Raw genomic sequence first — 72,089 nt, forward strand, 5'->3', positions numbered from 1 at the left:
ACACTCTCACCTCTCTCTCACACACACACACTCACACTCTCACCTCTCTCTCTCACACACACACTCACACTCTCACCTCTCTCTCTCACACACACACTCACACTCTCACCTCTCTCTCTCTCTCACACACACTCTCACCTCTCTCTCTCACACACACACTCACACTCTCACCTCTCTCACACACACACTCACACTCTCACCTCTCTCTCTCACACACACACTCACACTCTCACCCTCTCTCACACACACACTCACACTCTCACCTCTCTCTCTCACACACACACTCACACTCTCACCTCTCTCTCTCACACACGCTCACACTCTCTCCTCTCTCTCTCTCACACACACACTCTCACCTCTCTCTCACACACACACACTCACACTCTCACCTCTCTCTCTCACACACACACTCACACTCTCACCTCTCTCTCTCTCTCACACACACACTCACACTCTCACCTCTCTCTCTCACACACACTCACACTCTCTCCTCTCTCTCTCACACACACTCACACTCTCACCTCTCTCTCTCACACACACTCACACTCTCACCTCTCTCTCTCACACATACACTCTCACCTCTCTCTCTCACACACACACTCACACTCTCACCTCTCTCTCTCACACACACTCACACTCTCTCCTCTCTCTCTCTCACACACACACTCTCACCTCTCTCACACACACACTCACACTCTCACCTCTCTCTCTCACACACACTCACACTCTCTCCTCTCTCTCTCTCACACACACACTCTCACCTCTCTCTCTCACACACACACTCACACTCTCACCTCTCTCTCACACACACACTCACACTCTCACCTCTCTCTCTCACACACACACTCACACTCTCACCTCTCTCTCACACACACACTCACACTCTCACCTCTCTCTCTCACACACACACTCACACTCTCACCTCTCTCTCTCACACACACACTCACACTCTCACCTCTCTCTCTCACACACACACTCACACTCTCACCTCTCTCTCTCACACACACACTCACACTCTCACCAGAGGACATACGCACTCACCCTTTCACTTTTCTCTTTCTCAAACACACACTCACACTCTGAGGCTGGAAGGACAGGTCTTTTCCACCTTACAGCAGTTGAATCCACTGTGGAACTCCTAGATATCTCCCCTGGAGCCGCAGGGTCCCTCAGAACCCGGTTTGGAAAATGCTGATATGGGATATATAGGGGGCACAGCCTCAAGATAAAGGGGGGGCGGTTTAGAACGGAGTTGAGGAGGAACTTCTTCACTCAAAGGGTGGTGAATCTCTGGAATTCTCTGCCCGTTGAAGTGGTGGAGGCTGCCTCGCTAAATATTTTTAAGACGCGGGTTGATGGGTTTTTGATAAGCGAGGGGATTAAGGGTTATGGGGAGAGGGCGGGAATGTGGAACTGAGCCACGACAGATCAGCCATGATCTTATTGAATGGCGGGGCAGGCTCGAAGGGCTAGATGGCCTACTCCTGCTCCTATTTCTTATGTTCTTATGATATACGGCAGAGGAGCAGACCATTCGGCCCATCCAGTCCATGTTGCTGTTAATGTTCTCTGAGGTCTCAATCCATCATCCTAACCATCTATTCCCTCTTCTTAAGCTTATCTCTCTCTTAAATGCATCCATCCTGTTAGCTTCAACCACTCTCTGTCGTAGTGAGTTTCACATTCTCACCACGCTTTAGGAGAATAATTTGTGTCCTTATATCCCTGTTTTTCCGAGTTACACCTACATAAACAATATTTGGACCTCTATTAGGCATGAAATGTGAGAGGAATATGAAGAACAGCATTCTTTATTTCGTCATTCATGGGACATGGGCGTCACTGGTAGGACCAGCATTTGTCGCCCTTGAACTGAGTGGCTCGCTGGGGCATTTCAGAGGGTAATTGAGAGTCAACCACATTGCTGTGGCTCTGGAGTCACATGTAGGCCAGACCAGGTAAGGACGGCAGATTTCCTTCCCTAAAGAACATTAGTGAACCAGATGGGTTTTTTCCGACAATAATCAGTGGATTCCCAATTCCAGATTCTTTTTTAAATTCCACCATCTGCCGTGGCGGGATTCGAACCCGGGTCCCCAGGGCATTTGCTGAGTTTCTGGATTAATAGTCCAGTGATAATACCACTAAGCCATTGCCTCCCCTACATAGTTTTACACATTTTTCAAATATTTTTCTTGTCATGTATTTATATGTAAAGTTAACTCATCAATTCCTACCTTCTGTACTGGCTTTTTCTGATAGATTTTATTTTCCATGCCCTAGGCTCCCCCAGTTTAAGATGACTGCCCTCCTATTTATCCTATTTTGCCAGTCCGTCAAATCCCTTCCCTTTCAGACGGAGCCCACCCATGATCTCCACAAGGCTGTGTCCTCAGTCCCTTACTATACCCTGTCTACACCTATTACCGTGCAGCCAAATTCCTCTCCAACTCGATTTTCAGATCGGTCAGATCTCAAACAAACAATGATGAGACGCAGCATAGGAATGAGATAGAGAATCTGGTGAACTGATGCGATGACAATAATCTCTCCCTCAATGTCACCAAAATGAAGGAGATTGTCATCGACTTCAGGAAGCGTAGTGGATAACGTGCCCCTGTCTATATCAATGGAGACAAAGTAAAAATGGTCAACAGCTTCAAGTTTTTAGGTGTCCAGATCACCAACAACCTGTCCTGGTCCCCCCCATGCCGACACTATAGTTAAGAAAGCCCCACCAACGCCTCTACTTTCTCAGGAGACGAAGAAAATTTGCCATGTCAGCTACGACTCTCACCAACCTTTACAGATACACCATGGAAAGCATTCTTTCTGGTTGTATCACAGCTTGGTATGGGCTCCTGCTCTGCCCAAGACTGCAAGGAACTACAAAAGGTCATGAACAAAGCCCAATCCATCACGCAAACCAGCCTCCCATCCATTGACTCTGTCTACACTTCCTGCTGCCTCGGGGAAAAGCAGCCAGCATAATTACGGACCCCACACACCCCAGGCATTCTCTCTTCCACCTTCTTCCATCAGGAAAAAGATACAAAAGTCTGAGGTCACGTACCAACCGACTCAAGAACAGCTTCTTCCCTGCTGCTGTCAGACTTTTGAATGGACCTACCTTGCATTAAGTTGATCTTTCTCTACACCCTAGCTATGACTGTAACACTACATTCTGCACCCTCTCCTTTCCTTCTCTATGAACGGTATGCTTTGTCTGTATAGTGTACAAGAAGCAATACTTTTCACTGTATCCCAATACGTGACAATAATAAATTAAATCAAATCAGAACTGCTGTCCATGCCTACAAAATGAAAAAGGTACCTCCTCCTAACCCCTTAGTCACTTGCTGAGCTCCCTCAACTTCCCTCTTGTGTCCGGAGCAGTGATCCAAAAATTACACCCTCAAGCTGTACTCAACAGCCTCACAAACCTCTGGGTGAAAAGGTTTCTCCTCCTCTCCCTCCTCAATCACTTCCATCCTTCACTGGGGTGGCACGGTGGCACAGTGGTTAGCATTGCTGCCTCACAGTGCCAGGGATCCAGGTTCGAGTCCCGGCTTGGGTCACTGGCCGTGTGGAGTTTGCACATTCTCCCCGTGTCTGCGTGGGTTTCCTCCAGGTGCTCCAGTTTCTTCCCACACTCCAAAAATGTGTGGGTTAGGTGGATTGGCCATGCTAAATTGCTCCTTAGTGTCAGGGGGATTAGTAGGGTAAATATGTGGAGTTATAGGGATAGGGTTTGGGTGGGCTTGTAGTTGGTGCAGACTCGATGGGCTGAATGGCCTCCTTCTGCACTGTAGGGATTCTATGATTTTATTCTAGGTGCCTTTGTTCGAACACTTCAATCACTGGGAACAATCCGTTTCTATCAGCGCCGTCCTAACTCTTCACTTGATCAATCGAGTCTCGCCATAACCCTCCCCTTTTGAAAAAAAACTTTAATCTTTGAAATGAATTGGCTTCATAATAACACTACAGTCCAGTAAATCCACATCAGTGTTATATCCTCTCTCTCACCTCAACACCCTTCTTATTGTGGTTTTGTCAAGTCTACAGATTCAAATTTTATCTTAACATTTGTATTTTATACTTCTTGGCATATTACCCAGTATTCCATTAGCTTTGTTTTATGGCCTTATCCACTTGAAATATTGCTTTTAATGTCATATGAACTTCCAAATCTCTCAGCCGCTCTGTGTTGCTCAGCTTTCTCTATTTAAATATAATTATTATTCTCTTAGCCAAACACTCCGTATTTACTGATATTCTTACCACTGCTTTATCAATTCCTCCTTGCAGCTTCCTTTAGTCCCCAGAATTAGTTGCTGTGCCTCCTATTTTGTGTGCACGCCCCCGCTTTGCAAATTGTTTGTACACAGCAACAGGCCCCAAAACAGTACCTTGAAGAACACCACTGCTCACTTCCAACCATTCTAAGAAAATGTCTTTAACTTCCGCTGCCTTGCTTTCTGCAAACCATTATTAATTCAGGTTTCTCGCTCCCAATAATGCCATGCCCTTAATCTTCTCCAGTGGCCTCCTGTGTGATGCCTTGTCAAAGGCTTTGTGTTAGTCCCTATATATCACATCCACTGCATTTCCCCTTCCCCATCCCCATCACTTCCTTTAATAATCTATTGGGGTTGTGAAACAAGATTTTCCCTCTCCAAGGTCTGCGTTGGCTGCTTCTAACTCTCTTCATCTATATATTTAATAATTTGATCTTTAATTATTAAAGATTGCAGGATTTTCCCGAGCACTGACATTAAATCAGATTTGTTCTATTGTTTTTGAGAATGCCCATTACTTTGGCCATTCTCCAGTCCGCAAGCATTCCTGTACAACAATTGCACCCTGAAATAAAACTCACTCCCCTCTCTTCACTTAACAACTCTCTTCTTACTGATTTATGGAATGCCTTACTGTTCTTTTCAATGCTTTTTGAGATTCTTTGGGTGCAAAAAAACGATCTGGATACCTGGATAGAGGAAATGGCGTTCAAAGTTGTCACGTACCAACTGACTCAAGAATAGCTTCTTCCCTGCTACCATCAGACTTTTGAATGGACCTACCTCGCATTAAGCTGACCTTTCTCTGCACCCTAGCTATGACTGTAACAGTACATTCTGTACCCTCTCCTTTCCTTCTCTATGAACAGTATGCTTTGACTGTATAGCGGGCAAGAAACAATACTTTTCACTGTATCCCAATACATGTGACAATAATAAATCAAATCATTCACAGGATGTGGGTCTTACTGGTGAGGCCAGAATTTATTGACCATCCCTAGCTTCCCCTTGAGAAGGTGGAGATGAGCTGCCTTCTTGAATCACTGCAGTCTCTGAGGTGTAGGTACACCCACTGTGCTGTTAGGGAGAAAGTTCCAGGATTTTGACTCAGCAACAATGAAGGAACAGCGATATATTTCCAAGTCAGGATGGTGAGTGATTTGGAGGGGAACTTGCTGGTGTTCCCAGGTATCTGCTGCCCTTGTCCTTCTAGTGGTAGAGGTTCTGAGTTTGAAAGGTGCTGTTGAAGGAGTCTCGGTGAGTTGCTACAGTGCATCTTGTAGATGGTACACACTGCTGCTACTGAGTGCTGGTGGCAGAGGGAGAGAAGGGATGGGGTGACAATTAAGCGGGGCTGCTTTATCCCGGATGGTGTCGAGCTTCTTGAGTGTTGTTGGAGCTGCACCCATCCAGGCAAGTGGGGAGTATTCCATCACACTCCTGACTTGTGCCTTGTAGATGGTGGACAGGCTTTGGGGAGTCAGGAGGTGAGTTACTCACTGCAGGATTCCCAGCCTCTGACCCGCTCTGGTAGGCACAGTATTTTTGTGGCTAATCCAATTTAGTTTCTGGTCAATGGTAACTCCCTGAATGTTGATAGTGGCAGATTTGTGATGGTAATTGCACTGAATGTCAAGGGGTGATGGTTAGATTCTCTCTTGTTGGAGATGGTCATTGGCTGTGTCAGCCCCAGCCTGGATATTGTCCAGGTCTTGCTGCATTTGAACATGAACTGCTTCAGTATCTGAGGAGTGGCGAACGGTGCTGAACATTGTGCAATCATCAGTGAACATCCCCACTTCTGACCTTCTGTTGGAGGGAAGGTCACTGATGAAGCAGCTGAAGATGGTTGGGCCTCGGACACTACCCTGAGGGATTCCTGCAGAGATGTCCTGGGACTGACCTCATATTCCACAAATAAAATTTTTTAAAACTCCTGATGAAAATAAGGCCTTCACTGTCCTCAGATAGCTCATCTCAGTCAGAGCAAGGATTGAGGGGGGGATAACATTTGTCTCAATGTCCCTAAGCTAGGAAAGAAGGCAACAGAAAGTAGCCCCTGTTCATTACGCTGTGATTCTCACTGGATCTGCGATGGCTTCCATAGGTGAATAGGCTGCTAATGTTTAATAGTAGCAGTCACTTGCTCACACGACAGGATAGCTGTCAGCACCATTTAAAATGAAACGTTTGTGTAAGTCACTACCCAGGTTTTTTTTGAGGACAATCCAGTTCAGTTTCTGGTCAGTGGTAAACCGCCCCCCCCCCCCCCCCCCCGCCGCCCCCCCCCCCACTGTCGCAGGGTTTACAGTGGGAATCCCAGCGGCCTCATCCTGGTGTTTTCATAGGCTAGAGGGTGGGAGGGAGTGCCCAGGAGAACACCAAGTATCAGTCCTGTGCACGCAGAAGCCTTTGTTCACTTCTTCGTTTAACTTTGCTGACTGTGTTCCTGCTCCGTCTGATGCTGCCACACAGCTAGACAAAGACACCTAGCAGCAATTCATTATCTCACACACACCCCTCTTTGGGGGTTGCCTCTCCAGACGTGTCCTGTTTAATAGCTTTGTTTTGTCTTGAAGAAAAACAGCAAACTTTTTGAAAAGCTGCTGTTATGTGTATATTCTATATATATTTATAGAACAGATATATTCATAAATACATAAGATCTACATGAATGGACTTACCTCACATTAAGCTGATCTTTCTCTACACCCTAGCTATGACTGTAACACTACATTCTGCACTCTCTCCTTTCCTTCTCTATGAATGGTATGCTTTGTCTGTATAGCACGCAAGAAACAATACTTTTCACTGTATCTCAATACATGAGACAATAATAAATCAAATCAAATATTAAGTTGATCTCTCTCTACAACCTAGCTATGACTGTAACACTATATTCTGCACCCTCTCCTTTCCTTCTCTATGAACAGTATGTTTTGAATGTAAAGCACACAAGAAACAATACTTTTCACTGTATCCCAATATCTGTGACAATAATAAATCAAATCAAATATTAAGTTGATCTTTCTCTACACCCTAGCTATGACTGTAACACTACATTCTGCACTCTCTCCTTTCCTTCTCTGTGAACTGTATGCTTTGTCTGTATAGCACACAAGAAACAATACTTTTCACTGTATCCCAATACATGTGACAATAATAAATCAAATCAAATCAAATCTGTAACATTTTTAACCTGGTGTTGTGAGACTTCTTACTATATTTTTAAAAGACAGATCTATGCTACACCCCTCCCTCAGCTGAGCCCCCCCTTTTCTCAAGTCCCAGTGCCCGAGCCAAAATCTCATTAATCTTTTCAAAAGCCGTGAACTGAGCTGGAAATCATCCCGAGCCCCTGGTGAACAGGGCTGCTATTCACCGCAGAAGGCGTGGTCAGTCATCTACTGAAGTCCTTTATAAAGAACCTGAAGAGGTGAGGCTTTTTCATTCAGCTTATTCCCAGTCTGAAGGCTGCTTACTGCACTCAGCAACCTCCACCACCCAAGTATGTCCTCCTATCGTGCCTCCAGCAGCACAGCCTCCTACAGGAGGACATTTGGAGCTCCCTCCGTGTCCCCCATCTCTGTGTCCAGGCTCTCCAGCTCTGGGCGGCTGCTGGCTTCTCCGGCCACGCTGAGGAACACCCCCCACCGCCACAGGTCCAGCACTCCGGCCAGGAGCTACCACGACAGGGTGGACTTCTCGGTGGCCGATGCCCTGAACCAGGAGTTCCTGACCACCCGCACCAACGAGAAGGTGGAGCTGCAGGAACTGAACGACCGCTTCGCCAACTTCATCGACAAGGTGAGGTTCCTGGAGCAGCAGAACGCCGTGCTGGCCGCAGAGCTTAACCAGCTGAGGGCCAAGGAGCCCAGCAGAGCCGGGGATGTCTACCTGCAGGAGATCAGGGAACTGAAGAGGCAACTGGACCTAGTGGTTAAAGACAGAGACCGCATCCAAGTGGAGAAAGACAATCTAATCGATGATCTGCAGACCTCCAGACAAAGGTAAAAAAGCTCTGTATTCAAAGGTGAGAATTCTTTAAATCAGCAGTTGGGGTGGGGGGAATAACCCCACACTTGAAACCGCTATCTGAATGCTTTTACTCTTTTTTTTAAAATATTATTTTCAAAATATCTGAGTAATCCCAGGCTCCCTGTGGGGTGGCACAGTGGGTTGGCACTGCTGCCTCACAGCTCCAGGGATCTGGGTTCAATTCCCGCCTTGGGTCACTGTCTGTGTGGCGTCTGCACATTCTCCCCGTGACTGCATGGGTTTCCTCCAGGTGCTCCAGTTTCCTCCGAAAGTCGTGCGGCTTAGGGTGCATTGACCCGAACAGGTGTCAGAGTGTGGCGACTCAGGGAATTTCACAGTTACTTCATTGCAGTGTTAACGTAAGCCTTACTTGTGAAACTAATAAGTAAACTTTACTTTCCAGCTGCAATGCTTTGGGTGCAATAGGATTGGGGATGTCCATCTTTCATTGTAGCATGTTGTGCAGGGTTCAAATCTTTCAACAAATCATCACAGGGGGAGTGTCTCGACTGATACTTATCTCTCAGTCATCAAACAGAGGATCTGGCTGTTATTGCTGTGTGTGGGAGCTTGCTGTGTATAAATTGGCTGCTGTGTTTCCTAGTTTACAGCAGTAATTAGTTGCCTGTAAAGCACTTTGAAATGTCCAGTGACTGTGAAAAGCACTATATAAATGCAAGTCTTTTCTCACTGGTGACAAGATCCCTAGAAAAGGCTGGGTGGCCAAGTGTAAATATTGTAAACAACTGGTATCATCCATTCACCCACAAAAATCCACATCAGTATGTTTCATCGAGACATCACAGAAATCGAAAGATTTCAAAGCCAAAGTGTTGTAAAAGCGAATGGTTGAAAGATTCTGCCTGTATAAGGTTGGAAAAACCTGACTTCAGATTTCGCCTCTGTATCACCTTCACTGAAAGCTCCTTCTCATTGTTGTAGACTTTTGTTCATGGCCGTACACATCAATTCACCATGCCTGGGACTCTCGATCCTTCTCCTACTCAGGATAAAGTGCACTGACTGCATCACTCTTCTATTATTTAATGATTTCCCAGTCATATTCAGAGCAGCATCTGCAACATGATGTGTGGCTTCTGATGGTCTCCAGAGAACCAACAGTCAAGCATTAACTTGGCTCAGTTGGTCCAGGTTGACACTCTATGGTATTATCGAGGGAGATAAAAAGGGCAGCATGGACAAGTTGGGCCGAAGGGCCTGTTTCCATGCTGTAAACCTCTGACTCTGAGTCCTGCTGGATGAGACTGAGGCCCCAACTAATGTCTCTGAAACTGTGCCCAGCAGAGATTTTGAGGTGTTTTTCTTGATGTTCAATAGGGTGTCCGCAAGTTCCCCCGGTTCTGCAGTTTGTTAAGAAAGTTTAACGTTTATTTCATTATTGGTCACAAGTAGGCTTACGTTAACACTGCAATGAAGTTACTGTGAAAATCCCCCAGTTGCCACATTCCTGTTCGGGTACACTGAGGGAGAATTTAGCACCTAACCAGCACATCTTTCAGACTGTGGGAGGAAACCGGAGGAAACCCACGCAGAGAGTGACCCGAGCCGGGAATTGAACCTGGGGATCCTAGTGTTGTGAGGCAGCAGTGCTAACCACTGTGTCACCGTGCCGCCGAGGGAAGCCATATTGACAAAGGCTTGGGTAAAGTTCTTCACCTCACCTTTTGGATAGACCTTTCCTGTTAGGTATCTAATGGTCACAAACTGCAATAAGATAATGACTGCCATAAGTGTGTTCTTCCAACTATCTAAAAACCAACTGGGCAGCCATGAAGAGGGCCGCTTCCAGTTGCTGGGTCACTGACTCTGAAAAGAAGCTAGTAGTTTTCTATGTGCGCTAACATTGCTGATGAAATCCGAGACACTGGGGACAATTCGAACCTAACACTGATAAATGAATGGCTTTACCTCCTTCTTTATTCATTCATGGGACATGGGTGTTGCTGCCTGGCCAGTAATTATTACCTATCCCTAGTTGCCCTTTGGAGGGCAATTGCGAATCAATCACATTTGACACTGGGGAAAGACCAGGCTGGGTCTGTAAAGGGATACACCATCACTGGTACACTACCAGCCACAGGTTACTCCTCTCTGCAGGGGCAAAAGAGCGGGAGAGATGGCTGTGCCTGGTAGTGTACCAGTGATGGTGTATCCCTTTACAGACCCAGTGTCTCCTCTTGGAGTTACCCCTCATCTTGTTGTGGATCCACTGTGGAATCGGCCGGTTCTGCTTCATCTTCTTAGCGAGGAATCGCTCGATCCTGAAGGTTTGGTGGGAGGGCATGGCCACACGGTCCACTCCGGGAGGAGGGATCGTCCACAGAGTGGCAGCGGACCCCCCTGCCCTCCCCCCAAACCAGAGATCCATCTGAGCCCCCTCCCTCCCCCCAAACCAGAGATCCATCTGAGCCCCCTCCCCCCCCCAACCAGAGATCCATCTGAGCCCCCCTCCCCCCCCCAAACCAGAGATCCATCTGAGCCCCCTCCCCCCCCAACCAGAGATCCATCTGAGCCCCCTCCCCCCCAACCAGAGATCCATCTGACCCCCCTCCCCCCCCAACCAGAGATCCATCTGACCCCCCTCCCCCCCCAACCAGAGATCCATCTGAGCCCCCTCCCCCCCCAACCAGAGATCCATCTGAGCCCCCTCCCCCCCCAACCAGAGATCCATCTGAGCCCCCTCCCCCCCCCCAACCAGAGATCCATCTGAGCCCCCTCCCCCCCCCCCAACCAGAGATCCATCTGAGCCCCCTCCCCCCCAACCAGAGATCCATCTGAGCCCCCTCCCCCCCAACCAGAGATCCATCTGAGCCCCCTCCCCCCCCCAACCAGAGATCCATCTGAGCCCCCTCCCCCCCCCAACCAGAGATCCATCTGAGCCCCCTCCCCCCCCCAACCAGAGATCCATCTGAGCCCCCTCCCCCACCAACCAGAGATCCATCTGAGCCCCCTCCCCCACCAACCAGAGATCCATCTGAGCCCCCTCCCCCACCAACCAGAGATCCATCTGAGCCCCCTCCCCCACCAACCAGAGATCCATCTGAGCCCCCTCCCCCACCAACCAGAGATCCATCTGAGCCCCCCTCCCCCCCACAACCAGAGATCCATCTGAGCCCCCTCCCCCCCAAACCAGAGATCCATCTGACCCCCCTGCCCTCCCCCCAACCAGAGATCCATCTGAGCCCCCTCCCCCCCCACCAACCAGAGATCCATCTGACCCCCCTCCCCCCCCACCAACCAGAGATCCATCTGACCCCCCTCCCCCCCCACCAACCAGAGATCCATCTGACCCCCCCTCCCCCCCAACCAGAGATCCATCTGAGCCCCCTCCCCCCCAAACCAGAGATCCATCTGAGCCCCCTCCCCCCCCCAAACCAGAGATCCATCTGAGCCCCCTCCCCCCCCCAAACCAGAGATCCATCTGAGCCCCCTCCCCCCCCCAAACCAGAGATCCATCTGACCCCCCTCCCCCCCCAACCAGAGATCCATCTGAGCCCCCTCCCCCCCCCAAACCAGAGATCCATCTGAGCCCCCTCCCCCCAAACCAGAGATCCATCTGAGCCCCCCCCCCCCCCCAACCAGAGATCCATCTGAGCCCCCCCCCCCCCCCAACCAGAGATCCATCTGAGCCCCCTCCCCCACCAACCAGAGATCCATCTGACCCCCCTCCCCCCCAACCAGAGATCCATCTGAGCCCCCTCCCCCCCCCAACCAGAGATCCATCTGACCCCCCTCCCCCCCAACCAGAGATCCATCTGAGCCCCCTCCCCCCCCCAACCAGAGATCCATCTGACCCCCCTCCCCCCCAACCAGAGATCCATCTGACCCCCCTCCCCCCCCCAAACCAGAGATCCATCTGACCCCCCTCCCCCCCCCAAACCAGAGATCCATCTGAGCCCCCTCCCCCCCAAAACCAGAGATCCATCTGAGCCCCCTCCCCCCCAACCAGAGATCCATCTGAGCCCCCTCTCCCCCAACCAGAGATCCATCTGACCCCCCTCCCCCCCAAAACCAGAGATCCATCTGAGCCCCCTCCCCCCCCAACCAGAGATCCATCTGAGCCCCCTCCCCCCCCAACCAGAGATCCATCTGAGCCCCCTCCCCCCAACCAGAGATCCATCTGACCCCCCTCCCCCCCCCAAACCAGAGATCCATCTGACCCCCCTCCCCCCCCCAAACCAGAGATCCATCTGAGCCCCCTCCCCCCCAAAACCAGAGATCCATCTGAGCCCCCTCCCCCCCAACCAGAGATCCATCTGAGCCCCCTCTCCCCCCAACCAGAGATCCATCTGACCCCCCTCCCCCCCAAAACCAGAGATCCATCTGAGCCCCCTCCCCCCCCAACCAGAGATCCATCTGAGCCCCCTCCCCCCCCAACCAGAGATCCATCTGAGCCCCCTCCCCCCAACCAGAGATCCATCTGACCCCCCTCCCCCCCCAACCAGAGATCCATCTGAGCCCCCTCCCTCCCCAACCAGAGATCCATCTGAGCCCCCTCCCTCCCCCCCAACCAGAGATCCATCTGAGCCCCCTCCCCCCCCAACCAGAGATCCATCTGAGCCCCCTCCCCCAAAACCAGAGATCCATCTGAGCCCCCTCCCCCCCCAAACCAGAGATCCATCTGAGCCCCCTCCCCCCCAAACCAGAGATCCATCTGACCCCCCCAACCAGAGATCCATCTGAGCCCCCTCCCCCCCCCAAACCAGAGATCCATCTGACCCCCCTCCCCCCCCAACCAGAGATCCATCTGAGCCCCCTCCCCCCCCAACCAGAGATCCATCTGAGCCCCCTCCCCCCCCAACCAGAGATCCATCTGAGCCCCCTCCCCCCCCAACCAGAGATCCATCTGAGCCCCCTCCCTCCCCCCAACCAGAGATCCATCTGAGCCCCCTCCCCCCCCCCAACCAGAGATCCATCTGAGCCCCCTCCCCCCCCAACCAGAGATCCATCTGAGCCCCCTCCCCCCCAAACCAGAGATCCATCTGAGCCCCCTCCCCCCCCAACCAGAGATCCATCTGAGCCCCCTCCCTCCCCCCAACCAGAGATCCATCTGAGCCCCCTCCCCCCCAACCAGAGATCCATCTGAGCCCCCTCCCCCCCAAACCAGAGATCCATCTGAGCCCCCTCCCCCCCCAACCAGAGATCCATCTGAGCCCCCTCCCCCCCCACAACCAGAGATCCATCTGAGCCCCCTCCCCCCCAAACCAGAGATCCATCTGAGCCCCCCTCCCCCCCCAATCAGAGATCCATTTGAGCCCCCTCCCCCCCCAACCAGAGATCCATCTGAGCCCCCTCCCCCCCAAACCAGAGATCCATCTGAGCCCCCTCCCCCCCCCACAACCAGAGATCCATCTGAGCCCCCTCCCCCCCAACCAGAGATCCATCTGAGCCCCCTCCCCCCCCACCAACCAGAGATCCATCTGAGCCCCCTCCCCCCCACAACCAGAGATCCATCTGAGCCCCCTCCCCCCCAAACCAGAGATCCATCTGAGCCCCCTCCCCCCCAAACCAGAGATCCATCTGAGCCCCCTCCCCCCCCACAACCAGAGATCCATCTGAGCCCCCTCCCCCCCAACCAGAGATCCATCTGAGCCCCCTCCCCCCCCACCAACCAGAGATCCATCTGAGCCCCCCTCCCCCCCCAATCAGAGATCCATCTGAGCCCCCTCCCCCCCCAACCAGAGATCCATCTGAGCCCCCTCCCCCCCCAACCAGAGATCCATCTGACCCCCCCTCCTCCTCCGGCAGATGCCAGGGAATGGTGCGAAACCCGCTCACTTTAGCCGTGTCTCCGAGTCTGTGCCCAGGAAGGCACTGCGGGCTCTCGAGGGACTGAAGATGGTCGAGAAGGATGGTGGAGGGAGACCAGCGATCGAGGGAGTTTGGAGTGTGCTCTGCCGGGGGGGGACCTGCCTCCCGGGGGGGTCCGATCGGAGGGGTCTGCCGGGGTGGTTCGCGAGGGGTCCTGTGAAGGGTGTTCGAGGAGGATGGGCTTCGGAGGTTCTCCTGCAGAACAGGAATCCGCTTTGGATTTTTATTCTGCAGGTTGATAACAGCGCGGATCTGAATCGGATCAGAAGATGGTAAAGTGGGATTTGGGGGTAGAGATGGGCACACGGTTCATTAAATCGATTTAAATGCATGTTAATACATTTAAATTGTTGGGCCACCCGATTGGGGTGTGAACCAGATCTGCGCCCAAATCGAGTGTTGGTAAAGGCACAATCTGCTGGAATTCGGGTGCAGATCGCGTTACAGGCCCAACGCCTGAATTTACCGCAATTTTGTAGCGTGAATTCTGGGTGTGAAATTTTGGTAAAATCGGGCCCTGTGTATTGGGCATTCGTAGCTGGGCAAGTACTTTCCATTCACCCATGTCATTACCTGTGATCTTCTGCTAAATGTAGCATTTCTCACAGACACCAGGTTGTTTATTGGTATGTCACTCTGTTCCATTAGTGATGTGTACACTAACTGAAGGCATTTCCTTTCTGATACCCAGTTGTCCATTATGCAGACATTTGCAGATGGTCTGTCCTCAAGGTTACAATCTGTGCAAACATTAAAAAAGCCACGTGAATGTTAAATATATTAAGCCACGCAGCACACTGCTTTCCGTGTCTGTCAATAGTACTAGGGCCTCATTTTTATCATGGCTGGTCTTAGTCCCTCAACCAGCCACTTGGAAATATGTCGGCCGTTCCTTCACTGTCGCTGGGTCAAAATCCTGGAATTCCCTCCCTAACAGAACATGGACTGCAGCGATTCAAGAAGGAGGCTCACCGCCACCTTCTCAAGGGATGGGCAATAAATGCTGGCCCAGCCAGCGACACCCACTTCCTGTCAATGAATGTTTAAAGGCCTTAACTGGGGCAGCAGTGGCACAGTGGTTAGCACTGCTGCCAAGGACATGGGTTCAATTCCAGCCTTGGTGCAATCACCACTTTCACTTCAGGCAGGGAGCCGGGGAGAAGTCGTCACCCAGGAGAGCTCGGCATTGTTTTGCGACGATGGTTGTAAAGTTCTTGCCTGTGAGCTGCAGATCAATACTACAAAGATCTAAGCCATTGCCTTTAGCCCACAGCACAGCCTCTATCCCTCTTCCCGATAATTGCCTGAGGTTCAATCGGACAGTTGGTGTTGTGGGAGAACATATTGCCCTTAGCTAGGATACATAAGATGGCACTCAGCATCCATTTAGTGACAAAACAAGGTTAAATATCCTACAGCTTAAAAACCAACACCACAGGGTGTCCTGTCTGAACATTGTGGAGTCTGAGTTAAGCCACCAGCAAACGCACAAAGATACATCAACAAGGCAATCAGAGAATGAGGTCTGGGTAACTGTCAGAAATCAGACAGCAATCAGGAATAGTAAAGAACAAGGACTCCCCCCTCCAAGGCATCCCCCGGTCTAAATGTATGTGAATGTATAGAATCCCTACAGTACAGAAGGAGGCCATTCGGCCCATCGAGTCTACACCGACAACAATCCCACCCAGTAACCCCACACGTTCACCCTGCTAATCCCTCTAACCCACGCCCTCCAGGACACGGTACGGGGCAATTTAGTGTGGCCAATCCACCTAACCTGCACATCTCTGGAGTGTGGAAGGAAACCGGAGCACCCAGAGGAACCTCACATATTTCACATCTCTGGCTGGACTCCTGAATGGAAGTTATTATATGGAAATGGGTTTTGATGTCTTTGCAATTTAAGAAATAATGCAGTCGTGATTATCCTCATCTGAGTATTAGCTAAATCGAACTATGTGAATGTATCTTTCAACAAATGTTGAGACTGACTCTTTGGAGAAGTGCTGGGGTTAGACTGGAAGCTGTCTCTACCCCAGTATTAAATAAAGCTATTTGGAAGATAGATTGGGACTCTGAGTGAGGCGTGATTTCTGAATTTGTCTGCACTAACACTTCCCGATCTTTGTTTGCGATTACCGGCGTCATTCTGACCACACATTTGGACCATCACAAAGACAGCCTCATTCTGTAACATCACCTGACTCCCCCCTGCCTCAGCTCATCAGCAACTGAAAGCCTCATTTACATCCCTGTCACTCATCTTAAAAATGAGCAATGCCTCATTTTAAAAATTCTCCCTCTTGTTTTCAGATCCCTCCTTAACTTTGTGCCTCCCTATCTCTGTAACCTGCTCCAGCTCCACATCTCTCTGAGATCTCTCTAATCCTGGCCTTTGCGTATCCCCCGTTATAATCACCCCACCATTGGAACGCTGCCTTGGCATTAAGCTCTGGAATTCTCTCTCTAAACCACCTCTCGACCTCACTTTCCACCTTTCAGACATTTCTTCAAACCTGTTTCTTTGTCTAAGCTTTTGGTCACTTTGGTCACCTTAAGTGGCTCAGTGTCAAATGATATTTATATTGGATAATTGTGTCTGTGAAGTCATAGAATTATAGAATCTACAGTCCAGAAGGAGGCCATTTGGCCCATCAAGCCTGCACTGACAACAATTCCACCCAGGTCCTATCCCCATAACCCCTCATATTTACCCTGCTAATCCCCTGACACTAGGGTTAATTTAGCACGGTCAGCGCACCTAAGCCACACGTCTTTCAGACTGTGGGAGGAAACTGGAGGAAACCCACACAGAGAATGACCCAAGCTGGGAATCAAACCTGGGTCCCTGGCGCTGTGAGGCAGCAGTGCTAACCACTGTGCCACCGTGCCATCCCTAAATGCCTTAGGATGTTTTATATTAGAGCACTATATAAAAGCAAGTTGTTGGTGGTGGAAGACAGGGTTTTGGATTTGCTGTATTACCCTCCACGGTTAAATAAACTGTTGGAGTTCATTGTCACCCCCACATGAAGAATGTCCACACAGCTGGGGCAGCACGGTGGCACAGTGGTTGGCACTGCTGCCTCACAGTGCCAGGGACCCGGGTTCGATTCCCGGCTTGGGTCACTGTCTGTGTGGAGTTTGTACATTCTCCCCGTGTCTTCGTGGGTTTCCTCCGGGTGCTCCGGTTTCCTCCCACAGTCCAAAATGTGCAGGTTAGGTAGATTGGCCAGGCTAAATTGTCCCTTAGTGTCAAGGGGACTAGCCAGGGTAAATGTATGGGGATGGGGACTGGGTGGTCAGTGCAGACTCAATGGGCTGAATGGCCTCTTTCTGCTCTGTAGGGATTCTGTGAATGTAAGCTGAGGTAATTCTGATAATGGAGGAACCAAATCCCAGCAAGGAGAGGAAGGGTTAAGGAGACACTGGCAAAAAAAGCCCCTGCCTGTTTGCTTTCAGTCTAAATGAGGTGGTATTACTGCTCCTGGGGACCCAGAACATGTAAAACACTGCTCATCAAAGTACAGAGACTGGAATTCTCCGGTGTCGTTCGCCCTGCCAGCGGGAATGGAGAATCTGGCACTCAGATCCAAATCTCCATCCGCCATGGGTGAGGCCGGGGGAACCCCCACCGTGGGCGAGGCTGGAGAATTCCAGCCTAAGTTTAAATAAGAAGCCACCATGATGTGAGCAAGGCCCAGTAGAATTATTATGTCCTTACACATCGCAGTTTTACCTCAGGCTGCTGTTTTCAAAAATTACCTCACAAATGCTGTCCTGTTTATTTGTTAGCATGTTTTTAGCATGTTTTTATGCACTCAGAGCTTAGCTTTTATTGCAAACTCAGCATCGCTGGGACACCGTGCAATACTTAAGTGGTGGGATCTATACAGTGTGGCACGGTGGCACAGTGGTTAGCATTGCTGCCTTACAGCGCCAGGGACCCGGGTTCGATTCCAGCTTTGGGTCACTGTCTGTGTGGAGTCTGCACATTCTCCCTGTATCCGCGTGGGTTTCCTCCGGGTGCTCCAGTTTCCTCCCACACTCCGAAGATGTGTGGGTGAAATGGGTTGGTGATGATAAATTGTCCCTTAGTGTCCGGGGGATTAACGGGGTAAATGTATGGGGATAGAGCCTGGGTGGGATTGTTGTTGGCGCAGGCTCGATGGATCTCCTCTACACTGTAGGGATTTGATGATTTATAAATGAACAGGATTTTTCATTTCCTACATCCTTCAATTTGCCAAATCCGAACCTTTCTGGGAATTTCGTGTCCAATTATTCCCCTCCAATAAAAGTCAGTGAGAGATGCACACATTGTTATCCCCTTGGAAGTTAGTTACCCTAACCAGCTGGGCCTTAACTAATCCACTGCTAAATTCACAAGATTCGACCTCCAGTCGGTCCCTCAGTAATGTGACGTGGTTCCCCTGTTGGATTCAAAAGCTGCTTTTGACACTGCAGGCTTTTAAAAGGTGGGTGTCACGGCCGTCCCTGTGTCCTTTATTGAACCGCAGGCCTGTTTGGATGTATTCGCTGGTTAGTCTGCTTAAGTCACGCAGGTCGGGAAAGCTCCCAATTACAGGCCCACTGAGTCACCTCAGTGTCTGGGCTTGCAGTGAGGCCCTGCTAAGTCCCTGTGCCAGGGAAGGGGTAAAGCAGCCAGGATTCCTGAGATGACGGGTTGGAGTCTAAGCAAGCAGTGCAACAAGATGCAGCGTCCACAGGAGGGGGGGCAACTTTTGAGGGGTGGGGGGGGGGAAGTGGTTATCTTAAATCCCAATTTTTTTTCACAAGAATAACCTTCCAAAGCAGTTGGTGAACAGAGGCCCCTAGTGGTTGACTACAGTACAACACAACTGAACACAAGACAGAATTGGGCAGAATTTTACGACCTCTACTCCCATTTTGGGGTGTAAAATCGGGTGTAAAGCGGCTAGCGTGAATGGCGCTGGCTTTCGCGCCTGTCTCAATTTTACGGCGCTGGGATTTCCAGCGAGAGGTTGGTTGATTTCTTTAAATGTTGATTTCCATGTGGTTAGCGAGCCCAGTGCTCAATTGTACGTGTTGGCCTTGCCGGTGGAACTCGAAGCCCCCACCCCCCCCGCCCCACCAGGGAGGCCGAGTGCAAAGCAGGATGCCCCTTGGGTGGTGCCAGACTGGCAGTGGCACCTGGGCAGTGCCAGGGGGAGGGGCTCATGGGGGCAGTGCTAAGTGGGCGGGGCCAATGAGGCAGGCCGGGGGCGGGGGGGGGCTCACTGCTGCTCTGCATGCAGTCGCTGGGGGAGGAAACAGGAGCTGTGATTGGTCTGGGCAGCGGCGGGGGGGTTGGGGGGGGGTGCAGCGAGGGCTGCATCTTGGGCCACAGGCTCCCGTGATTGGGGTGGGGAGCTAGTTGAGGCTACCTGCAGCAGCAGGGGCCTGACAGCTCTCTCACTCTCTCTGTCAGACCCCACTACTGCTAATGCACATGTGCAATAGCTTCCTCTACAGGTTGTCTGGTGGGTTAAGCCCCACCCACAGCCTCCCTGGCGAGAAACTGACTAGCCCACCTTTTCAGAGACGGTACGTTAAGATTCAGCGTGTTTTCACGGCCAAAAAAACGGATCTGGAACGCTCCCGTTTTGAGAAAAAAGATCACGTAAAATTCCACCCAATATCTCTGCTATTGGCTCCCAAAGCTTGTCTCAGTTGGAAGTGTGATTGCCTCTGAGTGAGAAAGCTACGGGAGGTTCGGGATTCTCCAGTCTTGTCCAGGGCCACTTCGCTGCCAGCGAGCATGGAGAATTTGGCACTCAGCCAAAACTTCGTTCACCGCAGCGGGACTGGAGAATCCCAGCCATGACGTCTCCCCCACTCTAGGATGTGTGTTGATAACCTTGACTGATGCTCCAGTCGGGCACTGTGTGTGTTGGAGGGGGGTTGCTGCCCCATGGCAGGTTCTTGTGCCAAGATGTTGGAGTGAGGCCACTCCACCTGTCTACTCTGCTAACCCAGGAGAGCAGTAAAGATCCCGTGACACTGTTCAAACAAGAGTAGGGAGTTCACCTGGTGTCAGTCTCTCTGGCTAAACAATTAAACTGAATCGAATTAATTGCGGGATAAATTAAAAGAGGGCAGCCCCCCCAAAAAAGAAGGGAACCATCTGAAAGAAAAGGCAGAGTGGAAAGGAAACTTTGCCTGGTGTCCTGGCCAACATTCCCCCCTCGGCCGACCCAGCTAGAACAGAGAACTCGGTCCGTCACGTCACGGTTTGTTACTTTATGGGATCTTGCTGTGCGCAACAGCGAAAAAAAAAAGCTGCTGCGTTTCCCTACATGGTGGCATTCTGGGCTAATTATTATGAAGCCTTTGGAGGTGGGATATGGTGCTATTGAAATGCCTCGGGATTTCCTGCAGGCTGAGATAGGGAATCGGTGGAAATAGGGGATGGAATATTTGCAGTTTCGCTGTCTGGCAGCTCAGTAATGTTTGCGTGTGATTCTGCTCCAGGTTGGAAGAGGAAGCCCAGAAGAGAGAGGATGCTGAGAATAATCTGGTACTGTTCAGGAAGGTGAGTGAGTGAGACACACTGCTGGACAAGCAATGCACAGCCTGAAATTGGCTATCAATCTTTCCCCCCCACCCCACATAGAATCCCTACAGTGCAGAGGGCAGCCCTTCGAATCTGCGCTGACCACAATCTCACCCAGGCTCTATCCCTATAACCCCATGCATTTACTCTAGCCAGTCCCCCTGACACTGTGCTAAGGGGAAACCCACACAGACACGGGGAGAAACTCCACACAGACAGTGACCCAGGAATCGAAGCCGGGTCCCTGGCGCTGTGAGGCAGCAGTGCCAACCACCGTGCCGTCCATCCTGAAGGCTTGAACTCTTATAGTGCGTAACCAGACACTCTCAAAAAACCACTTATTGAGATCCTCAAATATGGCAAAATATACAAGAGACACTCATTCTGAAAGGCCACAGAAGAGGGGATAGACAGGAAAAGCGGATATGTACGAGCATGGCACAGGCACTGAGTACCAGTGCGGATCGCTGACTGTTAGAACGTACGCAGTGCTGGCACCTTGCCCCATGTGGGCATTCTCCACCCGGATATTGACAGCGGGTGTCATTACTTCCATTCACACACTGCCTTTCTTATGCAAAAACATCCTGAGGGTCCTCCACTGAGTCAACGAAGGAGGGATAAACAGTCGTTGGGACAAAGAAAAGTTTTTGAGGATTTTAGGGAAATGTCGCCCTGGTTAAAACATTTCTTCACACAGAAGGTGGAGGAGTGTGGAAGACTGACCCACAAAGGTCTGTAGAGGCCAGCTCAATTATCGAGTTTCAGTCTGAGATTCATTCATTTCTTTACATGAGCCAATTGTATAAAAGGATATGGCGCCAAGGCAGGTGGCCAGGGTTAGAATACAGATAACCCACAGGCCCTTAAAAATGGCAGCACAGACAGAAAAGGTGGCAAAGAAAGCATATGCCATGCATGCCTTCATTGGACAGGGTAGAGTATAAAAGTTGGCAAATTATGTTAGTTGTATAAAACGTTGGTTAGGCCAATTTGGAATACTGTGTCCAATTCCGGTCGTCACACTATCGGAAAGATGTGGAGGCTTTGGAGAGGGTACAGAAAAGGTTTACCAGGATGTTGCCTGGTATGGAGGGTATTAGCTATGAGGAGGGATTGAATAAACTGGGATTGTTCTCCCTGGAAAGATGGAGGCTGAGAGGGTGACCCGATAGACGTTTATAAAATTATGAGGGGTGTGGATAGGGTGAACAGTTGGAAGTTTTTTCCCAGGGGCAGAAATGACAATTACAAGGGGGCACAAGTTGAAGATAAGGGGGGAAAGGTTCAGTGGAGATGTGCGGGGGGAGTTTTTTACACAGAGGGTGGTGGGGGCTTGGAATGCACTGCCAAGTGAGGTGGTTGAGGCAGATACATTAGCAACAGTTAAGACTTATCTGGATAGAGATATGAACAGACGGGGGATAGGGGGATACAGGTGGTTGGTCTAGATAGGACAACATGGTCAGTACGGGCTTGGAGGGCCGAAGGGCCTGTTCCTGTGCTGTACTGTTCTTTGTTCTAGCCCATCATCTCACTGAAGAAGAGTCTCGAAGGACTCACTCCTTCCGGAAGAATCCAAGTATACTGTCGGCCGAGTCCCATTCTGCCCTCACCCAGCATCAATACACCCACTATTCTGCGTAGGGAGGAGAGGAGTCACTGGATTCACAAGCGTTAGGACTCCAAAGAATATTTATTGTGCATCTCTGTCTGAAGCCGAGTTACAATGTTCACACCCCGAGGTGTGTGGAGTTTGCCATATTCAAGAAACTGAAATGGTGATATAATCAAACTACAAAACCTGAGCAACTTTAGATACTTAAAGTGAGAAGTTCTACATCGAAGGATGGCACGGTGGTTGGCACTGCTGCCTCACAGCGCCAGGGAACTGGGTTCAAATCTGGCCTTGGCTGACTGTGTGGAGTTTGCACGTTCTCCCCATGTCTGCGTGGGTTTCCTCCCACTGTCCAAAGATGTGCGGGTTAGGTTGATTGGCCGTGCTGAATTTGTCACTTGGTGTCAGGGGGATGAGCTAGGGTAAATACATGGGCTTAACGCGGATAGGGCCTGGGTGGGATTGTGGTCCTTGCAGGCTCGATGGGCTGAATGGCCTCCCTCTGCACTGTAAGGGTTTCTATAACCCACAGGTAAAGAAAACGAAATCTGAAGATTATTTCATCCATCATTAAAAAACTGAACATCCTTGCTTGCAAACAATCCGATTCGAAAGTCAAACAGAGGGATTAAGATGTCTTCTTTTATCTCCTTCTGCCCTTTTCTCCTTCTGTCACCTCCCTGCTTCCCTTTTCCCGGAATTTGAATCCTGCAGGATGTAGACGATGCGACTCTGGCGAGGTTGGAGCTGGAGAGAAAGATCGAATCGCTGCTGGACGAAATTGAGTTTCTCAAGAAGATTCACGATGAGGTAAGCTGCACTTTGTTTCATTTGTAACACAATTCCCAGCATTTCCGACATCTCCTCTGAGTGTCAGCAGTGGCTCCGTTGACAGCAATCTTGTTTGAGTCAGAGGGATTGAACAGAACTTGGTCTTTTTTGTCGTAGTTTCTTTTTTTAGAGGGTTCCCCAGTCAGAATTGAATTGTCAGTGGCCATTCTGTGTGGCTGTTCCTGCGTAGATTTGATTGACGGATGTTTTACATTTCCATGTTCCTCGCTTCTTCCCAACGCCAGGAGCTGCGGGACCTCCAGATGAACATGCAGGCTTCACAGGTACAGGTTGAGATGGAAGTGGCAAAGCCAGACTTGACTGCAGCTCTGAAAGAGATCCGCACGCAGTACGAGACCATTGCCACCAAGAACGTTCAGGAGGCCGAGGAGTGGTACAAATCCAAGGTAAAAACCCAGCCAGTTTCCAGAACCTCTGCAACGCAAAGAGAACTGATCCTGTCATGAGGCCTATCAGTGCAGGCCCCGTGAGGCCTTATCACTGCAGGCCCCATGAGGCCTTATCACTGCAGGCCGCAAGAGGCCTTATCACTGCAGGCCGCAAGAGGCCTTATCACTGCAGGCCGCAAGAGGCCTTATCACTGCAGGCCGCAAGAGGCCTTATCACTGCAGGCCGCAAGAGGCCTTATCACTGCAGGCCCCAAGAAGCCTTATCACTGCAGGCCACAAGAGGCCTTATCACTGCAGGCCGCAAGAGGCCTTATCACTGCAGGCCGCAAGAGGCCTTATCACTGCAGGCCGCAAGAGGCCTTATCACTGCAGGCCACAAGAGGCCTTATCACTGCAGGCCCCAAGAAGCCTATCAGTTCAGGCCCCTTGAGGCATTATCATTACAGGCCTCATGAGGCCTTATCACTGTAGGCCCCATGAGGCCTTAGCACTACAGGCCCCAAGAGGCCTATCAATGCAGGTCCCATGAGGCCTTATCACTGCAGGCCGCAAGAGGCCTTATCACTGCAGGCCGTAAGAGGCCTTATCAGTGCAGGCCCCAAGAAGCCTATCAGTTCAGGCCCCATGAGGCATTATCATTGCAGGCCTCATGAGGCCTTATCACTGTAGGCCCCATGAGGCCTTAGCACTACAGGCCCCAAGAGGCCTATCAATACAGGCCCCAAGAGGCCTTATCAGTGTAGGCCCCAAGAGGCCTTATCAGTGCAGGCCCCAAGTGCCCCATGAGAGCAACAAAACCCACATGTCTCTTGTGAAATCGTTCAGCAAAGCGATCTCATTTAAAGTAATATGTTTGTCCCTGGGATGTTTACGACCCTCAGAAGGCACAAATCTATTGCCCCGTTAGCCTGCTGGCTTCCAGAGTTAACCACACAGAGTGGGAGTGAAGCCAGCTGTAGGGCCGGGGTGGTCTTTAAAGGACATGAGTAAAGTAGCTGCATTTTCCAATAATCTGGCAAACCTTGTCAGATGCTGCCAGCCCCCAAAACTGATCACATTTATTCAATTCGGTTTCTCAAAACAGAGACATGTATGTAATACTTTGTTCAAGTTTCTCTCTCTATTCCTGCTAGCTCACTTTCATAGAATAGAATCCCTACAGTGCAGAAGGAGGCCATTCAGCCCATCGAGTCTACACCGGCCACAATCCCTATTCCCGTAACCCCGTCCACTTACCCTAGCTAATCCCCCTGACACTAGGGGACAATTTAGCATGGCCAATCCATCTAACCTGCACATTTTTGGAGTGGGGGAGGAAACCCACGCAGACACGGGGAGAATGTGCAAACTCTGCACAGACAGTGACCCAAGCCGGGAATCGAACCCGGGTCCCTGGAGCTGTGAGGCAGCAGTGCTAACCACTGCGCCATCCCAAATAGCAGTCACCGTTAGTAGATTTTAATTTCAGATTATTATTTGAATTTAAATTCCACCAACTACCCTGGTGGGATTTGAACCCATTCCCCACCCCGGGCCTCTGGATTACTAGTCCAGTGATATTACCACTACACCACCATCCTCTCCCTGCTGAGGTAATAATTATCCCTCCACTAACGTCACAGGAGCCTCACTCCCTCTCCAATGGCCGTTCTTCATTTGTGAAGCTTGTCACCAGTGTTTTGATGCTGATTGTCCGAGTGCAGCCCTGCCTTCAGTGCGGGTTATCTGGGCCAGGACGAGTGGATCATCCCATCGGCCCTGTGCGTTAATGCTGTTCCGTAGGGCACACTCTCTGTCTTGCCCTGTTCCCCTGATTGCCCTATTCCTAACTGCCACGCTCCTCGTTCTGTCCGACAGTTTACCGATCTGACGGATGCCGCCAACCGGAATAACGAAACCCTGAGACAGACGAAGCAGGATCTGAACGAGTCCCGCCGTCAGATCCAGACTCTGACCTGTGATCTGGATGCCCTGAGAGGAACCGTAAGTGAGAATAAAAACCTGGACTTCTCAGGGGTGGGGTGGGGGGGGATGTCACCAGCTTCATGCTTGAGTTAAAGTGTCAGCCTTGGCTTGCCTCGTCGCGTTTCCGTCCCCTCGTTATAAAGTAGTGGGTTCAGGCCCCACCCCGGAGCAGCATGGTGCTGCACTGTCAGAGATCCCACTGTTTGAATGTGGCATTAAACTGTCTGCTCTCTCCATGGTCACTATTTCCAAAAGAGCAGAAACATTCAGATCAATAGATATCCCTCAACTAACATCACTGAAGCAGGTTTGTGGGAGCTTGCTGTGTTCAAATTGGCTCCAATGTTACAGCATGCACTTTAACAAAAGAAGGACTTAATTCCTTCAGAGCAAAAGGAGGCCATTCAGCCCATTGAGTCTGCACCGACCACAACACCACCCAGGCCCTATTCCCATAACCCCATACATTTACCCTAGCTAGTCCCCCTGACACTAAGGGGCAATTTAGCATGGCCAATCCACCTCACCTACACACCATTGGACACTAAGGAGCAATTTAGCATGGCCAATCCACCTAACCCACACACCATTGGACACTAAGGGGTAATTTAGCATGGCCAATCCACCTAACCTACACACCATTGGACACTAAGGAGCAATTTAGCATGGCCAATCCACCTAACCTGCACACCATTGGACACTAAGGGGCAATTTAGCATGGCCAATCCACCTAACCTGCACATCTTTGGACACTAAGGGGCAATTTAGCATGGCCAATCCACCTAACCCACACACCATTGGACACTAAGGGGCAATTTAGCATGGCCAATCCACCTAACCTACACACCATTGGACACTAAGGAGCAATTTAGCATGGCCAATCCACCTAACCCACACACCATTGGACACTAAGGGGCAATTTAGCATGGCCAATCCACCTAACCTGCACATCTTTGGACACTAAGGGGCAATTTAGCATGGCCAATCCACCTAACCCACACACCATTGGACACTAAGGGGCAATTTAGCATGGCCAATCCACCTAACCCACACACCATTGGACACTAAGGGGCAATTTAGCATGGCCAATCCACCTAACCTGCACATCTTTGGACACTAAGGGGCAATTTAGCATGGCCAATCCACCTAACCTGCACATCTTTGGACACTAAGGGACAATTTAGCATGGCCAATCCACCTAACCTACACACCATTGGACACTAAGGAGCAATTTAGCATGGCCAATCCACCTAACCTGCACATCTTTGGACTCTAAGGGGCAATTTAGCATGGCCAATCCACCTAACCTGCACATCTTTGGACACTAAGGGGCAATTTAGCATGGCCAATCCACCTAACCTACACACCATTGGACACTAAGGAGCAATTTAGCATGGCCAATCCACCTAACCTGCACATCTTTGGACACTAAGGGGTAATTTAGCATGGCCAATCCACCTAACCTGCACATCTTTGGACACTAAGGGGCAATTTAGCATGGCCAATCCACCTAACCCACACACCATTGGACACTAAGGGGCAATTTAGCATGGCCAATCCATCTAACCTACACACCATTGGACACTAAGGAGCAATTTAGCATGGCCAATCCACCTAACCCACACACCATTGGACACTAAGGGGCAATTTAGCATGGCCAATCCACCTAACCCACACACCATTGGACACTAAGGGGCAATTTAGCATGGCCAATCCATCTAACCTACACACCATTGGACACTAAGGAGCAATTTAGCATGGCCAATCCACCTAACCTACACACCATTGGACACTAAGGGGCAATTTAGCATGGCCAATCCACCTAACCTACACACCATTGGACACTAAGGGGCAATTTAGCATGGCCAATCCATCTAACCTACACACCATTGGACACTAAGGAGCAATTTAGCATGGCCAATCCACCTAACCTACACACCATTGGACACTAAGGAGCAATTTAGCTTGGCCAATCCACCTAACCTGCACATCTCTGGACTGTGGGAGGAAACTGGAGCACCCGGAGGAAACCCACGCAGACACGGGGAGAATGTGCAGACTCCACACAGACAGTGACCCGAGGCGGGAATCGAACCCAGGTCCCTGGAGCTGTGAGGCAGCAGTGCTAACCACTGTGCCGCTGCCATGTGCTTTAGTGTGCCCTGAGATTATGGAAGGCGCTATAGAAATATATGGGATTTAGTGGGATTGGGGGTGTATATGGGATTTAGTGGGATTAGTGGGATTGGGGGTTATAGATAGGTCTATGGATTGGTAGGTGTTGATGTGATCGGCGCAACTCGTGGGCCGAAGGGCCTGTTTGTGCTGTAGTGTTCTATGTTCTATGTTCTAAATGCAGATTCTTTCTCTCACTAATACTGCCACCTCTATGACATTGCCTGAGTCTACCCCGCTTCAGCTGAAACCCTTTATCTACAGACTTTCTTTGCACTCCTGGCTGGCCTCCCACACGACCCTTTATAAACCTAAGCACATCAAAACTCTGCTGCCTGTATTGTAACTCTTCCTAGCCCTGTTCACCCACTGTGTCTGTGCTCACTGACTGACAGTGACTCAACCTTTGATCCCATTCGCCCCCAGTGCTATATCCAGCCGCCTCTTGAATACATCCAATGTTTTGGTATCAACTACTTCCTGTGGGAATGAATTCCACAGGCTCACCGGGTGAAGAAATGTCTCCTCACCTCCGTCCTAAATGGTCTACCCCGAATCCTCAGACTGTGACCCCTGGTTCTGGACTCCCCCCACCATCGGGAACCCCCTCCCTGCATCTACCCTGTCGAGTCCTGTTAGAATGTTATAAATCTCTGAGATTCCCCCCTCATTCGTCTGAACTCCAGTGAAAACAATCCTAACCGAGTCAATCTCTCCTCATACATCAGTCCCCCCGGAATCAGCCTGGTAAACCTTCACTGCACTCCCTCGAGAGCAAGAACATCCTTCCTCAGAAAAGGAGATCAAAACTGCACATAATACTCTAGGTGTGGCCTCACCAAGGGCCTGTATAATCGTAACAACACATCCCTGCTCCTGTACTCAAAACCTCACACAGTGAAGGCCAACATACCATTTGCCTTCTTTACCGCCTGCTGTACCTGCACACTTACCTTCAGCGACTGGTGCACAAGGACACCCAGTCAAGTAGACTCAAAGTAGACCACAAAGAAACTCCAGCGGTCAAATTGTACACTATAGGATCAGTTCTTTGGGGAATTTGGATTGGTTCTTGGTCAATTTCCTAGCTATGGTTGTGGTGTACGCTTCAGAGAGTGATGTCTGTATCCGGGTCATTCCGTGTTGTACGTTCTTGCCGACAGAATGAGTCTCTGCTGCGGCAGCTTCGGGAGATGGAGGAGCAGTTTTCCGTCGAAGCGTCTGGCTACCAGGATTCCATTGGCCGCCTTGAGCAAGAGGTCCATCACATGAAGGATGAGATGGCGAGACACCTGAGGGAGTACCAGGACCTGCTCAATGTCAAGATGGCTCTGGACATTGAGATCGCCACCTACAGGAAACTGCTGGAAGGGGAAGAGAGCAGGTGGGCTCGGTGTTTTGGGGAACAATCATTTCTCATCGCGGAAATAGCACTCAGTGATTTCAGGTGCCCGTTGCTATGGAGATGGCAACTCCAGCAGCAAACCTAGGCTAGGCCCTTCTCCACCAATGGGCCGAGGTGATGCGTCCTGACAGTCTAGCTGATGATGAAGAGGGAAATCCCCTCCCCTTGATGGCTACAGGCACACAATGTTTGACTGTCAACAGGATGTAGGCGATGCCTACAACATCACCTTGTGTTATCATAGAATCCCTACAGTGTAGAACAAGGCCATTTGGCCCATTGAGTCTGCACCGACTACAGTCCCACCCATCCCCCTTAACTCCACATGTTTACCCTCCTAATCCCCCTGACACTAAGGGGCAATTTAGCATGGCCAATCCACCCTAACCTACACATCTTTGGACACTAAGGGGCAATTTAGCATGGCCAATCCACCTAACCTACACATCTTTGGACACTAAGGGGCAATTTAACACAGCCAATCCACCTAACCTTGGACTGTGGGAGGAAACTGGAGCACCCGGAGGAAACCCACGCAGACATGGGGAGAATGTACAAATCCTACACAGTCACCCGAGGCCGGAATTGAATCTGGGTCTCTGGCGTTGTGAGGCAGCAGTGCCAACCACTGTGCCGCCCCAAAGTACTTCACCAGCGGTGATCTACCTTTTAGACAAATGCGGGTGCCAATTTGCACACAGTAAGATCCCACCAGTAGCAAGGGGGATGAATCTTCAATCCATCTGCCCATGGCAGAGATAAGAGTGTTAACCTGCTGTTCTCCATGTTGTGGCGTGGGGTCCGCAATGTCAGAGCGTTTGGAGAGGCAGAGAGGGTCCCACCTGAATACTCTGGAAATCCCACAGTGCTGCAATGAAGTATCAGCTTAGATTATTGCATTTGAGTTGATAACAGCAGAAACTCTTGGACCTATTGGCAATCTGAAAGGTTGGAAACATAAGGATTATGGATTAGACTATGAGTGTGGGTCCCGGTTATATATTTAGACAATCTTACTGGAATGGGCTAATTAGTGGGGTAAACAGCCAATGATGAAGCTTGCTGAGAATAGAGATTTCCTGAGCACCACACACTCTATCCAGAATCAGGGAATGACTTGCAGTCCAATCATTGCACAATTGGAAGCTCCAAAGTTTTCCAATTCCTTGCACTGTTCCTTTCGAGCTAGATTGGAGGTAGAATATTCTGGAATTTGCAGTCATTAATTGTCTCTTTGTCTCAATAGAATTGCAGTCCCAGTTCAGTCCTTCTCTTCTCTCAGCTTTCGAGGTGAGTCAGCGAGGACCCGGAAGCTGTATTGTCCGTTTAAGATGGTAATTTTTCACATCAGTGCGCCTGGACCCTTCGATAACCCCTGTTTGTGTTTGTAGATTATGATCACAATGTGGAAAATCCAAGCAGGAAAACCGTCTTAATCAAAACTATCGAGACCCGGGATGGAGAGGTGAGGATTACTGATTGAACGAGATGCTGTGTCTCCCGATCATTTTGGAGAGATGGGGATTGCTTAAAAAGGGTTTTGTGGGATATGAATTCTTGGATCTTTTCCTTTTAGAACCAGACCTTCCTTTCATCAGGAGAAAACCAAATCCAAATCTTAAAATGAGGAGTGGGAATTTCACACTTTTGATGTGGATGCACTGAAATGTGAGGATAGATATCCCTCCCCCAAGGAAATGGGTGACCTGCTCCTTAGAATGACAGGATTTACAATTCTGTTCCACAGATGCCAAAAACCGCCAACTTTGTCCACAGCTGGCATGGCACGGTAGCACAGTGGTGAGCAGTGCTGTCTCACAGCGCCAGGGACCTGGGTTCAATTCCCAGTTTGGGTCACTGTCTGTGTGGAGTCTGCACGTTCTCCCTGTGTCTGCGTGGGTTTCCTCTGGGTGCTCCAGTTTCCTCCCACAGTCCAAAGATGTGCAGGTTAGGTGGATTGGCCATGCTAAATTGTCCCTTAGTGCCCAAAGATGTGTAGGTTAGGGTGGATTGGCCATGGTAAATTGCCCCTTAGTGTCCAAAGATGTGCGGGTTAGGTGGATTGGCCATGCTAAATTGTCCCTTAGTGCCCAAAGATGTGTAGGTTAGGGTGGATTGGCCATGCTAAATTGCCCCTTAGTGTCCAAAGATGTACAGGTTAGGTGGATTGGCCATGCTAAATTGTCCCTTAGTGTTTAAAGATGTGCGGGTTAGGTGGATTGGCCATGCTAAATTGTCCCTTAGTGTTTAAAGATGTGCGGGTTAGGTGGATTGGCCATGCTAAATTGTCCCTTAGTGCCCAAAGATGTGTAGGTTAGGGTGGATTGGCCATGCTAAATTGCCCCTTAGTGTCCAAAGATGTACAGGTTAGGGTGGATTGGCTATGCTAAATTGTCCATTAGTGTCCAAAGATGTGTAGGTTAGGGTGGATTGGCCATGGTAAATTGCCTCTTAGTGTCCAAAGATGTGCAGGTTAGGTGGATTGGCCATGCTAAATTGTCCCTTAGTGTCTAAAGATGTGTAGGTTAGGGTGGATTGGCTATGCTAAATTGTCCCTTAGTGTCTAAAGATGTGGAGTTATGGGAATGGGCTGGAATGGTGGACCTGGGTAAGATGCTCTTTTGGAGAGTCGGTGCAGACGTGATGGGCCAAATGGCCTCCTTCTGCCCTGTAGGGATCCTATGGCGTTTTGGCCAAGCGCCAAATTCTCCATTCTTGCTGGCAGCGGCACAGGAATGGTCGAGATCAGGGAATCCCGCCCAGAATCTTCCGCCATCTCCATGTTTAACTGGGAATAGTCACATTGTGGTTGAACACTAATCTCTCTGCTCATTGTTGGCACAGTTGCAGATTTTTTTCTACTTGCTGCCAAGTTGCAGGTGCTGGATTATTGAAATATAACATTTGTATTTCCTCTCCAGGTGGTAAATGAATCCAGAAAGGAGCAGCAGAACGATCGTGATCATTAACCAGTCACAGCCTCAAGTGACAGTTTGGATTTGGGAACTGAGTAACTCAGAAGAGAAAACTGATTTTTCATTTTGCCCTTAGTTTTCATGTGCCCTTTTACTCTGTTTAGAGATGTAAAATTTCCAATCCATCCATTGTACTGTAATCTAGAGACATTCACTACACAGCAAGCTAATCGAGGGCCCGACAGACCTTTCAATTCAAACATTTATTGAGCTCATTATTCAAATGGGGGTGGCACAGTGGCACAGTGGTTAACACTGCTGCCTCACAGCACCAGGGACCTGAGTTCGATTCCCGGCTTGGGTCACTGGCTGTGTGGAGTCTGCACATTCTCCCCGTGTCTGCGTGGGTTTCCTCTGGGTGCTCCGGTTTCCTCCCACAGTCCAAAAATGTGCAGGTTATGAGGATTGGCCATGCTAAATTGTCCCTTAGTGTCCAAAGATGTGTAGGTTAGGTGGATTGGCCATGCTAAATTGTCCCCTTAGTGTCCAAAGATGTGCAGGTTAGGTGGATTGGCCATGCTAAATTGCCCCTTAGTGTCAGGGGGACTAGCTAGGGTATATGCATGGGGTTATGGGGATAGGGCCTGGGTGGGATTGTGATCGGTGCAGACTCAATGGGCTGAATGGCCTCCTTCTGCACTATAGAATTTCTATGATTCTATGAAACCGTTACAATTCTAAATCTACATTTTTTGTAAAAAATGGACATTCTCAAATGTATGTTGCTCCCCTCACCTCTGATGAACTAGTGTGCTCGATGATGAATCCCGTCACTACAAAGTTCAGCTTGCATCATCCGCAGAACTTAGTGTGGGACCTGGAGGAGGCCATTCAGCCCCTCAGGCCTGCCCTGTCATCCAACTAAATTGTGGCAGATCCCCATCTTAACCCCACCTACCCACCTGGGTTCTGTATCTCTGAATACACGAACAAAAATCTTATCAACCTCAGCATTGAAGTTTTCAATTGATCCCAGCATCCACGGCTGGGGTAGGAGCGGGGGGAAAAGAGTTCTAGATTTCCACTCCTGTTGGTGTGCAGAATGGGTTCCTGATGTCTGAACTCGCTGGCTTGAACTTGATGGTTTTTTGGGTCATTGTTTTGGACTCCCCGTTAAACAGCTTTGAATTTAAACACCTTCCAAGTGTTCCAGTTTATTGAGACAAAGAAGGACAGTAATTCAATTATTCCTTTATTTCACACTCCTGGTACCAACTCAAACATAAACAGTTGCAACTCATTAACTCTTTACTGAACTTTAACTTTAACTGAACATCAACGTCCAACTGAACTTAACTTTTAAACTGAACATCAACTTTAACTAAACATCAACTATTTAACTGAAAATCAATACTACCAAGTGTTGGAAAACCTTGGCCAAGAAATAGCCTCGATGTAGCATCTATCTTCTCCTTATCTGAAGTATCCTTCAGGGCACAGGTCTTCTTGTGATGGTTGGTCTCTTCATGTTATTGCTGCCAAACAAAGGACTCATGTCTTTTTATCCACAATTCTCCACTTGCTTACGGAAGATTCTGTGTTACCCAGCCAACTGTGTAACCAGAAACCGGTCACATGGCTCGAACATCCAGTGAAATTACTTTCGAACGATGCCATGATGCTTAGTTTATTTGACGTGCCCCATACATAGCAGCCATATAAATCAAAGACACATTGTCTTGGTTAATGTAAACAACTTCCCTTATTTGGGCCAACACATTTCAGATCACAGCTCCCAGACCAAAGTCCCTGTGACCTGCATCTGATTTTAATCTATAAATTGACCAAAAATCCCAGCATGCTTAGCTCTCAGCCAGAATAGCCATTTTAAAGCTGCTGTTGCCATTATTGTTGTTAACTCATTGTTGCAGCCATTCTTTCTCCATCCACACCCCTCAACCAGAAGAACTCATTTCTCTCTCCACTTATGGAATCTTTCAATCATCTTAAACACTAGTCCATTGAACCCAAGGGGAGCAACATAAACCTGAGGCAAAATAGAAGGTCTTTCTTTTCCCCAGAAGTTGCACCTAAGAATAGAACATAGATCATGGAGCCCTACAGTGCAGAAAGAGGCCCTTCTGCCCATCGAGTCTGCACCGACCACAATCCCACCCAGGCCCTACCCCCCATATCCCTACACATTTACCCGCTAATCCCTCTAATCTACACATCCCTGGGCACTAAGGGACAATTTTTTAGCATGGCTAATCAACCTAACCTGCACATCTTTGGACTGTGGGAGGAAACCGGAGCACCCGGAGGAAACCCACACAGATACCGGGAGAATGTGCAAACTCCACACAGACAGTGACTCGAGGCGGGAATCGAACAGAAGACCCTGAAGCTGTGAAACAGCAGCGCTAACCCACTATGCTACCGTGCCGCCCTTTGATGTCAAAGGTCAGACAACATGTGTGGGACCAGCTTCCAGCAAGGGTCACTACTTTCAGGTGAAGAAAGCAAACAAACCTCTTTTCCCTGGGGAGGGGAATGCCCCAACATTTTGCCTCAATTCCTTGGGATTTGTCAATTGGAGAACTGTATTTGAGAAACTGAGCAGTAGCGAGCAATTCTGCGTTGCTGGAGTGTGCTTGGGAATGCAGCAGAAAGCCTTGAAGAGTTTGTGTGGCTTTACTTAATCTGCTCAGATTAGCTTCAATGTGGAGGTGCCAGCGTTGGACTGGGGTGGGCAAAGTAAGAAGTCTCACAACACCAGCTTAAAGTCCAACAGGTTTATTTGGAATCACGAGCGCAGCTCCTTCATCACGTGAGCGACTCATCTGATGAAGGGGCAGTGCTCCAAAAGCTTGTGCTACCAAATAAACCTGTTGGACTTTAAGCTGGTGTTGTGAGCGTTCTTCGTACAGATTAGCTTTGTCTTTTTATGTTTTTGAGTGGTAGGTAGGTGTGGAATTTGTGGGGTGAGTGGAATTTTAGTTGTGAAAGCAAAAAACCCAAACACAAGGTCACATTCCTCAGGAATGAGCTTTACACAGCACTTCAGTGCGTTAGAGTTAAGACTTGGCTTTGTAAGTGTTGAGCGCAGCAGGAATGGAGAATTGCTGTGAAGTTTCATTGGCCCTGAGGTGGCAGCATGAGATATAAGTTTCACTTTGTTTCAGAATCGCTTGGGAAACATTTTCTGATGCTTTGTTGCATTAAAGATGCTTTGTAAAGGCAAGTTGGATCACTATGTCAAAGGATCCCATGCTGTTTTAACAGAGATGGTGGGACATTTAAAGGGATTTGCACTGCCACTGAAACAGTACTGAGAGGAACAGGCGGTGCGGTGGCACAGTGGTTGGCACTGCTGCCTCACAGCGCCAGGGATCCGGGTTCGATTCCTGGCTCGGGTTACTGCCTGTGTGGAGTTTGCACATTCTCCCCGTGTCTGCGTGGGTTTCTTCCGGGTGCTCCGATTTCCTCCCACAGTCCAAAGATGTGCAGGTCAGGTTGATTGGCCGTGCTAAATTGTCCCTTAGTGTCAGGGGGATTAACATGGAGTTACGGGGATGGAGCCTGGGTGGGATTGTTGTCAATGGGCCGAAAGGCCTCCTTCTGTACTGTTGGGGTTCTATGAAACTGCAGTTAGCTCGCTAGAGAGCGTGTGGCAACTTTCCAGAGCTGTCGGGGGCAGTCTCAGGGAAGATAGTGGCAGGAAGTGATTCCTAAAGGAGGACTATTTGAAATTTTCAAAAAGCGATGTGTTGCCAAAGGGACAGCCAGCAGTTAGGACAAGGATCTGCATTCCCACATTGGAGGGGAGAGGATCATGGCGTTTCGGAGCAGAATGCAAAATGATAGACAGATTGCACTTTGTGACTGGATAGAGATCAGCGGTGAGGCAAAGAGAAAGTGACGGCGGTTTTGGGGGAAGGTCGCGTGGAAGGGCACCCAGGAAGAGACAGGGAACTGTTCGGAGTGGAAGGAGGCACTGCAATCGATTCTGGTTCAGATCGTTTAGCTAACCCTCCACCCACAGGTAGATATGGTCTTCCGGTACCCCTGTGAAGTACCCTGGACAGTAAACGGCAGTTCACAACTTCCTCAAATCCAGTGGATGGACACTTCAGAAAATCAGTATGGCATAGCCACACATTCTTATTGGAAGGAATGATATGACCAGTGACGCAATTAATATCACTGCGTACGTACAAAGCCCCAGAATCAGATATTCCCCCTGGAATAACAATTAACTGAAGCAGCCTCTTCGGATGCTTTATTCCAGAGAAGATATCAGTGGCCAACAGGAGTTACTCACCTCGCAACATCACTAACGCCTCCTCCAGCCCTGCCATCATATTAAAGAAACTAGGACACCTTTGATTATAAGAAAGAAGATTAAGAGACGATTTAATCACCGTAACAAGGCATGTGACAGCAATACCAAAGTACAGACACTGTAAAGTCTGGTATATAAACCACATCATGTTTCATGTCAACCAATGCTAACTATTCCAAAATGCCAGCTATACGATGAGAGAGTGCCTGACATAGACACTCAAATGAGAGCAGAATTTTCCCTGTGGGCTTCTGAACCCCACGGTCAGGTTCAAATAGGCATTAGACCCCAACACCCTGTGGAAAATGGTCACCCTTGGTGATTGTTGTTTCCCTGGAACAGCCATTGAATGGCAAGAGGCAGGTTCCACACCCAGTTATGGGCAATGGGTGGCCTCTCACAACTGGAGAGTCAGTCAGAGGCTTGAAAGGAGCAGCAGGCTGTATGGAGGGTAAGTAAGAGAGAGGGTGTTTCAACAAGCAGGGACATTGCCAGCTATTTGATTTGATTTATTATTGTCACATGTATTAACATACCGTGAAAAGTATTGTTTCTCGCATGCTGTGCAGATGAAGCATACCATTCATAGAGAAGGAAAGGAGAAGGTGGAGAATGTAGTGTTACAGTCATAGCTAGGGTGCAGAGAAAGATCAACTTAATGCACAGTAGGTTCATTCAAAAGCCTGACAGCAGTAGGGAAAAAGTTGTGCTGGTTGGTACGTGACCTCAAACTTTTGCATCTTTTTCCCGATGGAAGAAGGTGGAAGAGAGAATGTCCGGGGTGTGTGGGGTCCTTAATTATACTGGCTGCTTTTCCCGAGGCAGTGGGAAGTGTAGACAGAGTCAATGGATGGGAGGCTGGTTTGTGTGATGGATTGGGCTTCATTCATGACCTTTTGTAGTTCCTTGTGGTCTTGGGCAGAGCAGGAGCCCATACCAAGCTGTGATACAACCAGAAAGAATGCTTTCTATGGGGCATCTGTAAAAGTTGGTGAGAGTTGTAGCTGACATGGCAAATTTCCTTCGTCTTCTGAGAAAGTAGAGGCATTGCTGGGGCTTTCTTAACTATAGTGTCAGCATGGGGGGGACCAGGACAGGTTGTTGGTGATCTGGACACCTAAAAACTTGAAGCTCTCGACCATTTCTACTTTGTCCCCGTTGATGTAGACAGGGGCATGTTCTCCTTTACACTTCCTGAAGTGTACTATTTTAAAATCAAGTCAAAAATGGATCTTGCAGCCAGGCTACTCCTGTGGGGGTAGAAGCCCCTCTCCAGGGCATTTGTGGCTGGTTATTCTACCAGGGTCTGCCTGGAGGACTGGTCTACTGCTCGGCTGGTGGGAGGGTACCACTGAGGAGCAGATGCGTTCCCCGCCACACCTGGAAAATCCCAGTCACCCTGCTTCAATTCACCTGAATAGGCCCTTAATGTTATAACTTCTGTATCCCAGCCCCGGGGAGGGGTCAGGGGGAGGGTGCTGCTACATCCTGCCCTTACTACGTTTTACAATGCATGGCAAACTGTTAAAATGAAGTTAGTTAGAGAGTCACCGTCAGCCATAGTCTTAGGATAAGAGGTAGGGAATTTAAAACAGAGTTGAGGAGAACGCTTCCCCAAACTGCAGTGGATGCCGGGACAGTGAGTACATTTAAGGAGGAGTTAGACAGATTTTTAATGGGTTGAAGGGTAATGGGGAGAAGGCAGGAAAATGGGGATGAGGAGCATATCAGCCATGGCGGAGTGGACTCGATGGGCCGAATGGCCTAATTCTGCTCCTATATCTGATGAACTTATAAATACTGGAACATCGACACTCGTAAGGACGCTGTGACAAAATCCGAGCAGGAAGAAAGACTAGGAAAAGAGGTCAGAGCTGCTTTGCTGAGAATTAAGGAGATTATTGGAGATAAAATGGTGAGGGGATGGGATGGGATAGAATCAGATTGTTGCCGGTGATTGAGGTTCCTCAAATGTCGGGATATAGATTTAAGATTTGATGTGCGGGATTTGAATCGGGGGGATGGAGGAAGCTGTTCACAGAGGCTTTATGGGGCAGTGGGCCACACTGCTGCTGGAGTTTGGTGATTGAAGGAGAGATCAGGTCAACATTTAAGAGTAAAGGGGGGTGGGAATAGGTACACGGGATTTGGAGCATAACCACTGACACAGACAAGTGGGGCCGAATGGCCTGTTTCTGTGCTGATGGATATGGAGGCCTAAATGTCTAAGCCAGAGAGCCCTAGGCAGGGTGTGGGGTGGGAGGGAAAGAGAGACAGGGGCTGATTATCTGTTCGCAATCCGACAACTAACACCCAAAATAGCCCAGAATCCTTCTTTGCTTTGCTTAGACACAGAAAGATGTATTCAAGAGGCGGTTCGATATCACACTTGGGAGCGAATGGGGTTAAAGGTTATGGGGAGAGAGCAGGATTGGGCTATTGAGTTGGATGATGGTGATGAATGGCAGAGCAGGCTCGATGGGCCAAATGGCCTCCTCCTGCTCCTATCTTCTATGGTTAGGGATCAAGAGCTGTGACGTGAACAATGACATGTTTTTAGACATAAAAATACAAGTCAGTAAAATGCTTGTGATTTCCATGAGGTAGCTGTTACTGCCACAATCACACTGGGTTTATATACTTTTTTTATATCTAACTCCGGGATTACAGTGTGTATTCAGACTGTGCCTGCCATTCAGCTGGCAAATCCAGTCATTTTCTAACCTTTTGTAACAATGATCCGTTTTGGAAAAGCTTGGGCCACGTCACACTGTCAGCTCACAAACAGGCCTGTTTTAATAGTTATCCTGCCTACACAGCCCTCCAAGGGCCTCTCTACAACACTGTGCCCTCCCTCCTGAAGAACTTCCTTACTGTCACCCTTCTGTTTTTGTTATTAGCCATCAGCAAACTGAGTGAAAAAGGCAAACTAGTGACATGTTCTCTTAGTGCATGGTAAGCTTGGAGCATTGGACACACAAGACTAGGTTTTAGCATTGGCTAACACTTTGATTGTTCTTGTTTGCTTGGTTTTGTTTGACCGACGGCGAGACTTTGCGCCTGGGGTCTGCCACAATGTGTATGGGAAATAAAAGGAGCACTGTGCTTCAGAAATGTGTCGCGTCTGTTCAAAATGGCCTGCAGAGAGTCCTGTGGGTGACTGGGCGATGTGGTCTCAGCCTGAGACAGGGGAGGAAGGGGGCAAACTTCACCAAACTCGCCAGCTGGGAGTCGCGCAGAATATGGGTGCAACGCTGGTTTGCCTCACGTTACAGCCCAGAGTCAAAAGGAGTGTATGATCGGATGGGGTGTGAATCCACTAACATCCCGGTAGCCCAGGATTTCCACATAAGCGCCACTACAGGCAAGCTTAGTGAACGAGAAAGGAAATGTAAAATCTAGATAGAAAGAAGCCATAATGGCTGAAGTCAATCTGACAGAACATTAGGTTTGCCGATCCTGATGCCACCCCAGGTCTAACCTCTTAATTCCAGCCACAGAAAATGTCTGAGACCTTGAAATTGGGCTGACTTTATCAAAGGTGGCACCTTCTGGGCCTGGGGGACTATGTGGTCAAATATACTGACCTCCCACTCCTCACAATCTAATAATGTGCTAACACTCTTCACAGATGAAGAATGACTACATGAGTGAGGTATCTGAGAGCTGTCACACCATACCCAGGAGTAAACAATCTCACAGGGAGCAATGGGGTAAAAATAGGTTTGTTCTTTTAGATCTTCCTGTTCTTAGTTCGCCAAACACTCCATTCTGAATGATTTGTTTAATTTTGAAATTCTTTTAAAAATAAAATCTTCACTCAGTCACGGCGGCACAGTGGTTAGCACTGCTGCCTCACAGCTCCAGGGAGCCGGGTTCGATTCCCGGCTTGGGTCACTGTCTGTGTGGAGTCTGCACGTTTCTCCCCATGACTGTTTGGGTTTCCTCCGGGTGCTCCGATTTCCTCCCACAGTCCAAAAGCTGTGCTGGTTAGGGTGCATTGGCCGTGCTAAATTGCCCCTCAGTGTACCCAAATAGGAGTGTGGCGACTGGGGGATTTTCACAGTAACTTCATTGCAGTGTTAATGTAAGCCTTACTTGTGACACTAATAAATAAAACTTTAAACAAATAAGATCAGAAGTGGGGATGTTCGCCGATGATTAGGTTCAGCACCACTCCTCAGATACTGAAGCAGTTCATGTCCAAATGCAGCGAAACTTGGACAATATCCAGGTTGGGGCTGACAAGTGGCAAGTGATATTTGTGCCACACAAATGCCAGGCAATGACCATCACCAATAAGAGACACTCTAACCACCAACCCGTGATATTCAGAGGGTATTACTATCACTGAATCCCCCACTGTCAACATCCTGGGGTGGTTACTGACCAGAAACTGAACTGGACCAGCCGTATAAATGCTCTTGACCTGTGACTACAAGATGCATTGCAGGAACTCACCAAGGCTCCTTTGACAAAACCTTCCAAACCCACAATCTCTGCCAGCTAGAAGAATTAAGGCAGCAGATGCACACAAACCCCATCACCTGGAAGTTCCCCCCCCCAGTCTACATGCCATTCTGACTTGGAAATATATCACCATTCCTTCACTGCGTTAAATCCTGGAACTCCCTCCCTAACAGCACTGTGGGGGCACCTACACCATAGGGACTGAAGTGATTCAAGAAGGCAGCTCACCACCACCTAATCAAGGGCAATTAGAAAATCATAGAGTCCCTGCAGTGCAGAAGGAGGCCATTTGGCCCATCAAGTCCACACCGACTCTCCAACAGAGCATCTTACCAAGGCCCATCCCCATAACCCTACATATTTATCCCATTAATCATCCTAACTTATACTTCTTGGGATACTAAGGGGCAATTTAGCATGGCCAATCCACCTAACCTGCACATCTTTGGACACTAAGGGACAATTTAGCATGGCCAATCCACCTAACCTGCACATCTTTGGACACTAAGGGACAATTTAGCATGGCCAATCCACCTAACCTGCACATCTTTGGACACTAAGGGACAATTTAGCATGGCCAATCCACCTAACCTACACATCTTTGGACACTAAGGGACAATTTAGCATGTGTTTTGAAGAAGAATAGGGGAGTCCTCCTTAATGTCCCGCTCAATATTTATCCTTCAATCAACACCACAAAATCAGACGATCTGGTCATTATCACATTGCTGTTTGTGGGAGCTTGCTGTGTATAAATTGGCTATCGCCTTTCCTACATCACAACAGCGACGACATTTCAAAAAGTTGTTTGTTAGCTGTCAGGCACTTTGAGATGCCCTGAAGTTATGGGAGAGAAATGGTTTGAGAAATACATCCATTTCTGATCTGTATATATCCCTGTAATCTTTCTGAAAACTGCTTGTACAAACAGGCTCCCAGGAACACATTCAAAATTCCCAGAGGATGTGCTGAGAGGTCAACAGCAGAGTCTTCTTAAATTCATTGGTGGGACATGGGCATCGTTGGCTGGCCAGCATTTATTGTCCAATCCCTAGTTGCCCCTTGAGAAGGTGGTGGTGAGCTGCCATCTTGAATCGCTGCAGTCCATGTTCTGTGTGTTGACCCACAATGCTGTTAGGGAGGGAGTTCCAGGATTCTGACCCAGTGACACTGAAGGAACGGTCGATATATTTCCAAGTCAGGATGGTGAGTGGCTTGGAGGGGAACTTGCAGGTGATGGTGTTCCCAGGTATCTGCTGCCCTTGTCCTTCTGGATGGAAGTGGTGGTGGGTTTGGAAGGTGCTGTCTAAGGATCTTTGGTGAGTTGGTGCAGTGCATGATGGAGGGAATTAGAATTAAGGCCATAATTTAGTGTTGGTACAAGCAACAATGTTGCAATGCTCCATGGGTGAATGTGAGAACAGAGAGGCAGAGTAACCAGAAGATCAGGCACTCTGTTCTCCTCCACATTGTGCTCCCTCTCCTCCTTTAGGACCCGACTTAATATCTACCTCTTTGACTAGGGTTTTAGACACCTGGCCTAATAACCTGGTGTCTAATTTTATTCTCTAACACTCCTGTGAAGCACCTTGGGATCTTTTACCACATTGGCCATCTGGATATTTTTAAACTTTGGCTAAACTGAAAAATGTATTTCTTTAAGATAAAGATTCACATCCAAATCATATAAAGTAAAAGTTCACAAGTAGCCTTACGTTAACACTGCAATGAAGTTACTGTGAAAGTCCCCTAGTTGTCACACTCCTGTTCGGTTACACTGAGGGAGGATTTAGCATGGCCAATGCACCCTAACCAGCATGTCTTTGGGACTGTGGGAGGAAACTGGAGCCCCTGGAGGAAACCCACACAGACATGGGGAGGATGTGCAAACTCCACACAGACAGTGACCCAAGCCAGGAATCGAACCCAGGTCCCTGGCGCAGTGAGGCAGCAGTACTAACCACTGTGCCACTTGCAGTCTCTATAGCGATGTGATGCTTTTACGTAATGTTTCTCTTCTGGTAAGTGCCACGTTCCCTTTCTCAAGCCATGGCATTGCCAACTCCTGGTTGCCTAGCAACCCACAGGCGCCATCAACGGTTGTAGCCTATGAGAGTTGTGTTTACTCTCTCGTATCCCATTCCAAGAAGCAGTTGCCAAAATAAACTGGGAATATTTGCCAAGGACACCTTTTGGCAACCTTTTCAAATTGCATTTAAGGATATTTAAACAAAAAAGAGAGTATCATACCTCAAAGCTATTAAACACACCACAGTTCACCACACGCCAATCGGCTGCGTGTCTTAAAATTGCATCCTAGGACTTGAAAAGCAGACAAGCTTTACTTTCTGATGAAGTCTGCAGATACTTCCAGATCCCAAATACCCAAATGGTATCCATTAATAAAACCCAGCAGTGGTCAATGTGTGGTAGGCCTCAGGCTTTCCGCAATTCACCCCTCCCCTCCTGATCCCCCTCCCATCGGATAAGACAGCAATGTTCTTTTCCAATGGTTTTCTCCCCATTACACTGAGCTGTTCCTGGATGCAGACACATCAGGGCTACAGTGGTGATTACCTTATGGAACTAGGCACCCAGAGGCCTGGATTAATGATTGAGAGACAATTTAGCATGGCCAATCCACCTAACCTGCACATCTTTTGGACTGTGGGAGGAAACTGGAGCACCCGGAGGAAACCCACACAGACATGGGGAGAACATGCAGACTCCACACAGGCAGTGACCCAAGTTGGGAATCGAACCCGGGTCCCTGGTGCTGTGAGGCAGCCGTGCCAACCACTGTGCCACTGTGCCGCCTGGTTGAGGAATGTGCCAGCATTCATAAATACTATTTACAGATGGGTGGTGAGAGGAGAAATCAGGGCTGTTCAAATGTTCATAACAGTCACCAAAGGAGTTTTCAGGCTACACCGACAACTAATTACATTGCATTGTCCAGCACAGAAACAGGCCATTCGGCCCAACTAGTCCATGCTGGTGTTTCTGTTCCACACGAGCTTCTTTCATTTCACCCAGATCCTTCTACGATCCCCATAAGCAAAAGCCTGGGTGAGTCCATATAGAGAGAGGTGCTGAGGGTGGGGATAGGTTGGAATTGACAATAAACATAATATTATCGGATCAAACATTAGAGGGGGAGCTGCACGTTGGAAAGGCAGCATGTAAACAAACAGGGCGGTGATACCTTTTGGAAAAAGTTTTAGTTTGATTACACCATCGTGTCGAGTAGCAACAAATGGAAAGACAAAGGTTTGCGGAACAACTACTGGCTGAACCAGTTACGTACGTATTTGTGCGGTATTTTAACACGGGTGATAATCCACTCACTTTGACCAGGAAAATGTCCTCAGACCTCGTTAGGCTTCATCCGCTTCTACCTCAGCTTAAAGAAGTAAGATCCTTATGAGGAGACATTGGATAGACATTCTCCACCCCAGAGAGTTGTGGATGCTCCGTCATTGGATATATTTCTTATCGAAGTCGATAGAATTTTAGGTAGTCAGTGAATTAAGGGATAGTCCTGCAAAGTGAAGTTGAGGTAAGGTAGCACAGTGGTTGGCACTGCTGCCTCACAGCACCAGGGACCCGGGTTCGATTCCCGGTTTGGGTCACTGTCTGTGCGGAGTCTGCACATTCTCCCCGTGTCTGTGTGGGTTTCCTCCGATTTCCTCCCATAGTGCACAGATGTGCGAGTTAGGTGGATTGGCCATGTTAAGTTGACCCTAGTGTCGAGGGGATTGACAGGGTAAATATGTGGGGTGACAGGGATAGGGGCGGGGTGGGATTGTTGCCAGTGCAGATTCGATGGGCCGAAAGGCCTCCTTCTACACTGTAGGAGATAGGAGGTCAGCCACAATTGAGTTGAATGGGTGGAGCAGGCCCGAGGGGCTGAATGGCCTATTTCTCGAGTTCCGATGTACCGTGATCAGACAAGATGCAACTACGTAAATGTTCCACTAGGTGTCTGCAGAGACCTACCAAATATCAGCCAGCTTCAAAATAAAAGCAGAAAATGCTGGAAACATTCAGTCAGGTGGTATTTATGGAGAGAGTTATTAACTTTCACCAGGCAGTTTTAACAGTGTTTAGCTGGAGGTTGTTGAGATCCACATAGTCCAGGAACTATAGATTATCCTCAGAAATGTTACTGCCTTTCTCCGATATATCACCTCAGCTAGGTGTGCATTGTTTTTATTGGCGCTCTATTTCACCCATGTATTGCCAGCCTATGCTTCCAGTCAGACCCGCTTTGAGCTGTCTCTATTCAAAGCCTAAAGAATCCTAACCGATCCAGGTGTTCCTTGGAGCTCTTCTTTCTAACCCTGCTGTCCTGTCCCAACTATTCCAGTGCTCTCCTGCCTGCTCCTTTTCCACCCTCCGTAATCCTCAGCTCATCTCAAACTCTGCTGCCCGTATTCGATCTTGTAACAAGTCCCATTCGCCATCACCTCCTGTGCTCACTGACCTCCATCAGCTCCTGGCAACCCCTCACACTGTAAGTCTCAACCTCACGTTCAAGTCCCTTCACTGGCTCTCTCGAACATACCAATTAGGAGCAGGGATAGGCCAGTTGGCCTCTTGAGCCTGCTCCAACACGCAATAATATCATGGCTGATCTGATTCCTGATATTGGGTACTTTTTGTTAAGTGGGCAGCACGGTGACACAGTGGTTAGCAATTTAGCACGGCCAATCCACCTAACCAGCACATCTTTGGATTGTAGGAGGAAACCGGAGCACCCGGAGGAAACCCATGCAGACATGGGGAGAACGTGCAAACTCCACACAGACAGTGACCCAAGCCGGGAATCGAACCCGGGTCCCCAGTGATGTGAGGCAGCAGTGCTAACCACTGTGCCACCATGCTGCCCTTATCAAATGTTTTCTGTAAGTCTAAGTACAGTACATCCACTGGTTCCCCTTTATCCACAGCATGTGTGACTCCTTCAAAAAACTCTAACAAACTGTTAAACATACTTTCTCTTTCACAAAACTATAGTGACTCTGCCTGATTACCTTGAACTTTTCCAAGTGCCTTGCTATAACATCTTTAACAATGGTTTCGAAAATTTTCCCTCTCTATCTCTCATTCTCTCACTCTCTCTCATTTGTCTATCAATATCTCCCTCCCTCATTTTTTCTCTCTTGTTCTTTCTCAACTCTCTGCATGTCGAGAAGTGGACAGAGTGGATAGTCAGAAGCTTTTTTCCCAGGGTGGAAGAGTCAATTACTAGGGGGGCACAGGTTTAAGGTGTGAGGGGCAAGGTTTAAAGGAGATGTACGAGGTAAGTTTCTTACACAGAGGGTGGTGGGTGCCTGGAACTCACTGCCGGGGGAGGTAGTGGAAGCGGATACGGGAGTGAGTTTTAAGGGGCGTCTGGACAAATCCATGAATAGGATGGGAATAGAGGGATCTGGTCCCGGAAGGGGAGGGGGTTTTAGTTCAGTTGGGCAGCAGGGTCGGTGCAGGCTTGGAGGGCCGAAGGGCCTGTTACCGTGCTGTAATTTTCTTTGTTCTTTGTTCAGCCATGATCTTATTGAATGGTGGGGCAGGCTCGAAGGGCTGGATGGCCTACTCCTGCTCCTATTTCTTATGTTCTTATGTTCTCGCATTCTCTCTTACTCATTCTCAAACTATCTCCTCTTTCTTTTTCTCTCATTTCTCTCACGTTCTCTCCCTCTTGCTCTTTATCTCTCTTCTTCTCTTTCTCCCTTGCTCCTTTGTGCTCTCCCCTTCTCTATTCTCTTTTTCTCATTCTCTATCTCTCTTACGTTGAATTTACCCCGAAGATCAGCTTTAGCGTACAGATTTCGCTTGAAATGTCAACTCTTGTTGAACAGCCTCAGGCCCCAGAAGTGAGGACAGAACATGCAAGGATTTCCGGCAATATCATTTCACTGCAAATCTTATCTTATGAATGTTATTTGTCCGTCTGTTTCTCTGCTGGGTCAGGAATCAAGATTGTGAATGGGCCCACTCTGCAGAGAAAAATAAGTATGATTGGCTGCTCTTCTGTGAGATTTTTTTTCTGATCCACATTTCAGCAAATCAACCCTCCCAGATTCCTCCATTCCTTTAATTTTGGCCTCTTTCGCATGGCCGATTTTAATCACTCCAACAATGGTGACCGTGTCTGGGCCCAAACCCTGGAATTCCCTCCCTCAGCCTCTCCCTCTTTCTGTGTGATATCCCTCAAGACCTCCATCTTTGACCAACCTTTTGGTCACATGCTCTCATATTGTTGCCTGGCAACACTTGGTGAAGCATCCTGGGACAAGGTGCCATTTTTAATTTATTCATGGGACATGGGCGTCGCTGGCTACTTGCTTGAGGGCAGTTGAGAGTCAACCACATTGCTCTGGAGTCACAGGTAGGCCAGACCAGGTAAGGACGGCAGATTTCCTTCCCTAAAGGGAGCTAGATGGGTTTTTCCAACAATGGTTTCATCAGTAGATTCTTAATTTCAGATTTTTTTGCGTTGAATTCAAATTCCACCATCTGCTGTGGCGGGATTCGAACCCAGGTCCCCAGAACATTAGCTGAGTTTCTGGATTAATAGTGCAGCGATAATACCACCAGGCCATCACCTCCCAAGATATTAATGTGTCACTTGATTTTTTCCTGTTATAGGAAGATTCACATTGGGCATATGCGCTGTACAGAAGGTTTTTATTTATAATATATACAGAGATGTTAAATGTGGTCGGGTAACTGGCAATCATCATTACATCAAATAACTCTTCAGCTCAAAGACAAAGTAAATTGAACGGTCTAGACTATAAGACCCCATTTAACGATGTTCGGCTGATCAAAAACCCAACAGCAAATCCTGCAGAGGCAATTTCGAATCGACTGGAGGGACAAGCTGCAGGTTTGTGAGGTTCCACAGAATTCTGATTCACAACCTGAGCAAGGCCATTCTCGTCCATCAGCCCAGTCCTCCTCATTGCAACATCCAAGCAATTCATAGAATCACCAAATCCCTACAGTCCAGAAGGAGGCCATTCGGCCCATCGAGTCTGCACTGGCCACAATCCCACCCAAGTCCTATTCCTGTAATTCCACACATTTACCCTGGCTAATCCCTCTGACACTAAGGGACAATTTAACATGGCCAATCCATCTAACCTGCACATCTTTGGACTGTGGGAGGAAACCGGAGCCCCCTGAGGAAACCCATGCAGACACAGGGAGAATGTGCAAACTCTGCACAGACAGTGACCCAAGCCGGGAATCGAACCCGGGTCCCTGGCGCTGTAAAGCAGCAGTGCTAACCCACTGTGCCGCCATAAATTCAGGGGTTTTTGCCTTCAGTGCCCTACCTGGAAGTCCGTGTAATGTGTTGATTGGTTTGTGTGTGGATGAATCTTCTGTTACAGCTCCTGAGTTGTATTGCTGCAGTTTGAACCTGTGGTTCTTTGTCTTACCTGCAGTTTGCCTTGAAGTAATATTTCAGGTTTACTCTCCTCTATGGCCCTGCCTATAGGTCTCTCCATATCCTTTTCTCTCACATATACAAGCTCTCGTTCTCACTCGTGCCTTTCTCTCTCTGCCTTTCATTTGCTCCCACTCTGCCTCTTTCTCAGTGTTTTTCTCCTGCACCAACTCTCAGTCTTCTCTTTTACTCACAGTCTCTCACATTCGCAATTGCAGTCTCGCTAGCCCTCTCCTGATGGCTGGCTGGCACATGACCCCTGTTGTCAGGCTGTGTCTGTGTTGTTTCTCACTCCCGGGCACTCTTTCTCAATCTCACTCTTGTTTCGCTTATACCTCTCTTTACATTTTGATTTCCCTTCCATTTCTAGCCCCAGGACGCAGCAGGAATGCTTGGAAGTACTGTGGCAGGCATAAGCCACACATATTCACGGACTGGATACATGGAGAAGAACAATAACTCCAGATGGAGGAAATCAAGTCAATGCTTTTAGTTAATTCAAGCACTGAACTGAATTCAAGTTTCTTTGTTTCAATGAAAGCCAGGGTGTGTTGGACAGGAAAATAGAGCTTGAACCTTTAGCATCTCTTGAGTCCAAGGCAGTGGGTGGCTTATCTGAGGTGCAGAGCCCAGTTCTAAAAGGCAGCACCATGTGTGGTACATAATAGCGGGAAGGTAAAGGATGTAGGATTCAGTCCTTTTTTTATCTGTTCCATCCTGGGCTGAATCCAAATAAAAATCTTCTGATCTCTGTTCCAGCAAAGCATCCAGATATTTTGAGTCATTTTTGGAAATAGAATTTTATCCGATGTAAATATTTGTTTGTTCTATTTGGCATTAATTGTCAACTTTCAGTGATGACTTCTCTGCTGTTTTGAGTTGAAGTCTTTTGCTGAGGCTATGCCCAGGGCATCTAGTGCCAGGCTCTCCAACCCGAGTGCAATGCCAGACAACACATTCCGAGCGGGCGGGATGGGATTTGGATAGCATGCCCACGTGCAAATCATAGAATCCCTACAGTGCAGGAAGAGGCCATTTGGCCCCTCGAGTCTGCGCCGACCACAATTCCACCCAGACTCTATCCCCATAACCCCATGCATTTACCCTAAATAATCCCCAAAGGATTAAGGGACACTTAGGGTTAATTGAACACGGCCAATCCGCCTCACCCGCATCTTTGGAGTGTGGGAGGAAACCGGAGCACCCGGAGGAAACCCACACAGACACGGGGAGAATGTGCATACTCCGCACAGACGGTGTCCCAAACCGGGAATCTAACCCGGGTCTCTGGCGCTGTGAGGCAGCAGTGCCAACCCACTGTACCACCCCAATGGTTGGTCACTGCATCCAGGCAAGTGTTTGGTGGCAACCAGACAAAATTCTGATGTGTCGCTGATTGCAGCAGATTGTGTAAGGCTCACACTATGTACACCATCTGGGTACACCGTGGGCAGCCACCCATAACCGGGCAAACGATGCCAACCATTTATCAGTGCCACAGGAGCCAGTCTATCTGACGAAGCAGGTGGAATTGTTTTGGGCTGTCCTGTAGATTCTTTGTACCTCTGTGAGAGAAACCAAATCCTTACAGTTCGCCCAATGTGCTCGTTCCCCGCGCACCTCTGTTTAAAAACCTCCTCTGATTTACAGCAGAATCGGGTCTTTGAGCTGCTGCTGTTCCATAATTACTCGCTGCCACGAGCGATTGTGACTGTAGCACCCACCTCAGATGGCAGGCAAATTGCATTGGCGCAAGCATGCCCACCGCATGCAGTAAGCATCTGCGATCAACTGCTGTCATATTTGACTGTGTGGCGAGCTTCCAATCTCGTTTTTGCACCATCATTAAGACTATCCATTTCTACATCTGTAACACCCGTAACAGGGCCGGCACGGTAGCACAGTGGGTTAGCGCTGCTGCTTCACAGCCCAGGGTCCTGGGTTCGATTCCCGGCTCGGGTCACTGTCTGTGTGGAGTTTGCACATTCTCCTCGTGTCTGCGTGGGTTTCCTCCCACAGTCCAAAGATGTGTGGGTTAGGTTGATTAGCCATGCTAAGAAATTGCCCCTTAGTGTCTAGAGATGTGTAGGTTAGAGGGATTAGTGGGTATAATATGTAGGGATATGGGGGTAGGGCCTGGGTGGGATTGCGTTCAGTGCAGACTCGATGGGCTGAAGGGCCTCTCCCTGCACTGTAGGCTTCTATGATCACCCCACTTTTCCTGTCTCAGTTATTCTGCTGCTGAAATTCTCATCAATGTCTTTGTTCCCTCCAGACTCCATTATTCCAACTCACTCCCGGCTGCTCCCCCACATTCCACTCCCTGGAAACTTGAGATCATTCACAACTCTGTCCCAACTCACACCAAGTCCCGTTCCCCCTCTCACCTCCCCCCCCGTACTCACTGACCCACGCCGGCTCCCAGTCTGGCAATGTCTTGATTTTAAAATTCTCATTTCAAATCCCTCCATGGTCTCAACCCTCCCTATCTCTGTAATCTCCTCCAGCCCCAAAAGCCACCAAAATATCTCTGCTGCTCTTAATTCTGCTCCCTTCAGCATCCCCATGCTTAATTTCCCCATAGTTGGTGATTGGTGGCCACTCCTTTAGCTGTCCTACACCCCTCCGCATCCCCTCCATAAACCTATCGCCCTCTCGACCTCATTATCCCCCTTTAAGATGCTTCTTGAATGACCTAATATCTCCTTCTGTGGCTCAGGCTTTGTTTTCTCACACTCCTGTGAAGTGCCTCAGGATGTCTCAAAGCATCAACTCTAAGCTGCTGCCTCCAGGGATGGCCCGGTGGTTAGCACTGCTGCCTCGCAGGGACCCGGGTTCAATTCCAGCCTCGGGTCACTGTCGGTGCGGAGTCTGCACATTCTCCCCGTGTCTGCGTGGGTTTCCTCCGGGTGCTCCGGTTTCCTCCCACAGTCGAAAAACGTGCAGGTTAGGTGGATTGGCCGGGCTAAATGTGTGGGGTTACAGGGATAAGGACGAGGGGAGGGCCTTGGTGGGACGCCCTTTTGGGGGGTTGGTGCAGACGCAATGGGCCAGGTGGCCTTTTTCTGCACTGTAGGGATTTTATGGTTCAGGTTTGTGAGAGGGGCAGCAGACACCTCGCCTGTGATGATATTTTAAAGCATTCATTGATGGGACATGGCTATCACGGCTGGCCAGAACTTACTAGTTGCCCTTGGAGCGTAGTCAGAGTCAACCGCATTGCTGTGGATCGGGAGTCACATGTAGACCAGACCAGGTAAGGACAGCAGATTTCCTTCCCTAAAGGACACGAGTGAACCAGATGGATTTTTCTGACAATGGTCAGAAGTAGATTCTTAATTCCAGATTTTTTTTTTATTGAATTCAAATTCCACCATCTGCCGTGGTGGGATTCGAACCCGGGTCCCCAGAACATTCGCTGAATTTCTGGGTTAATAGTCTAGCGATAATACCACTAGGCCATCACCTAGGAGATTTGCAAAGAGTCAAGGCCTTTACATGCCCTGAAATGGCAGTGCCATGCATCTGGGCTACACTCATCCCCTGGCAACAGCTGTGCCACATGAATGCAAGACCATAGGCTACTGAACAGGAGGGGTTGGCAATGCCCATTGGCGAAATTCTAGACCAACCATTGGAAAAACCAACACTATCTCCTGGAAAATAAGAAAAAACTATTTCCATTTCTTAAATAATATCGAGAACTTTAACCCGCAATATCGTCCATTCTTTCCCCATTCACTCCTTTGATACCGAGGGATCTTCTTATCTGGTTTGGTTCCAGCCTAACTGGCAGCAATGCAGGGATCAGTTACAACATTACATGCTGTGGATTTCAGGCGGTTCTGCTTTGAACATCCTCCACAAGTGACTTTTCTTTTTGGTTTTTGCACAAATAGCCACTTGGCCAAGACATTGGAGGCTTGCCTTGGAAGCAGGGCATATCCCTTAGGAGAGGAGGGAAGGAAGTATTTTTCAAAGTGAATGGGCGAGGCTAAAGGAAAGGAAGATAAACGTGATCAAGAATGCGAAACAAATAATAGCACTTTGGTCTGAATATTATCTGAGAAGTTGGGTTGAAAGAAACTGGCTTTGGTTTGGGGTGGTGCGGTGGCACAGTGGTTAGCATTGCTGCCTCACAGAGTCAGGGACCCGGGTTCAATTCCCGGCTTGGGTCACTGTCTGTGCAGAATTTGCATGTTCTCCCTGTGTCTGCGTGGGTTTCCTCCGGGTGCTGTGGTTTCCTCCCACAAAGATGTGTAGGTTAGGTGGATTGGCCATGCTAAATTGTCCCTTAGTGTCCAAAGATGTGTGGGTTAGGTGGATTGGCCATGCTAAATTGTCCCTTAGTGTCCAAAGATGTGTGGGTTAGGTGGATTGGCCATGCTAAATTGTCCCTTAGTGTCCAAAGATGTGTGGGTTAGGTGGATTGGCCATGCTAAATTGCCCCTTAGTGTCCAAAGATGTGTAGGTTAGGTGGATTGGCCATGCTAAATTGTCGCTTAGTGCCCAAAGATGTGTAGGTTAGGTGGATTGGCCATGCTAAATTGTCCCTTAGTGTCCAAAGATGTGTGGGTTAGGTGGATTGGCCATGCTAAATTGTCCCTTAGTGCCCAAAGATGTGTGGGTTAGGTGGATTGGCCATGCTAAATTGTCCCTTAGTGTCCAAAGATGTGTGGGTTAGGTGGATTGGCCATGCTAAATTGCCTTTCTCAACCCAGATTTATTGAATTTAAATTCCCCAACTGCCACAGCAGGAAGGCAAATCTCTGGATTATTAGTTCAGTCACCACTGTGTTACTGTACCCACATGTGAGCTATGGTATCTATTGGCCACAGTGCTGTGAAATTGGGCTCCCACAGAATCTCTGATCGACTGTAATGCTGTGGTGTATTTTACAGACAAATCCCCATGGAAGTCAAGAGCCAAAAGCCTGAAAGGAAGTTGGCCATTTTACAAACTTCAATGGACAGAGGGAATATTGTCTGTATATAACTGATACATTTGTACATCTCTGTGCGTGTGGGGCTGTGAAGGTCTGTGTGTGCACACACACCGCCTGTATGTGTGCCACCTGCTTTTAAAGTTTATTTATTTATTAGTCACAAGTAGGCTTACATTAACACTGCAATGAAGTTATTGTGAAAATCTCCTTGTTGCCACACTCCTGTGCACTGAGGGAGAATTTAGCACGGCCAATGCATCTAACTAGCACGTCTTTTGGACTGTGGGAGGAAACTGGAGCACCCGGAGGGAACCCACGCAGACACGAGGAGAATGTGCAGACTCCACACAGACAGTGATCCAAGCCAGGAATTGAACCCGTGTCCCTGGCGCTGTGAGGCAGCAGTGCCAACCACTGTGCCACCGTGCCACTGTGTGTTGACAGGTGTTTCTGCCTATGTGTGTGTATGTGTGTGTGGACTGTGCGTTTGCACCTGGGGACTAGGAAGGACAGTGTCAGAGGAAAAGCACATGGGAACAAATCTTCATTTCTGTTCCAGCTGTAATTCTGAATCTGTTCCATATTGAAACTGCAGGGTGAATGAATTCACTACATTGTTAAATTCTCTCACCTCTGCACCCAGGCTCATTCCTGCCTCGAAAACCAAATGGATTTAATCAGCTTGGCACAAAGAGTACCTTTAAATCCCAGTGTCTCTCCCGCCCTGAGGTTTATGTGTCAATGGTTCAAATCTTTCACATACTGCTGTTTGACACATTGCAAGCATTCGGGGCAGCACGGTGGTACAGTGGTTGGCACTGCGCCAGGGACACGGGTTCGATTCCCAGCAGAGGGTGGAATTTGAACTCAATTAAAAAAAATCTGGAATTAAGAATCAACCGATGACCATGAAACTATTGTCGGAAAAACCCATCTGGTTCACTAATGTCCTTTAGGGAAGGAAATCTGCTGTCCTTACCTGGTCTGGCCTATATGTGACTCCAGATTCAGGGCAAATGCCCTCAGGGATGGGCAATAAATGTTGGCCCAGCCAGCTACGCTCACATCCTATGAATGAATAAAGAACTTGTTTACATGCGTTGTGTCCCCGTGCGGCAATGCCTTGATTTCAAAGTCTCATCCTTGTTTCCAAATCCCTCCATGGCCTGGGCTCTCCCTCTCTCTGTAACTCTCTCCAAGGTCTCTTCACTCCACCAGTGGCAGCCTTCCACTGCCTGGACCCCAAGCTTTGAAAATTCCTCTCCTCTTCGATCTCTCTTTCCTCCTTTAAGACATCCCTTAAAACTGACATCTTTGGCCATCTGTCCGAATAGCTCCTTATGTGGGCAGCACGGTGGCACAGTGGTTAGCACTGCTGCCTCACATTGCCAGGGACCCGGGTTCGATTCCCGGCTTGGGTCACTGTCTGTGTGGAGTCTGCACATTCTCCCTGTGTCTGCGTGGGTTTCATCCAGGTGCTCCAGTTTCCTCCCACAGTCCGAAAGACGTGCTGGTTAGGGTGCATTGACCCGAAAAGGTGTCAAAGTGTGGCGGCTAGGGGAATTTCACAGTAACTTCATTGCAGTGTTAATGTAAGCCTTAGTTGTGACTAATGAATAAACATTATGTAGTACAGTATTTTGTCTGAACTTTACGTAGCACATTATTTTGTCTGATAACTCTGTTACGGACGCTATATGAATGCAAGTTGTTGTTATCGATCACTGAAGTCACTTTCTACTGCAGAAGGTAAAAAACCATCATGATTAGAGAGCGAGAGACACAAACACAAAACGGGGGAAGGAATGATGGACAGATTAGCAAGAAGCTGGAGGGAAAATGAAGAGAAGCAGGAAATACTCCGGATTTACTGCCCATTGAACAACTGATTGGAAGAAAGGGGAAAGGAGACAAATGAGAGCTTCCTTCCTGCTTGCAAAATCAATGGTTTCACTTCTTGAACAAATGGAAACTGAATTGCACAGAGTCCCGTCCATTTCCGCCCTGCCTTGCTGCTTTTCTCTCTTGCTGATTTTGGCAGGATTGCCTCAAATTTCCTGCTGTCTCTCGAGGGACAATTTCTTTTGTGAAGTTTTCAACATTGGCCGTCAGCGCCAACTTACATTTTCCTTAAGTGTTTGAACTCAGGAACATTTGACTTTCTCATAAAACAAAGCAGGTTTCATTCCCCGACACACGTGAGTGCGGGATTCATTCACAGACTGGAAGCACTTCACTCTCTGTCCCATTGTAACTTTTCAATATTTAAAGTCATTAAAAGGATATTACGATTCAAACGAAGGGCTGCGTGATTTTGCAAGCAACTTAATGGGTACAACACTTTGTTTACCTTTCCAGATCATGATAATTCGAAAGGAGATGTGTAACAGTTGGATCAGTGGAGTCTGTTGAGTCCTTTCCATTGGCGAAGCAGGCCTTGTTGTCTTTCGATTTACTTTGCTGACTGCTGGCTACACAGTGGCACAGCGGTTAGCACTACTGCCTCACAGCGCCAGGGACCCGGGTTCAATTCCCGGCTTAGGTCTCTGTCTGTGTGGAGTCTGCATGTTCTCCCCGTGTCTGTGTGGGTTTCCTCCAGGTGCTCCAGTTTCCTCCCACAGTCCAAAGATGTGTAGGTTAGGTGCATTGGCCGTGCTAAATTGTCCCTTAGTATCTCAAGATGTTTGGGTTAGGTGGATTGGCCATGCTAAATTGCCCCTTAGTGTCCAAAGATGTGCAGGTTAGGTGGATTGGCCATGCTAAATTGTCCCTTAGTGTCCAAAGATGTGCAGGTTAGGTGGATTGGCCATGCTAAATTGTCCCTTCGTGTCCAAGGATGTGTAGGTTAGGTGGATTGGCCATGCTAAATTGCCCCTTAGTGTCCAAAGATGTGTAGGTTAGGTGGATTGGCCATGCTAAATTGTCCCTTAGTGTCCAAAGATGTGTAGGTTAGGTGGATTGGCCATGCTAAATTGTCCCTTAGTGTCCAAGGATGTGTAGGTTAGGTGGATTGGCCATGTTAAATTGTCCCTTAGTGTCCAAAGATGTGTAGGTTAGGTGGATTGGCCATGCTAAATTGTCCCTTAGTGTCCAAAGATGTGTAGGTTAGGTGGATTGGCCATGCTAAATTGCCCCTTAGTGTCCAAGAATGTGCGGGTTAGGTGGATTGGCCATGCTAAATTGCCCCTTAGTGTTAGGGGGACTAGCAAGGCAGATACGTGGGGATACGGGAAAAGGGCCTGGATGGGATTATTGTTAGTGCAGACTCGATGGGCTGAATGGCCTCTTTCGACACTGCAAGGCTTCTATGATTCTTTGAATGCAGATTCCTGGCGATCTTGAGTGCAGATGGAAGCTTTTTCTGGTGTCAGCTCCAAGATTGGAGTTATTGACTTGAATCCTTCCTCTTCCCACATACCCATGGAGGCCTCAACCGGGTTCATGTTGGACTTTAACCTGGTGTTGTGAGACCTCTTACTTATCAAATCTGAACAATTTACTTCTGGAGGTGTTGGACTGGCAAGTGGTCATTCTTTCTTCATGTGTGGCCTTGTCAGTAATGATCTTGACCACAGGGAGTGCTGGGCTTGATCCGGATCTTGTCCTCGTCGCAGGTTCAACACTTGCAAAGTTGCTCGGGAGCCCTGTCTGATTTCCACTCTCCCTAATCCACGGTCCTAAGGTCAATTTTAGCACCCATTGCTGCCCTGAGGGCAGCTAACTGCATTGAAACGTGTAGCCCTCCTGTTTTTAGGTAGCACAACTCTTTGCAGGTAACTCACTGAGGGAATGCAAATAAATCTGATTAGCTCTACTTGCTGCCAATGCTCTCACCCACAGACTGACCAGAGGAAGCACACTGACACTTATACATCCCGAGTTTGCTTGGTACTGCTTGGAAACATCAGCCAGCCTTTTGTGAAGTGTCAGTCTTGGGCTCGAGTCTCGAGTGGGGCTCAATCCCACAACTTTTGGACTCGGAGTTAAGAAAGAATAGATAGATAAATAGCTGGAAATATCAAAAAAGATGAGAGTGAAGGTGAACCTTTTCCTTAGCCTGAACCCTGCCCTATATATGACTGGCCTTTCATAGAATGATAGAATCCCTACAGTGCAGGAGACCATTCAGCCCATCTAGTCTATACTGACTCTCCAACAAAGCCTGTTGCTCAGGCCCACTGCCCTGAACCATTCGCTTAACCCTCACGCATTTACCCCACTAATTCCCCTACCTACACATCTTGAAGTGCTAAGAGACAATTTAGCATGGCTAATCCACCTAACCTACACATCTTTGGACACTAAGGGGCAATTTAGCATGGCCAATCCACCTAACCTGCACATCTTTGGACACTAAGGGACAATTTAGCATGGCTAATCCACCTAACCCACACATCTTTGGACACTAAGGGACAATTTAGCATGGCCAATCCATCTAATCCACACATCTTTGGACACTCAGGGGCAATTTAGCATGGCCAATCCACCTAACCTACACATCTTTGGACACTCTGGGGCAATTTAGCATGGCCAATCCACCTAACCTGCACATCTTTGGACACTCAGGGGCAATTTAGCATGGCCAATCAACCTAACCAGCACATCTTTGGGCACTAAGGGGCAATTTAGCATGGCCAATCCACCTAACCTGCACATCTTTGGACACTAAGGGACAATTTAGCATGGCTAATCCACCTAACCCACACATCTTTGGACACTAAGGGACAATTTAGCATGGCCAATCCATCTAATCCACACATCTTTGGACACTCAGGGGCAATTTAGCATGGCCAATCCACCTAACCTACACATCTTTGGACACTCAGGGGCAATTTAGCATGGCCAATCCACCCTAACCTGCACATCTTTGGACACTCAGGGGCAATTTAGCATGACCAATCCATCTAACTGACACACCTTGAGAAACTAAGGGGCAATTTATCATCGTCAATACCCCTAATCTGCACATTTTTGGACACTAAGGGACAATTTAGCATGGCCAATCAACCCACATCTTTGGACTGTGGAAGGAAACTGGAGCACCCGGAGGAAACCCACACAGACACGGGGAGAATGTGCAGATTCCATGCAGACAGTGACCCAAGCCGGGAATCGAACCCGGGTCCCTGGCGCTGTGAGGCAGCAGTGCTAACCACTGTGATTATTTATGAATATTGTAATGCCTGTGGTTATTATAAATGCTGGTTTTTATGAGCAGTAATTCTCTTTGCTTTGAATGAAGATTTCAGTTTCAGCAAGCTTTATGTGCAGATCGTATGTTCACAATAGCATTAACCCCGATCAGTATTTCCCTCCTGCTGCACATGTTTTCTGCTCCGGTTTCCTTTGTCTATTGTCAGTTGCTGACGTTTCCCGAGATTAAGTTGAGCCAAATTTGAAAAACATATGCTTTGAATTTGCTCCTTTCCTGTTGCCAGTTTCACATCTCTTTTAACCCATTCAGCCAGCCAGCAAGAATCATCAGCTGCTCTTCGATCTCACAGAGCCAGAGTGACAGACCCATTTGGAAAAGAGCGCCAGTTCCCATCACCAGTCTGTGCCTGCTGCCAGCGCACATCCACAGATGTGAACTGCTGGCAGAGTCAGCCGTGCTGCCTTGTGTTGTTGAAGTGCGGGATGAGAGAGTCCGTAAAATCCTGCCGATAGAATCCGACAGTGCGGAGCGAGGCTATTCAGCCCATCGAGCCTGTACCGACCCACCCAGCCCTTACCCCCCCATACATTTACCCTAGCTCGTTCCCCCTGACACTAAGGGACAATTTAGCACGGCCAATCCACCTAACCCGCACATCTTTGGAGTGTGGGAGGGAACCGGAGCGCTCGGAGGAAGTAGACATGGGGAGAATGTGCAGACTCCGCACAGACAGTGACCCGAGCCAGGAATCGAACCCGGGTCCCTGGTGCTGTGAGGCAGCAGCGCTAACCCACTGTGCCACCGTGTCACCCTTCAGAGGAGTGTTACCAAATAAAATTTCACAGAGCCATAAGGATATTTGAGGTCAGGTGATCAAAGCTTGGTCCAGGATGGTAGGTTTTACAGAGTGTCTTAAAGGAGGAGGTTTAGGGAGAGAATTCCAGAACTTGGGGTCCTTTAGCTGAAGGTATGGCCACCAATGAGCAGAGGGAATAAACTAATTTCAGAAGCTTCCAATCATTATCCAGTGAACTTCCAACTAGAAGGATAAGGGCAGCAGATACCTGGGAACACCACTACGTGCAAGTTCCCCTCCAAGCCCCTCACCATCCTGACTTGGAAATATATCGGCCGTTCCTTCAGTGTCACTGGGTCAAAACTCCCTCCCTAACGGCATTGTGGGTCGACCCACAGAGCATGGACTGCAGCGATTCAAGATGGCAGCTCACCACCACCTTCTCGAGGGCAACTAGGGATGGGCAATAAATACTGGCCCAGCCAGCAACACCCATATCCCACCAATGAATTAAAAAAAACTCCATTGGAACGTGCTTGGACCCTGGCTCGGAACAGCAGTGGATTTGGTTGTTAGTCCTGCTCCAGGTGCTAAGTTTCAGAGGGAAAGGATGGCCACTTACGCAAAGTGATAATGGACACTGCCAAGAGCCAACAGGTCTCTGTTGCAAAATGAGTCCACTCGTTCTTGCAAAAGGCGGGAGAAAATCAAGGAACAAAAAAAACCCATTGCCCAATCATGTTGTGGCTCTTCTCCCAGGATGCATTGCTTGAGACTTCCCAGGGAGCCACAGCACCGAACATGCGGGTCAGAAAATAGTGTTACGGACAGGAGGAGGTTTAATTTAAACAGCTCTGATTTCTCTACTCACTAACTGTGCTTAAACATGATGGGGTTTTTGATTTCACCCTGTGTAAATGTATTTTCCCCAACCTTTCGGTTTTGAATTGTTCTGATCTGCCATGACTAACCCCCACTGCAAATTCAAGAGACGCTAACATTTTTGTTTATTCATTAGTGGGACATGGGCGTCGCTGGCTGGGCCAGTATTTATTACCCGTCCCTAGTTGCCCCCTTGAGAAGGTGGCAGTGAGCTGCCTTCTTGAATTGCTGGGTTGACAATGCGATTAGGGAGGGAATGCCAGGATTTTGACCCAGCGACTGCGGAGGAACGGCCGATATCTTTCCAAGTCAGGTAAATGAAAGGGTTTATTTCTCGAAACACAATAAAGGAGGAATAAAGGAAACAAAGGCAAGACCAAGGCCACAGACAAAAGTAAGAATTATGGTTTTGTGCGAATCCAGAATCAAAAGTCCTGCAATGTATTCCTGTAGACGTTAACAGCCTGAAAATGCTGCAGAATGGTCCCTTTGCCCCAGAAACGGTGATAGCCACACTGGGAGGAATGTAGAGATGTATTAGTCTCATCAGTCTAGCCATTTGTCCATTTATTTAAAAAAATAATACTTTTATAAAGTAGCCAGAATGATATAGGTTCGGTGGGTTGGTTAGGTGGATTGGCCATGCTAAAATGCCCCTCAGTGTCAGGGGGACTAGCTAGGGTAAATAGTTAGGATTACAGAGGTAGGGCCTGGGTGGGATTGTGGTCAGTCCAGACATGATGGGCCGAATGGCCTCCTTCTTCACTTTTGGGATTCTATATAGACACATATATACTATATATATGTATATATTTCCCTTCACGTCTTGTGATCACACCAATAGTAAAGGACAGCATGATAACAGATCTGGAGACAATGAACTCTGAGTGAAAAAATGACTCCAAGCCACAGATGGCAGTCTCTGCTATCACCACTGGCATAGATGTAGGTGGCACACTCACTGGTGGGGGTAGAAGCTGGAGCTTCTGGCACAGCAGCAGGGGCACTATCTATTACAGGACCTCATGCCCATTCACTTCACCAGAGAGGGAAACCAGGCAGGTTTGGAAGCGAGGCGGCCAATCCACCCTACTCTGACCACGTGGAATAGAATAGAATAGAATCCCTACAGTACAGAAGCAAACCATTCGGCCCATCGAGTCTGCAGCGACCACAATCCCACCCAGACCCTATCCCTGCAATCCCATATATTTACAGTCGGCTAAAGGGTTTCAAAGCTGTTTGGGTCCATTGCTCAGACAGCTCGATGCTCGAATACCAGCAACGATCAAACAATGGCTTCCATTATTTGTGATTTAAGATCAAAGGATTGTATATCATGTGATCTCCAATGAAACATGTGGTACCAGGTTTCACTGGCGATAGGTTCTCCTTCCACACAAACACTCGCTTACCTGCCATCCAGGCAGTACGCCATCTCAGCTCAACCCTCGCCCTGTGCTACTCAGCTTATAGAGGCATCTGTCCAAGTAGGGACATCAAAGGCGGCGCAGTAGCACAGTGGTTAGCACCGCTGCTTCACAGCTCCAGGGTCCTGGGTTCGATTCCCGGCTCGGGTCACTGTCTGTGTGGGGTTTGCATGTTCTCCCCGTGTCTGCGTGGGTTTCCTCCGGGTACTCTGGTTTCCTCCCACAGTCCAAAGATGTGTAGGTTCGGTGAATTGGCCGTGCTAAATTGCTCCTTAGTATAAGGGGGAATGAGCAAGGTAAATGTGTGGGGATGGGGCCGAGGTGGGAGTGGGGTCGGTGCAGGCTCGATGGGCTGAATGGCCTCCCTTGGTACTATGGGGATGCTGAAGAGGCACAATTGCAGCAGCATGAACAAGGTTATCTGTTTTCAGGAGCTGTCTGTGCTTTTCCAGGATGTATTCTAGCTTTACAATAGATAAGAAGGGAAAAGCTGGTTACATCTCTGAATTCGGTCAGAGTGCTAGGGTTTTGCGTGCCAGTTACTTTGTTACAATCAAGGTGGCAAAGTGCAGGAAGCAGGATTTAACGTTGCCAATTGTTTCCCAGCCAGTATGAAAATCCTCCACAAATCTCACATAAAGAATATACCAGCACGATGTAAAAAAAGACCTTGCTGATTCTTTTCTCCCCCTCTGCCTCCTGCCCCACCCTCCCCAAGCGTCAGGATTACCCATTCCACAGCATTCTTCATCTCCTAATGCAGTGGGTAGTAGCCAGCTATTCAACTGGCGAGGCATTATAGCACTGTCGTTCAGTCTATCCTGGCCTGATTTTCACCCTCATGCCAGCACAGGGCACCAGGCAGAGATTTTGGAGCAGGAAGCCCGAACTTCCCCATGTGGATGATTCAGCTACTCAGCAGCGAAACTATCAGAACTTGCACAGGAGATCTGTCCCTTAACCCTGACCCTCTGACGCTCCCACCCAACAGTATCCCAGTTTAATCCAAAAGCAAACAACTGCGGACGCTGGAAATCTGGGATTAAAAAGGACACATTCTGTGTAGTGAGAAATACAGGAGTTCTTCGAATCATAGAATCCTATAGCGCAGAAAGAGGCCATTTGGCCCATCAAGTCTGTACTGACCACAATTCTGCCCAGGCCTTCTACCCATAACCCTAATATTTCCTCTTCTAATCCCCTGACACTAAGGGACAATTTAGCATGGTCAATCCACCTAACCTGCACATCTTTGGACACTAAGGGACAATTTAGCATGGCCAATCCACCTAACCTGCACATCTTTGGACACTAAGGGACAATTTAGCATGGCCAATCCACCTAACCAGCACATCTTTGGACACTAAGGGACAATTTAGCATGGCCAATCCACCTAACCTGCACATCTTTGGACACTAAGGAGTAATTTAGCATGGCCAATCCACCTAACCTGCACATCTTTGGACACTAAGGGACAATTTAGCATGGTCAATCCACCTAACCTGCACATCTTTGGACACTAAGGAGTAATTTAGCATGGCCAATCCACCTAACCTGCACATCTTTGGACACTAAGGGACAATTTAGCATGGCCAATCCACCTAACCTGCACAGCTTTGGACACTAAGGGACAATTTAGCATGGCCAATCCACCTAACCTGCACATCTTTGGACACTAAGGGACAATTTAGCATGGCCAATCCACCTAACCTGCGCATCTTTGGACACTAAGGGGCAATTTAGCATGGCCAATCCACCTAACCTGCACATCTTTGGACACTAAGGGACAATTTAGCATGGCCAATCCACCTAACCTGCACAGCTTTGGACACTAAGGGACAATTTAGCATGGCCAATCCACCTAACCTGCACATCTTTGGACACTAAGGGACAATTTAGCATGGCCAATCCACCTAACCTGCGCATCTTTGGACACTAAGGGGCAATTTAGCATGGCCAATCCACCTAACCTGCACATCTTTGGACACTAAGGGACAATTTAGCATGGCCAATCCACCTAACCTGCACATCTTTGGACACTAAGGGACAATTTAGCATGGCCAATCCACCTAACCTGCACATCTTTGGACACCAAGGGACAATCCAACTAACTCACATATCGTTGGACTGTAGGGGGAAGCTGGAGAACCTGGAGGAAATCCATGCAGACCCGGGGACAATGCGCAAACTCCACATAGACAGTGACCTGAGGCCCGAATTGGGCCCGGGTCCCTTGTGCTGTGAGGTAGCAGTGCTAACCACTGTGCCACCGTGCCGCCTTGTGAGTTTCCTTCAGGTGCTCCGGTTTCCTTCCACAGTCCAAAGATGTTCAGGTTAGGTGGATTGGCCATGCTAAATTGCCCCTTAGTGTCCAAAGATGTGCAGGTTAGGTGGATTGGCCATGATAAATTGTCCCTTAGTGTCCAAAGATGTGTAGGTAAGGGTGGATTGGCCATGATAAATTGTCCCTTAGTGTCCAAAGATGTGCAGGTTAGGTGGATTGGCCATGCTAAATTGCCCCTTAGTGTCCAAAGATGTGCAGGTTAGGTGGATTGGCCATGCTAAGTTGCCCCTTAGTGTCCAAAGATGAGTAGGTTAGGTGGATTGGCCATGCTAAATTGCCCCTTAGTGTCCAAAGATGTGTAGGTTAGGTGGATTGGCCATGATAAATTGTCCCTTAGTGTCCAAAGATGTGTAGGTTAGGTGGATTGGCCATGATAAATTGTCCCTTAGTGTCCAAAGATGTGTAGGTAAGGGTGGATTGGCCATGATAAATTGTCCCTTAGTGTCCAAAGATGTGCAGGTTAGGTGGATTGGCCATGCTAAATTGCCCCATAGTGTCCAAAGATGTGCAGGTTAGGTGGATTGGCCATGCTAAATTGCCCCATAGTGTCAGGGAGATTAGCAGGGTAAATATGTGGGATTATGAGAATAGGGCAAGGGTGGGATTGTTGTTGGTGCAGTCTTGATGGGCCACATGGCCTTGTTTTTTACTGTAGATTCTATGATAGTCTGCTCTTAGTTAAAGGTGGCAATCGAAAATAGGGACCTCTGTCTGTGCAGCACTCTCTCAGTGCTATACTGGAGTGCCAGCCTGGATTATGTGCCCAAGTCTATCTCTGGAATGGGACTTGAACCCACATATACCTTCCTTGGAGGTTAGAGTGTTAGCAACAGAGCCACGGTCGACACACTAATTAGGCCCAATGTGGTCACGTGGATGAGTTTGATTTGCCTCAGGATGGTCAGGGAGAAATCTTCCAGATTGATTTCTCCAATTGGCTCTGGGATTTATCTACTTCTTTCACTTCCGTTGCTCTGGGTGGGATAGACACTCGGATAAGTTCCTGGCAAGGTGCGGCATCTGTGGAACTGTACACCAGCAAGTTGAAGAGAGATAAAGCCAGGATCAGAGGACAGTCTCCCAATTGTGAGGGGACTAAGACCTCACTCTGTGCAGTACATTTTTTAAATAAAATTAATATAGATATCCTCATGGTCAATTCTTTAATTTTAAAACTGGACAAAGGTCTTTTAAGACTTGTCCCTACAACCTTCTGCAATCTCGGCACTCCTCCAGTTCTGGCTTCTCCAATTTTAATCGATCCATCACAGGTGCCTGTGCCTTTAGCTATGTAAAGTTTATTTATTAGCGTCACAAGCAGGCTTACATTAACACCCTCGTCCCCACGCTCCTGTCCGGGTTACACTGAGGGAGAATTTAGCACAGCCAATCCACTATAACCAGCAGATCTTTCAGACTGTGGGAGGAAACCGGGGCACCCGGAGGAAACCCACGCAGACACGGGGAGAATGTGCAAACTCCACACAGACAGTGAGCCAAGCTGGGAATTGAACCCCGGTCCCTGGAGCTGGGAGGCAGCAGTGCTAACCACTGTGCCACCGTGCGCTCTAAGCTCCCCTCAACATCTCACCCTCTCTCTCTCCTTAAAGCCTACCTCTGTGGTCAAGTTTTTGGGCACCTGTCTTCGTGTGGCTTGGTGCCAATGTTGTCCGATAATGTTCCTGTCAAGCACTTTGGGATGTTTCGATACATTGAAGGCGCTATATAAATGCAAGCTGTTTTTTTTACTTTCAAACCAGACTCCCCACAGTCTGGAGAAATTGATGTTTTTTTCCCTTGGCTATCACAACATGGGTGGCACGGTGGCACAGTGGTTGGCACTGCTGCCTCACAGCGCCAGGGTTCGATTCCCGGCTTGGCCCACTGTCTGTGTGGAGTTTGCACATTCTCCCTGTGTCTGCGTGGGTTTCCTCCAGGCGCTCTGGTTTCCTCCCACAGTCCAAAGATGTGCTGGTTAGGTTGATTGGCCAAGCTAAATTGACCCTTAGTGTCAGAGGATATGTAAACTGGAGGGATTAGCGGGGTAAATATGTGGGGTTCCGGGGATAGGGCCGGAGGGGGTTGGGATTGTTGACAGTACAGACCAAGTGGGCCCAGTGGCCTCCTTCTGCACTGTAGGGATTCTATGAACACAAGTTTATGAAATTTACTGTGCTATCAGCAATTGTCAAGGCCACAGATGTTTTGTGACACTTCTGGCCTTTATCATCAGCTCTGAATATCTCCTCCGATCCTAGTGTCACAAACACCTTGCTACATTGTTGCTACTTAATAATTTTGAGTCAGTTTGCTGCTCATTCACCCAAAATACAGGAAAATAGACAGGCACTTTGCTGTCAGAATCCTCCTGCCCTTCCGAGAGGACACAAATAAAGGGCAGAATCTTTCCAAGTGAGATTCTCTTCCGCATTTCCACACGCAATGGGGAAAGAGAAGGAGCAAAGCTGCATCCCTTTCCTTTACCAGCGCCTATCCCGCCTACTCCCTCCTCTGCTCCCACTAATGCTTCCAATTTTTATCCTGTGTGGCCCTGGAAACTCTTCAAAGTGAAGACACCAAGGAGCGGAACTCATGTTGCTGTGCATCGTGTGGTGTATTTGTTGAATGGGTGGCACAGTGGTTAGCACTGCTGCCACACGGCGCCAGGGACCCGGGTTTGATTCCTGGCCTGGGTCACTGTCTGTGAGGAGTCTGCACATTCTCCCTGCGTCTGTGTGGGTTTTCTCTGGGCGCTCCAGTTTCCTCCTACACTCCAAAGATGTGCAGTTTAGGCAGATTGGCCATGTTAAATTGCCCTTAGTGTCCAAAGATGTGCGGGTTAGGGGGATTAACCATGCTCAATTGTCCCTTAATGTCCAAAGATGTGTAGGTTAGGTGGATTGGCCATGTTAAATTGCCCTTAGTGTCCAAAGATGTGCGGGTTAGGGGGATTAACCATGCTCAATTGTCCCTTAATGTCCAAAGATGTGTAGGTTAGGTGGATTGGCCATGCTAAATTGTCCCTTAATGTCCAAAGATGTGTAGGTTAGGTGGATTGGCCATGCTAAATTGTCCCTTAGTGTCCAAAGATGTGCAGGTTAGGTGGATTGGCCATGCTAAATTGTCCCTTAGTGTCCAAAGATGTGCAGGTTAGGTGGATTGGCCATGCTAAATTGTCCTTTAATGTCCAAAGATGTGCAGGTTAGGTGGATTGGCCATGCTAAATTGTCCCTTAGTGTCCAAAGATGTGCAGGTTAGGTGGATTGGCCATGTTAAATTGCCCTTAGTGTCCAAAGATGTGCGGGTTAGGGGGATTAACCATGCTAAATTGTCCCTTAGTGTCCAAAGATGTGTAGGTTAGGTGGATTGGCCATGCTAAATTGTCCCTTAGTGTCCAAAGATGTGCAGGTTAGGTGGATTGGCCATGCTAAATTGTCCCTTAGTGTCCAAAGATGTGCAGGTTAGGTGGATTGGCCATGCTAAATTGTCCCTTAGTGTCCAAAGATGTGCAGGTTAGGTGGATTGGCCATGCTAAATTGTCCCTTAATGTCCAAAGATGTGTGGGTTAGGGGGATTGGCCATGCTAAATTGTCCCTTAGTGTCCAAAGATGTGCAGGTTAGGTGGATTGGCCATGCTAAATTGTCCCTTAATGTCCAAAGATGTGTAGGTTAGGTGGATTGGCCATGCTAAATTGTCCCTTAATGTCCAAAGATGTGTAGGTTAGGTGGATTGGCCATGCTAAATTGTCCCTTAATGTCCAAAGATGTGTAGGTTAGGTGGATTGGCCATGCTAAATTGCCCCTTAGTGTCCAAAGATGTGCAGGTTAGGTGGATTGGCCATGCTAAATTGCCCCTTAGTGTCCAAAGATGTGCAGGTTAGGTGGATTGGCCATGCTAAATTGTCCATGAGTGTCCTGGGATGTATAGGTTAGAGAGATTAGCGGAGTAAATGTGTGGGTTTGTGGGGATAGGGCCTAGGGGGTGGGATTGTTGTTGGTACAGACCCGATGGGCTGAATGGCCTTCTTCTGCACTATGAAATGTAACATTCTGTCTGTTGCCACTCCCCCATTTGTAGAATTGAGGGGTGATACATTGGGAATTAACCATTATCCTGCCAGCAGCTTCTCGGGGATGTCCCTGGACTGACCGATATGTTTGTTTCCAGCCGTGACACTGTAACAAACACCAGGAATGGATTTACTGTGGTCACGTTAACCTCAAACTGCTAAATTAATCAGATTCGACCTGCTGTTCTTTTCCGGCCTTTATTTCTCAGTCTTATTCCATTTCGATATGATTTTTCTTTTCATTAACGCCTTGCTATTTTTTAAAAACTTCTATTAATCCTTCTACGTAACTGGAGGGTATTAGCCACGAAGGGAGGTTGGATAAACTCGGTTTGTTCTCACTGGAGGTTGAGGGGTGACCTGATAGAGGTTTACAAGATTATGAGGCACAGCGTGGATAGTCAGAAGCTCTTTCTTAGGGTAGAAAAGTCAAGGACTCGGGGGCAGAGGTTTAAGGAGCGTGGGGAAAAGTTTAGAGGAGATGTGTAGGGTAAGTTTTTTTACACAGAGGGTGGTGAATATCTGGAACGTGCTGCCTGGAGAGGGGGTGGGACAAGCTATGATAGCGGCGTTTAACTAGATAAATACGGGAATAGGATGGGAATGGAAGGATACGGACTCTGTAAGTGCATACGGTTTTAGCTTAGGCAGGCATGATGGGTGCAGGAGGGCCAATGGGCCAGTTCCTGTGCTGTACTGGTCTTTGTTCTAACTCTCCATTTTGGAAATGGGAATTTCTTTTTTAGTTAAAAGACTGAATAAAAACAGTTTAAAAGTTGCTTTTCCAGCCAATCATGACCCCACGTCAGAAGATTGTTCGTCAAGGCTCAGCGGGGAGCACTCTTGCCTCTGGGTGAGAGGTTGCCATTTCTAAACCCAACCTGGAGGCTTGAGCAGGTGATCCGAGGTGACACTGACAGTACTCCGGGAGTGCTTCACTGCCGGAGGCGCTGCTTTTCCCAAAAAGACATTAAACGGAGTCTGTTCTCCCTTCCCAGGGGAACAAGAAAGAGCAGGGGAAGTCCTCCTCCTGTGCCCTGGCCAACACTTCTCCCTCAGCTAGCCGCTAAAACAGATTATCTGGGCATGGCCACCGTGCTCTTTGTGGGATCTTGCTGTGCACAAATTGGTTGCCGCCTTCCAGATGTACTTCATTGGCTTTAAGTGCTTTAGTGCACCCTGAGATTATGAAAGTTGCTATAAGAGAATGCAATTCGTTCTCCCTCCTTGTCCTCCCAGTAGGATATCCGGTCATTGCTACATTGCTGTTTATGGGATCTTGCTGTGCACAGACTGGCTGCCGCCTTCCAAATGTACTTCGTTGGCTTTAGCGCACCCGGAACGGTGCTATAAAACAATGCAAACGTTCTCCCTCCTTGCCCTCCCAGTAGGAAATCTGGTCGTGACCGCATTGTCGTTTGTGGGATCTTGCTGTGCAAATTGGTCGCTGCTTTCTATCCGCGGTGACCGTGATTACAAAAGTGGCTGCAACACACTTTGGAGTGTCCTGATGTCGTGAAATGCAAGTTGGCTTCTTGACATCTTGCCCAGAGTAGGGAGGGCCACTCAATCTCTCCGCGATGCTGGCGTTGTTACTTTCTTGCAGTTCTCATGGCAACCACCACTTCAATCACTTGGAGGCGCCATGGGAACTCCTCTGATCTGTCCCCAGATGCAGTTTGGCGCAGAGTCACTCAAATGTTGTCTTTTTGAACAGTAGACTGTGAGATAGGCTTAAGAGTGGAACAAAGAGGATCGGATCGAGAAAATGCAAGTTTCTTTCACAATTACTGTGGTTGATAAATATTCCATTGACGTAATGGGAAGCTTCGAAATGGAATCCTTCCCACCCCTCTCTATCTCTTCTCTCCTCCCTTTGTTCTCTTCTCCTTTCCTACTCTCCTCTCGTTCCCTCTATTCCACTCTCATTCCCTTCTCCCTTGGAAAAATAATCAAATCACCGGGGCAAATTGTACAAACTGATGTGTCCCCTGAAGTACTGGAGATGAAGGGATGATCGAATTGAGGTGTTTAAGATAATTGGAGGATGCCAGGGTCGATAGAGAGAATCTCTGTCCTCGGAACGGGCGGGGGGAGACACCAGTGTGAGCCAGAACACTCAGACATCAGAGAAGGGAAGTGGGAACCTGGAACCTTCTCTCCTACGCAAGTATTGAGGTGGGGAAGAGGGGACGACGTCAGTTGAGAATTTGATAGATTTTTGTTCACAAAAGGTTTATAGAAGGAAGGCGGTGTGTGGGGTTGGAGCGGACGTGGACGGTGATGTGTGGATGCAGAGCGGACGCTTCCTCTTGTGGGACATTGAGAGGTCTTATGATAAGGGGCAGCAAATTTAAAACAGAGTTGGGGAGAAACTACTTCCCCCAAAGGGTTGTGAATCTGTGGAATTCGCTCCCCTAAAGTGCGGTGGATGCTGGGACAGTGAGTACATTTAAGGAGGAGTTAGACAGATTTTTAATGGGTTGAAGGGTAATGGGGAGAAGGCAGGAAAATGGGGATGAGGAGCATATCAGCCATGGCGGAGTGGACTCAATGGGCCGAATGGCCTAATTCTGCTCCTATATCTGATGAGTTAAAATAAAGGTCAGCCGTGATCTAACTGGGCGGTAGGTCAGACTTGAGGGGTTGAATGGCCTGTTCCTATTTTCCGATGTAGATACAATTCCACAAGCAGCAAAATGAGACACCACTTGCCTTTTGAAAATATATCATAAAAATACAAAGAACTTTTAAAATAAAAACATTCTCGGACTATGTTAGGTCTCAGGACACTGCGATAAAAGCAGAATGTGGACATGGATAGAGTGGATAGTCAGAAGCTTTTCTCCCAGGGAGGGAGAGTCAGTTATACGGGGGGGGGGGTTAAGGTGCGAGGGACAAGGTTTAGAGGAGATGTACGGGGCAGGTTTTTTTACACAGAGGGTGGTGGGTGCCTGGAACTCACTGCCAAGGAGGTAAGGGAAGGGGATACGATAGAGAGTTTTAAGGGGCGTCTGGACAAATCCATGAGTAGGATGGGAATAGAGGGATCTGGTCTCAGGAAGGGGGTTTTAGTTCAGAGGGGCAGCAGGGTCGGTGCAGGAGGGCCGAGGGGCCTGTTACCGTGCTGGAATTTTCTTTGTTCTTTGGGGTTTTCTGCTGCAGCGTTTTTCTGCAAATCCAATTAGCAAATGTTTTGCCATCATTAAACAGCTGGATTTCTGTTCTGATTTCTGCTGTATTAACTTCAACAAGAACATCCTTTCAACTACCTCGCACATCGGCTTAACTTGACAACCAAGGCTGGCCACGTTTTGAGCAGAAGGAGTTTGGTTTTGAAAACAAACAGCCGGGAAGACGTCAAAAACCTTCAGCACCAAAGAGTGAGCTTTCCCATCGCACGGAACTCCATCTGGCAGAGCCACCAATCCCAACCAACAGAAACAGGTTTCCCCGGGGAGAGGGAAGGCCTGTGTCTGAGCTCCCTGATACCACACAACTTGTTTCTCTCAACGCTGTTGATTTACCTTCGGAACCGCCCTGCACCAGCCAAGCGTAGGTGGGGCTTGGATGGCTTCACATCATCATAGAAACACTGCAGTGCAGAAGGAGGCCATTCGGCCCATTGAGTCTGCACTGACCACAATCCCACCCAGGCCCTATCCCCATAACCCCATGTATTTACCCTTACTGGTCCTCCTGATACTGAGGGACAATTTAGCATGGCCAATCCACCTAACCGCACATCTTTGGACACTAAGGGACAATTTAGCATGGCCAATCCACCTAACCTGCACATCTTTGGACACTAAGGGACAATTTAGCATGGCCAATCCACCTAACCTGCACATCTTTGGACACTAAGGGACAATTTAGCATGGCCAATCCACCTAACCTGCACATCTTTGGACACTAAGGGGTAATTTAGCATGGCCAATCCACCTAACCTGCACATCTTTGGACACTAAGGGGCAATTTAGCATGGCCAATCCACCTAACCTACACATCTTTGGACACTAAGGGGCAATTTAGCATGGCCAATCCACCTAACCTGCACATCTTTGGACACTAAGGGACAATTTAGCATGGCCAATCCACCTAACGTGCACATCTTTGGACACTAAG

At 48.6% G+C, this 72,089-nt stretch overlaps 1 protein-coding gene across 1 annotated transcript; it reads left to right on the forward strand.

The window, feature by feature from the left end:
- The first annotated feature begins 7,721 nt into the window (after window positions 1-7,721).
- Window positions 7,722-32,709, forward strand: LOC145361855 (peripherin-like). Its single transcript, XM_080217831.1, has 9 exons — window positions 7,722-8,311; window positions 20,670-20,730; window positions 23,084-23,179; window positions 23,446-23,607; window positions 25,468-25,593; window positions 28,914-29,134; window positions 30,402-30,445; window positions 30,547-30,620; window positions 32,077-32,709. The coding sequence occupies exons 1-9, from the start codon at window positions 7,812-7,814 to the stop codon at window positions 32,122-32,124; spliced, it is 1,332 nt and encodes a 443-aa protein (XP_080073957.1). The 5' UTR covers window positions 7,722-7,811; the 3' UTR covers window positions 32,125-32,709.
- The last annotated feature ends 39,380 nt before the right edge of the window (window positions 32,710-72,089 follow it).

The sequence above is a fragment of the Carcharhinus amblyrhynchos genome, chromosome X (genome assembly GCF_965287045.1).
Source record: "Carcharhinus amblyrhynchos chromosome X, sCarAmb.v2.hapA, whole genome shotgun sequence".
Classification (NCBI taxonomy): Eukaryota; Metazoa; Chordata; class Chondrichthyes; order Carcharhiniformes; family Carcharhinidae; genus Carcharhinus; species Carcharhinus amblyrhynchos.

Coding starts and splice junctions, on each gene's coding strand:
- LOC145361855 (XM_080217831.1), top strand. CDS start 7,812: ATGTCCTCCTATCGTGCCTCCAGCAGCACAGCCTCCTACAGGAGGACA. Junction 20,731..23,083: donor ATCTGGTACTGTTCAGGAAG/GTGAGTGAGTGA, acceptor TGAATCCTGCAG/GATGTAGACGATGCGACTCT. Junction 23,608..25,467: donor AGGAGTGGTACAAATCCAAG/GTAAAAACCCAG, acceptor TCTGTCCGACAG/TTTACCGATCTGACGGATGC.